At 39.7% G+C, this 70,336-nt stretch overlaps 6 protein-coding genes across 9 annotated transcripts in view; 1 reads left to right on the top strand and 5 right to left on the bottom strand.

Moving 5' to 3' along the window:
* Window positions 1-4,419: 4,419 nt before the first annotated feature.
* On the bottom strand, window positions 4,420-7,822 carry LOC143845397 (putative caffeoyl-CoA O-methyltransferase At4g26220). Of its 2 annotated transcripts, none has more exons than XM_077353719.1 (6): window positions 7,778-7,822; window positions 6,191-6,292; window positions 5,996-6,075; window positions 5,550-5,694; window positions 5,106-5,237; window positions 4,420-4,969 (listed from the first exon to the last, which is right to left on the bottom strand). In XM_077353719.1, exons 2-6 carry the CDS (start codon window positions 6,281-6,283, stop codon window positions 4,664-4,666), a joined length of 756 nt encoding a protein of 251 aa, XP_077209834.1. In that variant the 5' UTR covers window positions 6,284-6,292; window positions 7,778-7,822; the 3' UTR covers window positions 4,420-4,663. The 2 variants fall into 2 exon arrangements, with proteins under 2 accessions (XP_077209834.1, XP_077209835.1); XM_077353720.1 differs by lacking the exon at window positions 7,778-7,822 and adding an exon at window positions 7,675-7,765.
* A 4,326-nt stretch (window positions 7,823-12,148) lies between these two features.
* Window positions 12,149-14,770, top strand: LOC143891919 (uncharacterized). The gene is made up of 6 exons (XM_077396414.1): window positions 12,149-12,487; window positions 12,796-12,876; window positions 12,986-13,122; window positions 13,243-13,588; window positions 13,883-14,006; window positions 14,115-14,770. Exons 1-6 carry the CDS (start codon window positions 12,149-12,151, stop codon window positions 14,768-14,770), a joined length of 1,683 nt encoding a protein of 560 aa, XP_077252529.1.
* Window positions 14,771-17,861: 3,091 nt separating this feature from the next.
* LOC143846143 (putative caffeoyl-CoA O-methyltransferase At4g26220) lies at window positions 17,862-21,776 on the bottom strand. Of its 2 annotated transcripts, none has more exons than XM_077354562.1 (6): window positions 21,620-21,776; window positions 19,439-19,507; window positions 19,257-19,336; window positions 18,810-18,954; window positions 18,515-18,646; window positions 17,862-18,378 (listed from the first exon to the last, which is right to left on the bottom strand). In XM_077354562.1, exons 2-6 carry the CDS (start codon window positions 19,496-19,498, stop codon window positions 18,088-18,090), a joined length of 708 nt encoding a protein of 235 aa, XP_077210677.1. In that variant the 5' UTR covers window positions 19,499-19,507; window positions 21,620-21,776; the 3' UTR covers window positions 17,862-18,087. The 2 variants fall into 2 exon arrangements, with proteins under 2 accessions (XP_077210677.1, XP_077210678.1); XM_077354563.1 differs by lacking the exon at window positions 21,620-21,776 and adding an exon at window positions 19,856-20,259.
* A 10,311-nt stretch (window positions 21,777-32,087) lies between these two features.
* Window positions 32,088-33,816, bottom strand: LOC143845413 (dof zinc finger protein DOF1.7-like). Its single transcript, XM_077353737.1, has one exon. The coding sequence runs from the start codon at window positions 33,011-33,013 to the stop codon at window positions 32,393-32,395; it is 621 nt and encodes a 206-aa protein (XP_077209852.1). The 5' UTR covers window positions 33,014-33,816; the 3' UTR covers window positions 32,088-32,392.
* An 11,755-nt stretch (window positions 33,817-45,571) lies between these two features.
* LOC143846152 (uncharacterized) lies at window positions 45,572-58,068 on the bottom strand. 2 transcript variants are annotated; one of them, XM_077354568.1, is made up of 8 exons: window positions 57,934-58,068; window positions 57,743-57,838; window positions 57,378-57,510; window positions 53,029-53,132; window positions 48,769-48,940; window positions 48,501-48,632; window positions 48,189-48,408; window positions 45,572-47,535 (listed from the first exon to the last, which is right to left on the bottom strand). In XM_077354568.1, the coding sequence occupies exons 2-8, from the start codon at window positions 57,772-57,774 to the stop codon at window positions 45,731-45,733; spliced, it is 2,598 nt and encodes an 865-aa protein (XP_077210683.1). In that variant the 5' UTR covers window positions 57,775-57,838; window positions 57,934-58,068; the 3' UTR covers window positions 45,572-45,730. The 2 variants fall into 2 exon arrangements, with proteins under 2 accessions (XP_077210683.1, XP_077210684.1); XM_077354569.1 differs by lacking the exons at window positions 57,743-57,838; window positions 57,934-58,068 and adding an exon at window positions 54,562-54,948 and having other exon boundaries at window positions 57,378-57,511.
* Window positions 58,069-62,131: 4,063 nt separating this feature from the next.
* LOC143846500 (putative phospholipase A2 homolog 1) overlaps window positions 62,132-70,336 on the bottom strand; it is a 9,604-nt gene continuing 1,399 nt past the window's right edge. The window contains exon 4 of the mRNA XM_077354939.1: window positions 62,132-62,534. Coding sequence (XP_077211054.1) covers window positions 62,356-62,534 — 179 coding nt within the window. The 3' untranslated portion in view covers window positions 62,132-62,355. The remainder of the gene's footprint in view (window positions 62,535-70,336) is intronic.

Below are 70,336 nucleotides of genomic sequence, written 5' to 3' on the forward strand. Positions count from 1 at the left end.
TCATTATACACCCATGCATGGCTTGGGTTGGGCCACCATCTTACGCCTCATGTTTTGATATAGTAGGTCCCATCATGTTATCCCATGTTTTGATTGTGATGGGCCCATCATCTCTGCCCAAACCTATGCACATGGTGGGGGCCCATCATTTACACCCTGTGGGTGGACTAACCATCTCCACCCAAATCCCTACATATGGCGGGACTCACTATTTTACGTCATGTTTTATGGGGTTAGGTCTCACCAACTCCCCTTAAACTTATGCACTTGCTCAGGTCTCTAATTGGTATTATCATCTTTATGAACAGAACCGGACAATAATGCACCATACACGTGGCACACTATCTGATAATAGGAGGCATTGATAAGATGTGCCATCATTGGGCGGTTAGCGGGGCAAGACCCATTACTGAAAGATTGTACCTAGATAGGAGAGATAACAGGCTTTACTGAATGATTGCTGCCCTCTTTTCCTTCGTCTCCTACCTTGATAACTAGGTGGGAGCCCGCCTAGGTAAGGGGCTAGGTGGGCAGTATGGGATGGGTTTAAAGGGGCTTGCCTATCACGTTCCAATACACCAAAAGCTCAAGAGCTTATGGACCGCGTTAGGCTAGGCCCTTTAAATATGTCGAATACCGGTCTATTGCCCACCCAGTCCCAAACCCACTTAGGACCCTAACATATACGTATAACCAACTATCAATATGGTTGGAGAGTTGATCACATTCTGTATGAATAAATGCAATCCTCCTACATAACGTGCCACGATTTGCTCTTCTCCTTTGGTCATGTCTCTTTGGGCTATGAGAAGGTGAAACTCTTCCATAATCCATAGTCATCAACGCATCCATACCCTTTCTTTATATTCTTCATCTCTAATACAAATACTGTAAATAATCTTCCGACCGAAATTTCTTGCTCCATATTAATTTCTGCATATGATATGATGTGCCCCTACACTAGATTGGTCATAAATCCATCTGAACCACCTAAAATTTGAGAGGGGTTGTGTTGGCTATTTGCTGTCCATGTCAACCAGTAGAAGCAGATTGTTGAGAGTAGTAATATTATTTTCTAGAGAGTTTCACTGGCAAAGGGTGCATTTAAGACGGTTATGATAGTAATTTTCTGTGCCATCTTAAATGCAATTGGACCAATGGGGGAGCCCTTTGCCCCCTTTTTTGCGAGGGCGCCTGTGAATCTAGCATTCCTCTTTTCTAGAATGAAAAAATCTGTATGATGGTTTTGTGCTCATGAATCATGATATAACTTGGAGAATGTTATGTTTATGCCCTTCTGCCAAAAAACTTTATAGTTGAGAAGGAAACCACTGAAGTCTTGCCTTATCGAAGTGTTGATTCCCCCCGCCCCCCCCCCCCCCCCCCCCCCCCCCCCCCCAACAAAAAAGTCTCTAGCCTGCCCTGTCAAATTCCCCTTTAATGGATGGAGAGAGTATAGAAAAAGAGTAACCCCAAACAAAACCCCTATCGTCTGGCTGTAGGTATGTATTATAAAAGTAGAAAACTGCATAGACAGACAAACGCCCATTGACTATACACAAAACTGCATAGGCATAATAATGATATACCTATTGACTCATATACGCTCTTTCACATGTGTATATAAGTCATACAAAGATTGTAATCCCTCTCAAAACCCATGACTAACCTACACCATACTAATACTATACTGTATGTAAGTCGTAAACAAACTACTCTCCACACTCCCTCTCAATTTGGCACATTGGATCGTACACCATCAATTTACGAATCAGAAAACCATGTAGAGCTCAAGTCATGGCCTCTGTGACTTTGTAGATGTGCAAACTGAATCTGTGGAAGTGAAATCAATCCTTTGGAATAACACAGACAAATGCACCCTAGGTAAGGATATTGTTGGATGCAAATGGCTCAATAAATTGAAAGAGAAACCATAGAATGGTACAAAGTCGGAATTGTTGCAAATAACCAGATGGTAATATAGAAAGGTACAAAGTCAGAGATATCGCAAAAGGTTATACTCAGCAATATGTTTGTGACTATGATGAGACATTCAGTCTAATAGACAAAGAGTACCACTATATGCACTTATGCAAGCACCTCGTGCCTAGTTTGATGGATTAATTATATCATGCTCACATAATATGTCATTGTAAGGAGTAAATCTGACAACTCCTTGCTCATCATCTTGATAAATCTATTTTCCTATTTTTTTGGTGCATCCAAATGGACCCTTAGGTAAACCACACAATCTTTGCAGAGGGAGGAGTTCTAGCAAGGAGACACTTGTCTCCTCTCCTTTATGTAACTCAAATCTATTTGCATAATTGCCCATTGAATGTACACAAAACTGCATAGGCATAATAATGAAATACCTCATTGATTCATCTACGCCAGTTCACATGCGTATATAAGTCATATACAAAGATTATAATCCCTCTCAAACCCCATGACTAACATACACCATACTAATACAGTAGTAATACTATGGTGTATGTAAGTCATAAAGAAACTACTCTCCACACTCCCTCTCAAACTGGCACATTGGGTCATACAGCATCAATTTACGAATCAGAAATCGTGTAGAGCTCAAATCATGGCCTCTGTGACTAGTCTGCTAACTAATGTGCAAACTGAAAATATGAAAGTGAAATCAATCCTTTGGAATAACATAGACAAATGCATCCTAGTTAAGGATATTGTTGGATGCAAATGGTTCTGTAAATTGAAAGAGAAACTATATAGTACCGTAGAATGTTACAAAGTCAGAATTGTCGCAAAGAAACAGATAGTAATGTAGAGTATAGAAAGGTACAAAGTCAGTATTATTGCAAAAGGTTAAACTGAGTAACATGTTTGTGACTATGATGAGACATTCAGTCTAATAGTCAAGAGTACCACTATATGCACTAACGCAGGCACCACAAGCCTGCTTTGAAGGATTAATTATATCACGCTCTCATAAAATGTCATTGTAAAGGAGTAAATCTGATAACTTGTTCATCATGTATCCTTAACGTATGGTATCAGGGGCAGAGCCTGGAATTTACACTTGTGGGGCCGGACTAATTTGCATTGGTCACTGGGGAGGGGGGGGGGGGGAGGAAGGCTATATGTCCATCCGCCCCTGTATGGTATTGATTCTAGTGTTGTTGTTGATATTATAATAATTGGAAGCGACTCTGTAGAAATTAGACGAGTAAAAGTGAGCTTAAAATCAGAATTCAACGTGAAAGATCTTGGCGAGATATGGTACATTCTAGGTTTAGAGATTGATCACACCAAGGAAGGAGTAATATTGAGCTAACGAATGTTCACAACAGATCTCCTTAACAAGTTCAATATGATGAATTGCATACCAATCAACACTCTAGCTATTAGCAGTAAAAAGAATTTAGGATGAGAAGAAGAAAGGATAAAAGATCCCTTCATGTACAGGATCTTGGTGATTTCTCTTCAGTATTTTATGTTGACAAGATAAAAAATCATATATGCTGTGAATCAGTTCTGTTAGTTAGTATTTACATGAATCCACAAAGGAGATTTTATAGGCAGAAAAGAGAGTTTTGAAGTACATCAAAGGAACAATAAGCTATAGGATGTTTTATGAGAAGTGTAGGCACAAGAGTCACAATTGCAGAATACTCAGACACTCGCTTATTGAACAGGGGACCCCAATGTAAGAAATCCATTGCCAGATCCACTGAAGAGGCAAAATACAAGGCCATGACATCCATTACAGCTGAGCACACATATATGAGACACTTGCTAAAAGGAGCTATATATTGTTTCAGACTCACATACTCTGTATTGTGACAATCAATGTGCAATCAAAATATCATAGAATTCTATATCTTATGCCAGGACCAGCCAAATTGAGATAAATGTTCTATTTGTTCGTGAAAAGGTAGAAAGTGGAGAAGTGATGTACTGACATTTACCAAGTGAGGACCAAGTGGTAGATATATTCTCAAAGGGACAGACTATAGTCACCATTTTCATCTACTTGAAAAGATGAATATGTTCAGAATAACACTTCAGCTTTAGGGGGAGTGTTCAGAGAGAACATTATAGTAGTCGTTAAGGGTATTCTTGTCAATATGCATGTCATTAGTATATAATGTGGTTAAGATACAGTAAGAGAATACATACAAACCGCGTGAATTTTGTGGCATTTACCACCTCTCTTCTTCCCCACTTCATCCTTGTTTTTCTTTAATTTTTCCACAGAACGCATAGTACCTACAAGTGCCCACAAGTACCCATATCATCCCGCTCACCTGATATTTATTGGAAATCTTTTTTTTCAATGGTATTTATTGGAAATCTTTCACCAACACTCTCTTCCAAGTTCCCCTTTGCAGCCTCCACACTTCTCCAACTTCAATTTTCACTAATTTATTTGCATTTATTTTCTACTTTCCCTTATTTATATGTATTTATTTTCTACCCACTAATCATTTCAAAGTAAAAAGTTACAATTCTCAAGCAAAAACAACATAGTCCAATCTCTTACACCCTAATATTGAATCAAGTACAAGCTCCAAACTACATTTCTCAAGCAAAAAACACCTTATTCCAATCTCTTACATACTAATATTGATTCAAGTACAAGCTCCTTGTCAAAGTTCAAGTCTCTTAGAGTGAATTTAGCTATAAAAGTCTAAACCAGCCAAAAACATAGGTCAAGTCTGCAGACAGTAACTCCATCGCCTAGAGGAATATGAGATAAATGAATGCGAGGGTCTGCTGCCAAGGATTTGTTAAGCTCAATCGTGTGAGACCAGACGAATTTCCTTTCCTTAGGAACTAAAGGTTCGGGCAGGGCTACCGATCCTCCCCAGAGTGTGTTATCATAGAGAATGAGCCCACCAACCCTTACAAGTTTCACCAACCTCTCATGATAATTCCAATAGTTAGCCTTGTCTGCATCGACATAGGCAAAGTCGAAAGAACCTTCATTATCTGTCTGCAACCAGACCAAAAGGTCCAAAACCAACATAAAGTCAAAGCATGTGGATAAAAATAAGTGTGGAAGCATGAGTATGTAATAAAGTACATAGATACTTCATTTTGTAAGAAATATTGGGAGAGATAATACTTACATTTTCCAACAGTTTATCAAGAAATGGGAGTGCAGGAGACTCAATGAAGTCGATTTTGTGTTCAACACCAGCCTTTCTGATAATTGGAAGTCCTATCTCATATGATTCGCGATTCATGTCTATGGCTGTGATCTGCACAATATTTTTGTGTCACTCATGGGTGGATAGTTATATAGATTGACCGAAACAACACACACACACACACATATTATGAGAGAGAGAGAGAGAGAGAGAGAGAGAGAGAGAGAGAGAGAGAGAGAGAGAGAGAGAGAGAGAGAGAGAGGGAGGGAGGGAGGGAGGGAGGGAGGGAGGGAGGGAGGGAGGGAGGGAGAGAGGGAGGAGAGAGAGAGGGAGGGAGGGAGGGAGAGAGAGAGAGAGAGAGAGAGAGAGAGAGAGAGAGAGAGAGAGAGAGAGAGAGAGAGAGAGAGAGAGAGAGAGAGAGACTTTTCCATCATCAGGTATGTTAAGGGCTGTGAGTAGGAGAGAGTATCCTGTGAAAACCCCAATCTCGATTGTCTTCTTCGCATTGATGAGATTCAAGAGCAAGGCCATTAAGGGTCCTTGATCAGGTGCAGTAGCCATTAAACCCCTATAGAGATTTGCAAGATCTTGAACATGTCATTATAGTTCATGATTTCAAAATATTAAGAGTAGCAGTACAAAATCATGATATTAGTCGGAAGAGTGTATTGGTATGCTTTTCATGCCATATCATATTGTTATCTATATTTTGACATCATTTTTAACAAAGATGCCTGATTAGTTTTATTTTGGCTGATAGCTTAGCTAGTTGTCATGTTTGATGAAAATTAGGAGAGAAATGGAATGAAATTTATTTATCTTTGACCGTAAAATCAACTTATAGGGGAGATAGTGATGAGGTAAATTACCATGGGTGGCTGGCTGTAGCATCTCTTATCTCCTTGAGAGCCTCTGGCTCTCTTGGGTATATACTTGTCTTCAAGATATACTACTCAAATGAATTTAAGAGCAACATAAGAAAACCAATGAATATCAAGGCATGAAAACAAAGAACATCAGAGAAGGAACATAACCCATGATAAGAGATGCAACAGGGAGAGTACCTCATACAGCTCATTGCTCTGCAACAGTCCCTTGCTAGGTTCTGAAACTTTCTTGGCAGCGGCCTCTTCCATTGCTTTAAAAGCCTCCTCCATTGCTTTCAACTACGTAGCAGAAGGATTTCAATTGTTGGAAAATCAATTCCACATTCCATTTAATCACAAAATTTAGAGTTTGACCCTTGGGCAATAGGTATAAGGCTTGCAAACATTGAGGTCAGACATACATGATCTAACCACAGTTGTGATCCAAATTGATGTAGGAAAGAAAGAAACAATCATGACAAGAATTCTTACATAAGCCATTGTCACTATTTCAGCAGCATTGTGTTCTTTACTGAGTGTCAAAGGTAAAATTACAGGAAACATACAGAACATAGGTATCATCTACTGGGAAAGGGTCATGTACTTTGAGTTCTATGGGTGGGTGTGAGTGTATAAATGGTACTCACAAATCTGAGATTGGTGCAGCTGTTGTTTGCTCCCGTTGATGCAATCTTTATTGCCATATTGATAAAATTTGTCATTTATAAAAAAAACCCCATCTCCACCTTTCGATGATTGCTGGTATGCCCATCAATCTAACTATGCCATTGATGACCCACATTTTGTTGATCAGATATGCAAAATGTCTTGCTAGGCCACATGAGCACATAAAATTCTAACAGCTTTCCAGCTATTGTTTCATATACTGGATCACTTTGTAAAATCCTAAACATGCTTCTTAAATCAATCCTCGACATAAAGGGTGTGTTTTGGTACACGCAAGCGCACCCAAATTGTATACATGTTTCTTGAATGATTACTGAGTGGTATCAAGTTATCTTAGCAGTTGTCACTGATCTATAGTTCTGTACAAACAAGAAATTAAAATAAATAAATCGGGTCTCAGATTACATGTGTACCGAGATTTAGACCATCTGTTCTCCCTGCTTCTAAACATTGTTACAATCAGATGGAGTGTTTGATCAATGTGTTTGTTTGTTTTTTTTGGTGCATATTGAGTGTGGATGATTGACATGTGAGATTGTTTGACTTGTGAGATGTAGCCCATGAACTTGATGGATGATCCAATCACCATAGGTATACAGGTAGAGTGTTACATGACTAAATGGGTCACACTTTGGGTAAAATAAATCAGTTTAGATATTCGCTACTTTTAGATTTTGCTCTCTAGTTGTTTAGTATAAGTAGGACTCTTAGAGATTAAGGGTTATCTAGATTAGGGGTTTTCTATAAATAACATGTACTAAGCATTCTTTAAATCAATGAAAAAACTTGTTCCAGAAAGTGTGTCTTTGAGCAAAAAAGAGGATTGATCATTCCCTCGAAGTGGATCAAGAGGCTGATCTTCCCTCTAAGAAGATCAAATCTGTTGCGAAACAATTCGGGTTCTTTAACATAGACACAGATGACTGGTTTTGAATAAGAAATGATGTCACAAATCAAAAGATGAATGATGACAGGATAAAGATAGAAAACCATACAAAATTCAAGCTGCTTTAATCTCATCCAAATTACTTCAAGGAAGAGAACCCAAAAAAAAAGAAAAAAACTGTATTCTGAGAGAGCGAGGGAGAGGTAACGTACCTAAAATGAAAACTTGTATTCTGAGCTGTTCGCAATTCTTTTTTTGTTAACGGGCCTTAATGTTACTGTACGAATCACACCATAGGATAATCCAAACCATGGACGGCTTGGATCATCCTATGTTGTGGACGGTACGCTTCAATTTGAAAAATATCAGTGGGGCCTACGATTGGGCCTTAATGTTAGTGTACGGCCAACTCCATAGGATTATCCAAACCATGGACGGCTTGGATCATCCTATGTTGTGGACGGGCCTTAATGTTACTCTACGACCAACTCCATAGAATGATCCAAACCATTCATTTGATGGGCCAACCCTTTTGGGGGCACAACCCATTTACGTTATGGCCCATCAAATGGACGGCTCGGATCATCCTATGGTCTGGACGGTACACTTCATTTTCAAAAATATGGGTGGGGCCTAAATTGGGCCTTAATGTTACTGTACGAACCACACCATAGGATGATCCAAACCATGGACGGCTTGGATCACCCTATGTTGTGGACGGTACGCTTCAATTTGAAAAAATATCGGTGGGGCCTACGATTTGAAAAAATATCGGTGGGGTCTACGATTGGGCCTTAATGTTAGTGTACGACCAACTCCATAGGATTATCCAAACCATGGACAGCTTGGATCGTCCTATGTTGTGGACGGGCCTTAATGTTACTTTACGACCAACTCCATAGAATGATCCAAACCATTCATTTGATGGGCCACAATGTAAATAGGCTGTGCCCCAAAAATCATTTCCATAGGATGATCACAACCCTACAATCTATAGAGGTTGCATAAGATGTAGTTTCTATTTAGATCGGATGGCTAGGATCAGCCTATGGAAATGATATTTTGGGACGCAACCTATTTACGTTTATGGCTCATCAAATGGATGGTTTGGATTATCCTATGGTATGGTATGGGCGGGGCCTACGTTGTTCAAAGATGGACCCACCATTCCTGTTGTGTGTGTGTGGAGAGAGAGAGAGAGAGAGAGAGAGAGGGGTCAAATGGTGGGAAAGTGACAATACGTTAAATCCTATCGTTTAACGTTACCCAGCCGTCGCGCGGGGGGGGGGGGGGGGGGGGGGGAGAGGAGAACCGTGTTGCGTTTGTACAAAAACCTGAAAACTAATCTTTGGTTGGCAGTTGGCCGAAGCCAATGCACTATTTATTTTGGGAAATGATATTTACGCCCCTTTTATCACCAGGGACACCCATTTGCCAGTGTACTTTGCAATCAAAGCCTCTGAATTTTTCAGACATAAAGTACATGAGCCCCCTTTCTACCATTGATACACTGACGCTGGGTGTCCCTGGTGATGAAAAGGGGCATAAATATCACTTCCCTTTATTTTTTGTCCGAGCTTTTGGTCAACCAATGCACTTTGATTTTATTTTTGCCCAGTTGGTGATGTAAAGGTGATGTAAAGTTGGATTTTTTTTTTAATTTTAAACCTTATTTTAACTTTCCAACTTTGGATCCCTAGTTTTTCTACGTTTATTTTAAAAACTTTGAATCTCTAGGGTGCCTTAAGCTTGAGTATGACTATGGGAATTTCGCTTGCCCGGAATTTATTTAGGCTCTGTTCACTTATTTTCCCCGGAAAGGAAAGGAAAGGATTTTGTTTTCCTTTCCTTTCCAGGTGACATGGCATAAGGAAAAGGAACACAAGGAAACTGTCAAGGAAAAGGCTTCGTTTTCCTTTGAAAGCCTCTTTCTGATATTTTTAATCGGAAACCAAATCTCAAGTTACAGGGAAAAAGTCAATTTCCACGTCATTTGCAGCTTTTAAATAAGAAATTCCACATATGATAATATTTTTCCCTGGAAAAGAAGTGAACACATAAATTCTGTCTTGTCAGGGAAAAAAAAGGCTGTTTTCCAGGGAAAACAGCACCGGGGAAAAGAAGTGAGTTCACTTGTTTTCCCGGGAAAGGAAAAGAAAATGTTTCCCAGGAATCTGACGTGGCATTAGAAAAAGAAATCCAGGGAATCTGTGCAGGAAAAGATTTCTCTGGACTGTTTCTAGACTGTTCACTTGCGCAGGAAAAGATTTCCAGGGAAACTGCTTGCCCTTCTTTTTGCACTAGTTTCCCAAGGAAACGAAATCCGTGTGTTTTTGGTCGGAAATGAAATTCCTAAAGGGGGGGAAATGGGCTTTTCCATGTCATTTTTTGACTTTTTGCAATCGAAGTTTACACTAGCCCAAGATCCACAACCAAAATAGAAGAGAGCCATAATAAAAAGATGCACTTCTGCATATATTATAGAAGAACAACATACAAGATAAGAACAATCAAAAGAAGAAAGCTTCAAAACATATATGAGGGTGAAATCCGTCTATTTATTGTATTTGTAGTGCCTTGCTTATGTTTTTGAAATTACAGATGCATTTCTCATTGAGTTTGTTAGAATAAGCCTATGGGCATTTTAGTCATTGTACAAATATTTTAGTATATAAATAAATGAGTGAGGGGGAGATACCTCAACTCACTTTTTTCATTCTCTCTCAACATTGTATCAGAGCCATAGGGTTTCTGATCCCTAACCCTAACCCTAGCCCTAGCCTCCATCTTCTTCATCAACCCAACCCTAATCCCTTCAACCCTAATCCGTCCTCCACCCCACGCCGCCTCCTCTCCTCCATTCCCCACTACAGTAACCCGCTACAGTACCGCTACAGTAACCGCTACAGTACCTCCCCCAACCCTTTCCCTCTTCAAATTAGCCCCTTATCTCCTTTTCTCTTCGCTTTCCCGACAACCATATTTTGGCTTAATCTTACATAAAACCCTATTTTTCTATTTTCCCTTTGATGTGTTAAATTTGTCTCTTTTATCTTCATCTCGTGCATCTTCTTAGCTTCTCTATGGGTTCATATATGCACTTGTCCTTCGCTTGTGTGATCGTCCTATGAGTTTCTCTGTTGATTAGTTGGTTTTATCATCCATCATCTCCACTTCTACTCGTTGTAGCCGTTGGTGGTGGTCTCTCTGTTTGTCGACATTTGTTGTCCTGGTGGATCTTCCTGTTATTGTTGATCCCTCTATGACCACTGAGTAGACTTGGCAAACGGGCGGACCGGGCCGGGTCAAAATGACCCAAAATTTTTTACGGGTCATTGAGCTTGGACTTGCACCCGGCCCGTACGGGCTGGGTCGACCCGCTGGTCACCCGGATTTTTGACGTATTTTTTTAAGATTTTTTTTGTATAGGGATTCGCTAGCCACCTTCGTTGTGGCTACTTGTCGGCTTGTCGCCTATCCTTTGCTGCAAAGATCGGCAGAAGTACGATTTGCGCAAAGGTGGCTAGCAATAAATAATAGCAATATATAATAATCATGCGGGTACTAAGTTTTAAATGAAAAATTATGGAAAAATGGAAGCAGAGTAAAAAAATTACTAAAAAAATACCAAAAGAAGGTATTAAAATATGGCAATTACCAAAAAAACTACAAAGAAAATTAAAAAATTATGACAATTACGGGAAAAAAGGCCAAAATAAAACTTTTGTACTTCTCTACGGGTACCCGCGGGTCCACCCGGCCCGGCCCAGTTTTGACGGGCCGGGTGGACCCGCCGGTCAATTTCAAACAGGTCACAGATTGGTGACCCGGACCCGGAATTTACTGGAGGGCTGGGTGGACCCGCGGGTCCGGGTCACTTTTTGCCAGGTCTACCACTGAGGTCAATGCTTCTACCACACCCTCGACTCCTTCTTTGTCTTCTACCTTGGCACCTGTAGACAACTCTTACCCACAACTGAACATTGCTAAGTTTGATGAAACCAACTACTTACCCTGTAAGGTTGTGATTGAGACATATCTTCTTGGACGGGGTAAGGTACGTTTTCTAAGTGAGGATCCTCCTTCACCTAAGGATCCCATGTATACTCGCTAGGAACGGGAAGATGCGTTGATTCAGAGTCTTTTATGGCAGAGCATGACTCTTGACATTTATTCTACTCTGATCCTCCTCCCGACTGCGAAGGAGATCTGAGATCACACTGCCGTGACTTATTCTAGGGTTGAGAACCTCACTTGTATCTGTTCCACTTACTCTGAGTGGATGCGCCTTCGTCGTGGTGATATGTTTCTTGAGGCTCACTATGGGAAGTTCATTTCCTTATGTCAGCAGCTTGACGTTTTTCTTCCCCTCACATCTGATGTTAATGTTCTCCGGCGTCAACGAGAACAAATTCGAGTGGTGCACTACCTTGAGAGCCTAGGCCCCTAGTTTACTTACCTGTGCCATCAGATTCTTGGTTCTGACAACATTCTGTCGTTGCGCAAGGCCTACTCTTGTGCTCAGCAGTGCGTTGGCGAGACCGCAACCTGCACTTCCTCTGACAGTTCTGCTCTTGCGGCATATGACGGAGGTAGTGGTACTCGTCTTCCCCGGGGAGGTGGTTCTTTTTCGCGCGCCCGTGGACGTGGTGGCGGCCGTGTTGGGAGTGGGCGTGGCCGTCCTTATTGCACCCATTGCCAACACGATGGCCACGTTATTGAGACTTGCTACACACTGCACCCAGAACTTCACCCGCCTCGATCTGCTCACCTCAGCACTATTGGCCATTCTGATACAGTTGTTTCTGCTCCTATCTCTTCTTCTGCTGATGACTCATTCACCTTTACGAGGGCAGACTATGAGGAGCTACAATGCCTTCGACAGAGTGCCTCCCAGGCCACAACAGGCTTCGCTCAGCCAGGTAGTTCACCTACGACATTACTTTCTAACTTTGGGTCCTAGATCATTAACTCAGGAGCCTCAAACCATATGACTGGTAACTCATCACAACTCTTTTCTTTTCGCTCATTTCCATCTGATTTTCAGTCCATTACTTTAGCTGATGGTTCCATTACACCTGGTATTAGTACCACTTTTCCTTCATCTAATCTTCCTCTTTATTCTGTCTTGTGTGCCCCTAAGTCTCCATTTACTTTATTGTCTGTTAGCCAAATTACGAAAAACCTTGCTTGCTCTATCTCATTCTATCATTCTTACTGTCTTTTTCAGGATCTTTCGACTGGGAGGACGATTGGATCGGGTCGTGAGGTGGATAGCCTGTACCGTCTTGACCGCAGCCCCTCTTCATTAGTTTTACATAGTTCAGGATGCCTTTTAGTGGCACTGTCGGCTGGGTCACCTTTCACTTCAGCGCCTCCGGCAGACATCTTTAGTTCCTGCTTCTATCTCTCATTTTCAGTGTCGGTCTTATGAACTCGGGAAGAATCACAGAGTGTCTTTCCCTTCCCGAGTTGTTAGTAGAGTCGATAGTTTATTTCAGCTAGTTCATTCAGATTTATGGGGACCTTCTAGGGTCGCGTCAAATAATGGTTTCAGGTATTTTGTCATTTTTATTGATGATTACTCACGTATGACTTGGCTGTATTTATTGAAAGACTGCTCTCAGGTCTTCTCAGCTTTTAAAAAATTTCACGATGAAATAAAAAATCAATTTAGTTGTAGTATTAAATGCCTTCGTACTGATAATGCTCGTGAATTTTTCTCTATTATTGATGGTTTTCAAGACTATCTCTCCTCTCATGGCATTATCCATCAATCATCCTGTGCATACACCTCGCAGCAGAATGGTGTCGCCGAAAGGAAACTGCGTTATCTCCTTGAGGTGGCTCGTACTCTCCTCTTTCAGATTCAGGTTCCTAAATTCTTTTGGTCTGACGCCATTCTCACTGCACGTTTTCTGCCAAATCGTCTTCCGTCTTCCGTGCTAAATGGTGATTCTCCGTTCCACAACATATACCCACATCAGGATCCATTCCCACTTATGCCCTGTGTCTTTGGCTGCGTATGTTTTGTCCATCATTTGGGTCCTGCCCGCGATAAACTAGATCCTCGTTCAGAACGATGTATCTTTCTGGGATACTCTAATACCCATAAAGGATATCGTTGCTACAGTCCACATCTGCGCCGATAGTATGTTTCAGCTGATGTCGCATTTTTTGAATCCGAATCATTCTTTGGTTCTACCTCAGTTCCTTCAGCTCCTAGGATGGAACCTGAGGTGTCCATTTCTCTCCCTGACCTTTCGACCATCTCTCTTGCTTCTTTAGAACCCTCTTCTGCTTGCCCTCTTGGTCAGGTTGACTCTCGTGTTCCCAGAGTGGATCGCCCACCTACTAAGTTCCAGTATCGACGTCGTCAGCAGCAGGCACAGCATCCTCACCAGACAAATCGTCCTCACGGGCAGAGATCTCCTTATCGCAGTCAATAATGGCTAGCATCTTCACTAGTTAGATGTGAAGAATGCTTTTTTGCATGGCGACCTCCTTGAAGAGGTGTATATGGAGCAACCTCCAAGTTATGTTGCTCAGGGGGGTTGTCCTCATCAATCTGTCGCCTCAGAAAATCAATATATGGGTTGAAGCAGTCTCTACGTGCATGGTTTGACAGATTTAGTGAGGCAGTTATGATGTTTGGCCTCAAACAATGTGCCGTGGATCATTCAGTATTCAGTTATCAGTCCTCAACAGGTTGCATTATGTTGATTGTATATGTCGATGACATCATTATTACAGGCAGTGACTTAGGGGGGATTCGGAAACTGAAAGCCTTCTTGCAAAAAGAGTTTACCACAAAGGACTTGGGACATCTAAGATATTTTCTTGGAATAGAAGTTGGGTACTCCTCTAGTGGTTTATCTCTATCACAGAGGAAGTATGTTCTGAATTTGTTAGAAGAGACAGGAAATCTTGGTGTGAAGCCTGTAGCTGCACCCATGGATCCAAATGTGAAACTTGTTCCAGAAGATGGTGATTTGTTGAAGGATCCAGGTAGGTATAGAAGGCTTGTGGGCAAGCTTATATACCTTACTGTTACTCGTCCTGATATATCCTATGCCGTTGGGGTAGTCAGCCAGTACATGACCTCTCCTCGTACTTCACATTGGAATGCAGTGGTTCAAATCCTCAAATATCTGAAGGGTGCGCCAGGAAAGGGATTACTGTTCAAACGGCATGGTCATACATGAATTGAGGGGTTCTCAGATGCTGATTGGGCTAGATCTCCTGCTGATAGGAGATCGACTACCGGGTATTGTACCTTTGTGGGAGGTAACCTGGTTTCATGGAAAAGTAAAAAATAGGACGTCATTGCAAAATCAAGTGCACAAGCAGAATACAAAGCCATGACGCATTCTACTACTGAGATTCTTTGGTTGAGATCACTCCTTTCTGAGATTGGCATTGTGTTTCCTTCGCCTTCACAGTTATATTGTGACAACATGGCAGTCATCTATATTGCAACAAATCCAGTCTTCCATGAGCGAACAAAGCACATCGAAGTCGACTGTCATTTCATCCGTCAGAGAATCCAGAAAGGAGAGATACATGCTATATTTACCCGTTCTGCAGAACAGTTGGTTGATATGTTCACAAAGCCATTAAATAAATCAAAGCTGAGTGACATTTGTAACAAGCTAGGAATGTATAACTTATACATTCCAGCTTGAGGGGGAGTGTTAGAATAAGCCTATGGGCATTTTAGTCATTGTACAAATATTTTAGTATATAAATAAATGAGTGAGGGGGAGATACCTCAACTCACTTTTCTCATTCTCTCTCAACAGTGTTGTTTGCTGGTTCTGATATGGGATAGTTTTAGAGTTTTGATTGTTTTGAGTATCATAGACAAATTTTTTCTCATCAGAGGATTTAAGGGCTTCTTTTCAACTCAACATTTGTTCGCTTCCATTTTTAGACTTTTGGCTCTCAGTATTATAGAAGACATCTTGTTGAAGAGGAGGAGTTCTCTCATATTTTTTTTCCGCTGTTTCTTCTTTTATAAACTTCTTTGTCTTGACCCCCTTTCAGTATTGCAGAAGACATCTTGTATATTGAAAAGACAGATTTCTGCTCTTTTTATAGAGCATTAGACGTCTATTCATTAAGGGAAACGTCCCTTCAAGACATTTCTTGGATTGATTTGAATAATGACCATTCGATCGAAACTCTTTGTGATTTAAGTGCTTTGAATCATCCACAAAGTATCCCTTGTGTTTGAAAATCATCCATAACTGTTGGGAAGCAAAAGACATGAAAAAATGTTGAAAAACAGAAGTGAAAAGCCATGTCCATTTTCTCCCAACGGATAGATTTTCGAACATCCGCGGTCGACAGGGCTACCGTGGTCGACTGTCAACATGCTTTTGGACTTTTTATTTTTTTTCCGATCCAAAGAACCGCGGTCGCCCTCCTACACCTTTTTAGAAATTGTTTATGTTTCCAGTAACCAATCCACGGTCGCCCGAGAACCCTCGGTCGACCGGCTCTGGTTGAAAATTGTTTTTTCTAATTTAAATATAACTCGTGAAAATTCATTTAGCATTTTGAAAAATCTCTAACAAAGTCGACCCCCTATGTGTCTCTCTCTCCTCTTTCTCTCTCTAACTCAGAGGAGAGAGAAAGACAAATGGGGGTTGATTTATCACTGCCCTACTTATATCATGCTCTCATAAAATGTCATTGTAAAGGAGTAAATCTGATAGCTCCTTGTTCATCATGTACCCTTAACGTATGCTATCAGGGGCGGAGCCAGGAATTTACACTCGGGGGGCCGGACTAATTTGCATTGGTCACTGGGGGGCAGGCTATATGTCCCTCCGCCCCTGTATGTTATTGATTCTAGTATTGTTGTTGATATTATAATAATTGGAAGCGACTCTGTAGAAATTAGAAGAGTAAAAGTGAGCTTAAAATCAGAATTCGACGTGAAAGATCTTGGCGAGATATGGTACATTTTAGGTTTAGAGATTGACCACACCAAGGAAGGAGTAATATTGAGCTAACGAATGTTCACAACAGATCTCCTTAACAAAGTTCAATACGATGAATTGCAAACCAATCAACACTCTAGAAGTAAAAACGAATGTAGGAAGAGGAGAAGAAAGGATAAAAGATCTCATCATGTACATGATCTTGCTGATTTCTCTTCAGTATTTTATGTTGACAAGATAAAAAATCACATATGCTGTGAATCAGGACTGTTAGTATTTACATGAATCCACAAAGGAGATTTTATAGGCAGAAAAGAGAGTTTTGAGGTACATCAAAGGAACAATAACCTATACGATGTTTTATGAGAAGTGCAGCACAAGAGTCATAATTGTAGAATACTCAGACCCACGCTTATTGAACAGGGGACCCCAAAGTAAGAAGAAAAAAAAGTCCGTTGCCAGATCCACTGCAGAGGCAAAATACAAGGCCATGACATCCATTACAGCTGAGCACACACATGCGGGACACTTCTCATAGAATTCTATATCTTATACCAGTACCAGCCACATTGAGATAAATGTTGTCTTTGTTCTTGAGAAGGTAGAAAGTGGAGAAGTGATGTAGTGACATTTACAAAGTGAGGACCAAGTGAGTGATATATTCTCAAAGAGACTGACTATAGTCACCATTTTCATCTACTTGAAAAGACGAAAATGTTCAGAATAACAATTCAGCTTGAGGGGGAGTGTTGAGAGAGAACATTATATTAGTCATTAAGGGTATTCTTGTCATTATGCATGTCATTAGTATATAATGTGATTAAGATATAGTAAGAGAACACATACAAACCGTGCGAATTTTTTGGGCATTTACCACCTCTTTTTCCACAGTACCCACAAGTTCGGAAGTCACTGCTAACACTATAAATTTCTCAGTTAGTGCATTTCCTAGGTGTGCCATATCATCCCTCTCTCCTGATATTTATTGGAAATCGTGTTTTTTTCAATGGTATTTATTGGAAATCTTTCACCAACACTCTCTTCCAAGTTCCCCTTTGCAGCCTCCACACTTCTCCAACTTCAATTTTCACTAATTTATTTGCATTTATTTTCTACTTTCCCTAATATATATATATATATATATATATATATATATATATATATATATATATATATATACACACTAGTAAAAAACCCAAAGAACTGTACGGACCTCATAGGTTGATCCAAACTGTCCATGTGATGGAACACAACATAAATAGGTTGGGCCCGTAAAATCATTTCCATAGGCTGATCCTAGCCCTCCAATCTCTAGTGGTTTATTTATTTAATTTCTACCCACTAATCATTTAAAAGTAAAAAACTACATTTCTCAAGCAAAAACAGCATAGTCCAATCTCTTACACCCTAATATTGAATCAAGTACAAGCTCCAAACTACATATTTCAAGCAAAAAACACCTTATTCCAATCTCTTACATGCTAATATTGATTCAAGTACAAGCTCCTTGTCCAAGTTCAAGTCTCTTTGAGTGGATTTAGCTACAAAAGTTTAAAACGAGCCAAAAGCATAGGTTAATGGAGGCGCCTGCAGACAGTAACTCCATCGCCTAGAGGAATATGAGATAAATGAACGTGAGGGTCTGCTGCCAGGGATTTGTTAAGCTCAATCATGTGAGACCAGGCGTATTTCATTTCCTCTGGAACTAAAGGCTCAGGCAGGGCTACCGATCCTCCCCAGAGTGTGTTATCATAGAGAATGAGCCCACCAACCCTTACAAGTTTCATCAACCTCTCATGATAATTCCAATAGTTAACCTTGTCTGCATCGACATAGGCAAAGTCGAAAGAACCTTCATTATCTGTCTGCAACCAGACCAAAAGGTCCAAAACGAACATAAAGTCAAAGCATGTGGATGAAAAGAAGTGTGGAAGCATGAGTATGTAATAAAGTACATAGATACTTCATTATGTATGAAATATTGGGAGAGATTATACTTACATTTTCCAACAATTTATCAAGAAATGGGAGTGCAGGAGACTCAATAAAGTTGATTTTGTGTTCAACACCAGCCTTTCTGATAATTGGAAGTCCTATCTCATATGATTTGCGATTCATGTCTATGGCTGTGATCTGCACAATATTTTTGGGTCACTGATGGGTAGATAGTTATATAGATTGACTGAAACAACACACACACACACACACATTGAGAGAGAGAGAGAGAGAGAGAGAGAGAGAGAGAGAGAGAGAGAGAGAGAGAGAGAGAGAGAGAGAGAGAGAGAGAGAGAGAGACTTTTCCATCATCAGGTAAGCTAAGGGCTGTGAGTAGGAGAGAGTATCCTGTGAAAACCCCAATCTCGATTGTCTTCTTCGCATTGATGAGATTCAAGAGCAAGGCCATTAAGGGTCCTTGATCAGGTGCAGTAGCCATTAAACCCCTATAGAGATTTGCAAGATCTTGAACATGTCATTATAGTTCATGATTTCAAAATATTAAGAGTAGCAGTACAAAATCATGATATTAGTCGGGAAGAGTGTATTGGTATGCTTTTCATGCCATATCATATTGTTATCTATAATTTGACACCATTTTTGACAAAGATGCCTGATTAGTTTTATTTTGGATGATAGCTTAGCTAGTTGTCATGTTTGATAAAAATTAGGAGAGAAATGGAATGAAATTTATTTATCTTTGACTGTAAGAATAACTTATAGGGGAGATAGTGATGAGGTAAATTACCATGGGTGGATGGCCGTAGCATCTCTTATCTCCTTGAGAGCCTCTGGCTCTCTTGGGTATACACTGGTCTCCAAGATATACTACCCAAATGAATTTAAGAGCAACATAAGAAAACCAATGAATATCAAGGCATGAAAACAAAGAACACTAACCCATGATAAGAGACTCAACAGGGAGAGTACCTCATACAGCTCGTTGCTCTGCAACAGTCCCTTGACTTTCTTGGCATCGGCCTCTTCCATTGCTTTCAACTACATAGCAGAAGGATTTCAATTGTTGGAAAATCAATTCCAAATTCTATTTAATCAGAGAATTTATCGAGTTTGACCCTTGGGCAATAGGTGTAAGGGTTGCAAACATTGAGGTCAGACATACATGATCTAACCACACTTGTGATCCAATTTGATGTAGGAAAGAAAGAAATAATCATGACAAGAATTCTTACATAAGCCATTGTCACCATTTCAGCAGCATTGTGTTCTTTATAGTGTGTCAAAGGTAAAATTACAGGAAACATACAGAACATAGGTATCATCTACTGGAAAGGGTCATGTATTTTGTGTTCTATGGGTGGGTGTGAGTGTATAAATGGTACTCACAAATCAGAGATTGGTGTAGCTGTTGTTTGCTCCCGTTGATGCAATCTGGTTACTGCCATATTGATAAAATTTGTCATCTTTTTGAAAAAAAACCCCATCTCCACCTTTCGATGATTGCTGGTATGTCCATCAATCTAAACTATGCCATTGATGACCCACTTTTCTTGATCGGATATGCAAAATGTCTTGCTAGGCCACATAAACACATACAATTCTAACAGTTTTCCAGCTATTGTTTCATATAGTGGATCACTTTGTAAAATCCCAAACACGCTTCTTAAATCAATCCTCGACATAAAGGGTGTGTTTTGGTACATGCAAGCGCACCCAAATTGTATACATGTTTCTTGAATGATTACTGAGTGGTATCAAGTTATCTTAGCAGTTGTCACTGCTCTATGGTTCTGTGCAAACAAGAAACATAAATAAATAAAGGTCAGTGATATTTCCCTGCCCTAAATAAATCGGGTCTCTTATTTCATGTGTACCAGGATTTGGACCATCTTTTTTTTTTTTGAAAGTTAGCATGAATCTCCTAATTGCTAATTATCTGTTCTCCCTGCTTCTAAACATTGTTACAATCAGACGGAGTGTTTGATCAATGTTTTTTTTTTGTTGGGTGCGTATTGAGTGTGGATGATTGACATGTGAGATTGTTTGACTGGTGAGATGTAGCCCATGAACTGGATGGATGATCCAATCACCATGGCGATACAAGTAGAGTGTTACATGACTAAAAATGTCACACTTTGGGTAAAATAAATCAGGTTAGTTATTTGTTATTTTTAGATTTTGCTCTCTAGTTGTTTAGTATAGGTAGGACTCTTAGGGGCCGTTTGGATAAGAGGATTTTAGAATCAGGGATTTCTTCAAAATTGTAGCTAAGAGACGAGAAGAAGTGGACCAGCCGTCGTTTTTGACTTCTCACCCTTCTTTCCATCAGCAAGAGAGTAGTAGATCCTCCCAAATTTCCATGTTTTAGAAATCTTAGGACGTGGGAGAGATTTTTAAAACCTGAATTTCTCACTTAAAATCCAAGCAACTCCTCATGAACCCTCTTTCGCACTGTTTTCAAACTAAAAACTTAGATTCTAAAATCCGCATATCCAAACAGCCCCTTAGAGATTAAGGGTTATCTAGATTAGGGGTTTTCTATAAATAACATGTACTTAGCATTTCTTAAATCAATGAAAAACTTGTTCCAGAAAGTGTGTTTTTGAACAGAACAGAGGATTGATCCTTCCCTCGAAGTGGATCAAGAGGCTGATCTTCCCTCTAAGAAAGAAGATCAAATCTGTTGCGAAACAATTCGGGTTCTTTAACATAGAGACAGAGGACTGGTTTTGAATAAGAAATGATGTCACAAATCAAAAGATGAATAATGACAGGATAAAGATAGAAAAACATACAAAATACAAGCTGCTTTAATTTAATCTCATCCAAATTACTTCAAGGAAGACAACCCAAAAAAAAAAAAAACCCTGTGTTAGACCAGCGAGAGCTGATCTCACTCTTTTAGTCAATTTTCTTTTCGAATACCAACAGACCTAAAGTTCTAAACAGTTGGGCCCTTTTTGTTTGGGGTTTTGAGAAGCGATTGTAAGTCCAAGACTGATTATTGGACGACTCACAATCGGTTCTCAAAACCCCAAACAAACATGACCCAAGAAGAAAACGAGATATAGGCATGAAAACAGGCTCTGGATTAACAATGATATGAGAGAGAGAGAGAGAGAGAGAGAGAGAGAGAGAGAAGTAACGTACCTAAAATGAAACTTGTATTCAGAGCTGTATGGGAGTAGCGATTAAAGCAGACATTTTATACTTGTTTAGTACACGCCAATCACAGTAAGAAAGAAAGAAAAATAGTGAAGCGTACTTAGCGGTCGGAATCCCTTGTTTTTTTGGTAAAATGAAGAACCTTGTTGCGTTTTCTTGTGGGACTAACCCTCACTTGTTTCTTCACCACATGTGGACTAGTGGGGTGCAAGTGAAGGTGTCAAACGTCACGGCCCAGGGGTCATGGCCCACTTCAGTTGTGCCGTGGAACGCTTTCAGTGACTGAAGCATCTTTGGTGGACCGAACCTTTAATCTATCTTTAACCACAGTAGCCAGTCGGCTACTCGGCTGAAGTCAATCCAATATTTATTTGAAAAAAGTAGGGAATGCGTGCTGATGTTCGGAGAAATTACAGATTGCGTGCACCTTTTAAAACAAGAACAAAAAATGGGCTAATCTTCAAAATCAGGTGGGAAAAAGACCTTGATACCCTTCTGACATCGATAGAGTCCTCTTTTTTCACTGCTGCCTATTAAATTGGTGCGCTTCACGAGGCTTCTTTTGGTTCGTTTGAATGTATATTTGAACAGACAGAACCTTGGGTTCGTTTCTATCTTGGCCTACGAAAATAACTAGAGACGGATGGATGCTTGACAAGTTTTGAAAAACTTTTTGGAACGCTGACTTTATTGAATACTTTTTGGAACACTGCCGTTATCTTTTCTCACTTCTCTTGGTAACGTTATTGAATACGTTTCTTTTGGGTTAGAATATTTTCCCTTCTCTTTTAGTCCTCATTGTTTACGCCGCTAGCGGACCTACTTTTGGCTTAAAATCTTTTCGCTTCTCTTTTGGTCCTCATTATTTACGCCGCCGGCGTAAGGTGGGTACACCGGCGTACCTACTTTTGGCTTAGAATCTTTTCCCTTCTCTTTTGGTCCTCATTATTTATGCCGCTGGCGTACCCATTATTTCCGCCGGCGTACCCACTTTTGGCTTAGAATCTTTTCCCTTCTCTTTTGGTCCTCATTATTAAATTTTCGCTTACACCCTATTTCTGCCGGCGTACCCCTCCATTATTTCCGCCGGCGTACCCATGAATTTCGCCGGTGTACCCTTGAATTCTGCTGGTGTACACCCTATTTCCGCCGACGTACCCCTTAATATTCCGACGGCGTACTTTAGAATCCGGCGACGTTCTCAGCCAAAAGAGACGTGAGAAATAATAAAATATTCAATAACGTAACATCTGTCGGTTCAAATAGACATTCAAACGAACTAAAAGAAGCCTCGTGAAGCGCGCCAATTAATAGGCAATAGTGAAAAAGGAGGACTCTGTTGATGTCAGAAGGGTATCAAGGTATTTTTCCCACCCAATTTTGAAGATTAGCCTATTTTTGTTTCTTGTTTTAAAAGGTGCCTGCAATCCGTAATTTCTCCGAACATCAGCTCCATTCCGTACTTTTCTCTATTTATGTTTTGTCCGATTGAGTTTTGGGTCAGCCAATGCACTTGATTTTATTTTTGCCCAGTTGGTGAAGTAAAGTTGGATTTTTTTAATTTTAAACCTTAGGGAAAAATACACTTAGAGTTTTGGGTCACACATTCAACTTAACCCCTAATGTTTAAAAAGTTAAATAGACCCCCTGTGGTTTCAATTTGTATAAGGTAGGCCCTCTCTTTCGTAACACGATCAACGCTAATGAAGACCCCATACACCCCTCCAAACCCCATACCTGAATCCAAACACTACCAAAAACTCAGTGGGCCCACATTATTTAGATGATCCAAAGCGTTCATTTGATGGGCCCTGACATAGATAGGGTGTGCCCAAAAAATCAGCTCCATAGGATCATCCTAATCCTTCAATCTGTGGACGAACCGTCAACTGAGGGGGTCTACCTTACACAAATTGAAACCAGAGGCTACTTGTAACTTTTTAAACATTAGGGGTTAAGTTGAATGTGTCAGAAACCACAGGGGGTCAAAGTGTATTTTTCCCTAAACCTTATTTTAACTTTCCAACTTTGGATCTCCTATTTTTCTACGTTTATTTTAAAAACTTTGAATCTCTTATCCGTTTGGTTGCCGGATTTTTTTTTGTTCTTTCCAATGTTTGGTTGACCGGACTATGGTGGGAAAAAAAAATGCTTTGTTTGATTGCTTGAACTGTTGGGAAGAAACAAAAAAATTCTTCTGCAAGCTTATTTTTGGTTCCTGGGAGTATTTTTTTTTCTAGGGTAGGGTTTCGTGCCGGGTTATTTTGGTTCCTGGGATTATTTTAGGCCTAGCAACCAAACGTGGGTTTCCTGCGGAAATTCCACAAAAGTTCCAAGAACCAAAAAAATTCCAGCAACCAAACGGACTAGGGTGCCTTAAGCTCGAGCATGACTATGGGAATTTTGTTTCCCTAGAATTTATCTAGGAACCTGGGTGATACATTAAACTTTTATTAATATAAAAAAAAATTACAAAACAGGGCAGTGAGCCATGCCTCTGACCCACCAAGATACAAGGAAAAAGAAAAAAAAACCGTTTACCACTATAAGAATAATTACAACTATATTGAGAAGAGAAAAGTGTTTCTGTGCACGTAGGCCGTAGGGAGTTCCCTGCGCATAAGTGGCTTAAAAAGCCACCGATTGGTCGCTTTTTGTGGACCCGTCATACGAAACAATCGGTGGCCTTTTAAGCCACTTGGACCGATGGGCGAGTCTACATGAAATGGGTCACTATGGACCAATGCCAAAATTGAATCTCCATGGGCAAGACAACCCTCTCGGGCACGCACTCCAAGGGTCCGAGAATACACCTCAATAGATTGAAGCACCTCAACTGAGTAGAGTAGCTACTATTCCAGGCACGCACCCCAAGGGTCCGGGGCATATACCTAACGGACTGAAGCACCTCAACTGAAAAATTTTTTAGAAAAAAATTGGAAAAAAATAAGATAGAGAACAACAACAACTAGCGGCTTAAGGACAAGAATTAGTGGCAAACATCAAAGAACTTACGAAACCTTGTGAGAAATTAGATGGTGTGCAAAATATAGTGGTGTAAGTATCAATAATGGGGTGATAAAATGAAGAGGGGTGCCAATAACAATAGCAAGAGATGTGATTTCTCTAAAGCTTGAAAGGGAAAATCTAAAAATGGAAAGATGAGTGCAGATATCAATTCAAGGGTAGATATAATTTATAAAAGGCAAACAATGGAGTACAGATTCCAATTTCCTCCTTCCACGTATGAGAAAGCACTTGGCATTTTGGGGTAATAAAAAAAAACTTGAATGGAAAACAATGAAGCTAAGAGAGTGCAAATACGAAGACTCTTTAAAAGAGAAGGGGTGTATGGACTAAAGATCAGGGATGATAAATTTTCACCCTTTTGTTTTATTTCTCTACTCCTTCTTGACCAAAGGGCTCATTCACTTTCTTTTCCTGGGCTGGGAAAGGTTTGAGCATGACCAGGAACGAGATAGGAGAAGGGTATGGCTCCCGTTACCGGCACTCTGAAACCTATTCCGGATTCCATAGCCGGTGACGGTAATGTCGATGGCGAGTTCTCATGCCTACAATACCGAAGCTAACAAAGATAGCACAACCAGGAAGGATGGGCTGCAGCCTAAGTGCATCATTGCTACAGTTTCACAAGAAGAACATGGAAAGAAGGAGAAGACAAAGGGAACTTGGTCCTGGAGGAAGAGAAGAGATTGGTGTGAGATGCCACAAGGTATTTGTAGGCGGGTCTAAGAAAGAAGTACACATGGAAAAAGGGTTTATATCAGGCCAAGGGGATCGCTTGCTCTGATACCATGTAAAATAATGAAGATTTTATTAATCTTTTTTGTTACAATACAATCAGCCCTAATAGTGCTTATATAACAAAGAAAGATTAATATAATAATAGAAAGAGATTATCCTAATCTGATTCACTTGCCTAATCTAATCCAAATACTTAATCTAACCCAATCAACCTACAAATCAAATCTTAGAAGGAAGATTTGATATTATTCTAAAATCCAACCAACTTGCTTAATCTAAACCAAGATAATCCAACGGTCTAGATCTGACAAATCTTAATAGGGATCTTATTCCAAAGAATCAAATTACCACCTCTTGGGGCAGGTAACATATTCTTGAACTTTCCCTCTCTAATTCCACTCCAGTGTAAATTTCTCCACCTTGATTCCGTTCTTTATTTTTAACCAAATGTCCAAATAGGGAAGAATTGGAATCAGATCCCAATTCCAACACCTAATTCCGACAATACAAACGCACCCTAAAGTATAAAAGCAAATGGAATCAATGTTGAAGAATTGGCACCGGGTGGAATTAAAGGGGGGGGAAATCTGAACGTCGGCCATTCAATTAGAGTGTGGAATTGGGTATCTCATCAACTATATAAATGTCTTGTAAAATCAATTGTCAATGTGTTCTTGGCACAACCAACCCTAAAAGGATTCCTTTGGATCCGACGGCTTAGGTCAATTGATCGTGGTATAAGTAGTGGCAATGGGCCTAGATAGTCGGATTGATCAATAGGGTCCTAATCCCTCGGATCCTATTGAGAGCATCCAAGATTTTTCAAATTCCATGTTGCAGCCCCTCATTTTTAACTATCAAATTTCGTTTGTAAACATCGGCCATTCATAAATTCATAAAATGTGAATGGCTGATTGTGATGCACTATTGATTGATTAAGTGTCCAGTGCGTCACTTAGGCCCTACTTGTTTAAGATTATGAGAACCGATTGCGAGTCCCAAACTGATTATTGCGAGCCCCAAATGCGTCACTTAGGCCCTACTTGTTTAAGATTATGAGAACCGATTGCGAGTCCCAAACTGATTATTGCGAGCCCCAAATGCGTCACTTAGGCCCTACTTGTTTAAGATTATGAGAACCGATTGCGAGTCCCAAACTGATTATTGCGAGCCCCAAATGCGTCACTTAGGCCCTACTTGTTTAAGATTATGAGAACCGATTGCGAGTCCCAAACTGATTATTGCGAGCCCCAAATGCGTCACTTAGGCCCTACTTGTTTAAGATTATGAGAACCGATTGCGAGTCCCAAACTGATTATTGCGAGTCCAATAATCAGTTTGGGGCTCGCAATCGGTGATCGTAATCTTGAAGGAACAAGGCCTTAGAAGAGTGCAGATTTCCCCGCGATTAATGACTTTTTCGCATACTATAGGCCCGGTTGGTTTTAGAATTTGACAACCTAGGTTTTGGACTCACATCAAATATATATTGATGACAGTGCTCGCTCGGTCAATTCAAACACTTAGGAAAAAGTTTGGAAAGGAAAAATATTTCTTAAAGTTTATATCTTGAACCATCCGTATTCAATTATTACTGAGAGGACCTTTTATTTATGATAACATGAATATCCCTCTAAATTAAGGGTAACTATGTCGTTTTCCTCTAAATGTAGGAAGGAAAAACTTTCCCAAAAAAAAAAAATAAATTTCTCAAGAAAAAAAAAATTCATCGGAAATATCTTTCTTGCATAGACTGGCTGAAGACACAAAGTAGAGAAGAACACTCACCTATTGGACTTTCGACCAAATTTTGAAACAAGTAGTTTCTTGAATTCGACCAAAAGCCATAAGGGAAAAAATTTTACACAAATTTTTACATTAGGATTCATGTGCTATCGCAAGCCAAGGTAGTTATTCTCATCAAAATTACATGTCCAAATGCTTGTATGCTTGTGAAGGTTGAGGGTAATTAGAAAACAAATGTCCCTTTCAAAGTTACAGGCAGTTCTACACAATGTCGACTCTGATTCCTGATTTCGGTAGTCCAAACGCAACCTTACGGTATTTAATTGTGTTCGCACCCTAGCATTGGTAGGCACCTAGAGCTGCCATCCTCAGTAGACCTGGCAAACGGGCGGCCGGGCCGGGCCGGGTCAAAATGACGTGGAAAATTTTACGGGTCACTAGTACGGGCCGGGTTAACCCGCAGGTCACCCGGATTGTGTACATATTTTTTAAGATTTTTTTTGTTTATACAGGAAATTGCTAGCCACCTTCTCTGACCATTTATGTTCACTGTTTGAGAGATTTGTCTTATGGTGCAAACGGCAAAGATTGGCAGAAGTACCATTTGTGAAAAGTTGGCTAGCAATAAATAATAATCATGGGGTACTAAGTTTTAAATGAGAAATTACGGAAAATTGGGAAAAATGGTAGCAAAGTAGAAAAATTAAGGAAAAAACCGAAAGAATGTACTAAGATATGACAATTGCTGAAAAAACTACAAAGAAAAAAGTAAAAATTATGACAATTGCTGAAAAAACTACAAAGAAAAAAGCAAAAATTATGACAATTACGGAAAAAGTCAAAAGGTGCCAAAACTTCTCTACGGGCACCGTGGGTCCACCCGGCCCGACCCAATTTTGACGGCCGGGTGGACCGCGGGTCAATTTCAAACGAGTCAATGATTGGTGACCCGGACCCGTAATTTACGGGCGGGCCGGTGGACCCGCGGGTCAGGGTCACTTTTTGCCAGGTCTAATCCTCAGGGCCGATTTTTCCCCTATGTGCCAATAAGGGGAGAGTGAAAAGTGGACATTTCATTACAGAGAAGGAAAACACCATCGTGTTCCATAACACATCGTAGGTCCAATTATTCAACCATAATTTTATTAAAATAATCTCCGCCTGAAATCTCAAACATGGAGGACACCTACTCATTCACGAAATTCATTATCTTTCCGTCGAGTCCTTAAATTGTTTCCACATTAAACTCTCTATATGATTCTAGGACTAAAGATTGAAATCCTTAGTTTGATATTCATCTAAGATTTGCTTAATTATGAATACTGAATCTCCCAGGGTCTCGATTGATTTCCCTTCCTTTGGCTACTCAATTGCTTCAATTTCATAAAGTTTGAAAAGTCCAAAGAACGGAGAATAGATACGGAGCTTGGATAAAGTACGTCCCGATTTGAGATCTATGTATTTGCAAATAATCATATTTAACTTCAAAGGCAAACATATGAGCAAAGTGTTTCTGAGCTCGAGCTCAAATAGCTTATCTGAGCTTGAGCATCAAAAACTCAGGGTCTCGATTGATTTCCCTTCCTTTGGCTACTCAGTTGCTTCAATTTCATAAAGTATGAAAAGTCCAAAGAACGGAGACTAGCTACAGAGCTTGGATAAAGTGCATCCCGATTTGAGATCTATGTATTTGCCAATAATCATATTTAACTTCAAAGGCAAGCATATGAGCAAAGTGTTTCTGAGCTCGAGCTCAAATAGCTTATCCGAGCTTGAGCATAAAAAACTCAGGGTCTCGATTGATTTCCCTTGCTTAGGCTACTCAGTTGCTTCAATTTCATAAAGTTTGAAAAGTCCAAAGAACGGAGAATAGCTACAGAGGTTGGATAAAGTGCGTCCCGATTTGAGATCTATGTATTTGCAAATAATCATATTTAACTTCAAAGGCAAGCATATGAGCAAAGTGTTTCTGAGCTCGAGCTCAAATAGCTTATCTGAGCTCGAGCATCAAAAACTCATGTGGGCCCATATTTTTGGGGTGATCCAAAGCATTCATTTGAAAGGCCCTTATATGGATAGGGGGTGCACAAAAAATTAGGCTATAGGATCATCTTAACCCATCCAAAAGTGGAGGGAAAAATAGACAGATACTGTTTCTCCACAGATCTGCCCATTTTTTCCCCTCCACAACTGGAAGGGTTAGGATGATCCTATAGACCTGATTTTTTGTAGGCACCGTATCCATCTAAGGGCCTTTCAAATGAATGCTTTGGATCACCCCAAAAATGTGGGCCCACATGAGATTTTGAGCTGGAGCTAAAATAAGCTTACATGAGCTCTAGCTGAGAAAGATTTTCCTCTTTGCATATCAGTTATATGCAAGTTACTTTTAGAGGTATCCAAAGAGGCCATAAATACACCAGCATTGGGCCCAAATGTTCCCTTGATTAGTGGCCGACCGATGCCGGTCATCATCTGGGTCCCATCCACCCCTTTCCATGCGAGATAAAGAGCAACATGTCGGTCGCAGATTCGATCCCTCCAGAAAATAAACAATAAATAAAAAAAAAAACATCGGGCCCACCAGATTTCCACCATAAGCTACTGTCATTAGGTCAACCAAAACAACTGCCTACTTTAGTGGGATAAGGCAGTGGGCCATGAACATATATTCTATCTCCTGTGTTGTGAAGCAGAAGCCAAACAAAGGTGAACAAGAGGACCAATATTAAATTTTACTAAGGCATAATTTACAACCACCAATCACTCATTATTATATGGGATTTGATAGGTGATTTCGCGGCTCACTTTTGCAGGAGACAGGAGCTACATCAGATGAGTTAAAAGAATAAGACAAAATCTGCTAAAAAGTCAGCATATGTGGCTGTTGTATCTTGCAAAAGTGAGCCACGAAATTGCTTTTGGCGAAATTGCCTAGCAAATCCTTTATTAATTTCTCATAGTAGTTTTAGAAAAGCATTTCATAGAAACAGTAGAGATAATTAGCTAAATCACATTACAAAGCATCATTAGTGAACTGTTTGCATCACTTGGTGAAGGCAACATGATATGTATTAATAATGGCATATATGTGATGAAGGTGGCAGGGAATAATTCTTATCGTGTAAGGTCAAGCTCCAGCAAGAAAAATATGATGGTGCATGTGATAGCCATTACAGCTCTGGTCAGCCATCATCATCATCCAACATGAGGGCCACTGTGAGGTCAAGGTCATGCACCTTGGACTCTTCAAGTGGAAGTAAGGCATTCGCATGTACATACATACACATATACACATACATACATGTTTGGGGAAGGTAACAAAATAAAAGAAGAAGGCTTTGTTAAAGATGGGACGATCTCAAGTCATTCGAGACTGCTGATTTGAATAGCAATTTGCCTTGCTAATTACAGATTGAATCAATCAACAGCCTACATTTCACGCCTGAGTATTGGGTTCCGGTGTAATTAACGGTTGGATTATCGTGAGGCTAATTATGTCGACCAGGCTGTCACGGAGGCCAAAATCCTAGGACTAAAGGCCTCTTTAGATATCTCTAAAAGTTATTTGCATATTATTTTGTATGCAAATTGTTTTGAAGTTAAATACGATTATCTTTAAATAATAGTTATAATAGTTTTAGAAAGACGGGCTTGTGAATGATCAATCTCGGCCGTACGCACAAAGATGGGTGGTGCAGAGCGAGGGGACGAAAGATCGTTTTGAAGATCATAGTGCTGTCAAAATCCTGTGAGAGATTTGAAACCCTAATCTTACCCACTTGGGATCATCAATACTAGGTCAAAGGCTCAACCCTAATTACCGCCCCCCTTCAATTTAGTCCTTATTAAATTGGTCAAGTAATGAACTCACATTATTGCTCACGGTTAACCACCCACATGGTTGGCCCATCAACCACATCATGTGTGTGCCCCAAGTAGGAGACCTTTCCATGCTTCAACGCCTCCACTTAGTTATTATAGCACTCAATTAAACACAAGCAGACCCATCCACGGCCATTTTCTATCTTTAGCAACATGAGATTAACAAGTAGCTTTCACCAACATATCACAAGATCAAAGTTAATTGCATTAACTGACATGACTACCATTGACTAGTGTTGATGACAAGGAAAACAATGGAGAATGGCGTTTGACAAATCCGACCCAATCTAAAATGAGTAATGCTAGCGAGACTGGGAGTAAGACCGAGAAGGAGACCAAACAGATGGGTTTTCCCCACATCACAAGTGACTAAAGCAAGCCCTAAAGGTTTAGAAAAATCACAAAAAAAAAAGTATATTTATTTGCACACGTGGCACATTCCCATTGTTGGGCTCACCCAAAGGTTGTACTCTCATTCTCCCCGTATCATTTTCCATCTGAAAAATAAAGAATGACAAGGGTTGAAGAATACACCTTAAATTACCCAATGTGGTTAATTTTTAAGTAGAAATCCATAGTTTAACAATCTAACTCTCAATGCTAGTAAAAATTGTATAATTTTATGTCAATCCCAAAATATAAGCAAAGATACTACACGTGCTGGAGACAATTACCTACATATTAGAACTAACTCTCCCTTTGAGTCTAAGTTTTCAATGGGCTTAAGTACAATTAACAACTCGAAAATCATCTACAACACACCCTTTCTTCATATTCTATGAACAAACATATATAAAAATGAAAAAAAGTAAGTAAGAAATTAATTAGCCTTTGTCTACATAGGGCAGTGCAGATATATAATGTATTAAAATAAGAGTATGACAAGTTGGATTTCACTAACTTTTCAATAATACCCAACACAATAGCTTACTAATAAAGAAATTTAATAATCCTTGATATCAACTATCCATTCCATTCTTCCCTTTCCAACATCAATCCAAAAAGAAAATGAAACCAAACCTTAACATACTCTCCTTGGATCCATTCAATGCCTATATAATATGTAATATAAAATTCATATATCCTTAGAAACATTCACATACTCTCCCTTCCCCAACACACACAAACATTACATACATACATACAAAACTAGAAAATTCTGCTCTTAGAATGTCATCAATCCATAAGTAAATGAAAATTCAGAAAAGGCCGAAAACTATTCAAATTCATCTCTCCATAACCATTCCTAAGTATATCAGAATTGCATAATCAAGTTCATAAAACTCATAAGAGGAAAATGAGAATAAGAACAGAGACAAACTGAGAAGTATTTTCTTTCTTTCTTTCTTTTCCTTCTGTTTTTCATTGAAAGTTCGAACCTGGCGTGTGAATGGCGAGATCAGGCCACCCATTTGCACCACCCCAACAGCTCGAATCGCCTTGCAAGCCCAAGAAATTTTCTGGGTTGTTTGTGCTCTGCATCTCCAATGTCGGGTTTCCCACCGAATTGAAATTCGAATTTGGATTCTCTTGAATTTCTCCGAATTGAACACTCGAATTACTCGAATTCATACTATCCAATAGATTCCCAAACTGCATATTTGAAGCTAAGAGAGAGCTAAAACTCCCACTCATGTCAAGCATTCGCCGGTCATGATCAATAGTACTAGTTGGACTATAAATTGTGACGGGTTCGGGTTTTGGAACTTGTTGAGGGGTGGATGATGAAGATGATGAGCGTTTTGGGTTCGAGTTCGAGCGTTTGTTGTTTTTTCGAGTGCTGCCTCCAACGGGGATGTTGCGAAGTGCACCGCCTTTGGTCCAATAGCGGCGACAGTTCTTGCAGAAATGGCGAGGTTGGGAGAGATTGTAATTGTTATAGTAACAGAATTTGGTGTTTGTTGAATCACAACGCGGACATTTTAGGTGCTCTTGATCAGCGAATTGGGGCTTGAGGGATTGGAATGTGGTTGGATCTTGCATTTTGAGAAGAGTGGGAGGGCTTGAATTTCAGTTTTTTTTTTTTTTCGATTTTGGATATGAAAAATGTATTTATTGTGGTACTAGTTTGAGTTTTGGAAGAGAAGGATTGAGAATAGAAAGCAAAATGGAGTTATGAGATGGAGTTTTTTTGTGGTGGGATGAAAAGCATGTAGAAAAGGTTAGATTTCTAAGACTAGAATTGGGTTTTTAATTTCATGAAGATGGGGTTTTTGTGTGGTGGGATGAAAAGCTTGTAGAAAAGGTTAGATTTTGAAGATCAGAATTGGGTTTTTAATTTCAGCAAAGGAGCAAAGTAATGAATTTGTTTCCTTTTTTTCTACTCCTTTGTTTGGAAAAGGGATGGGCAAAGTTAGATATTTGAAGATATGAATTGGGTTTTCTATATAGAATGATTGATGAAGATTTTGGGGTGGAACAGAATGAGATCTGTTTAAGGAGAAAAGAAAGTGATCTGAATATAATTTTCTCAAACCCTAAAAGATATAATCATAGCAAAACTACAGTTCTTACTTAGACAAAAGCATTACAAAAAAGGTCAGATTTTTCAAGCTCTGAAGTGGGTTGCCATGGAGGAAAGAACAGCATATCAAAGAAACCAAACAACAGATTTTAACCATCAAAAGACGACAAAATATCTAAATTTCTACCATGAAAGAGGTCCAAAGCTCCAAACTGACACTGCAAAGAAGAGCCGAAACTTTGATGCTGATGATTTTGGGGAAGAAGAGAAAAGGAAACTGTATTCTCTCTCGAGCCTTTCTCTTCTTATACTTCCTTTCTATATTTATATAGATGGCTCACATGATTCTATAACTCACTAAACTTGGATTTAGTACAAAACCTAACACTAATAAACAATTAATATATGTTACTCCTCAGCTCCACCTCACTCGACTAATAAGCTTACTTCCCCATTTATGGAAAGGGAAAGATACACTGAAATTTGGTGTATACACTCAATTACTATATCAATCGGTGCGAACATCCTTCATCTCAACCGTCCATTAATGGATCACTTCTTTGATATGTGGTCTAGAAGTTATTCATTGATTGATCGTATGATTGTTGGACTGATTACTGTCTTTGGATGGACTGGATTAATTTGCATTTGCCCTATTAGGGGACTATTCATATGGTGCATGCATGTGCAGCCATATGAATGAATGATCTAAACCGTTTATTTTGTTGGTCTTCGCCGTCAATAGGTCTTTGTCCAAAAAATTGGGGGCGAAACGATGATCTTAACCCTTTAACTTTTAGAGTTTTTCTATATCGCGCCATTAAAAAATGGTAGCCACAAATTGAAGGGTTAGGATGATACAATGGTCCCTTTTTTTGGGGCCTGGCTGTAACTTTTGGAATGTAGATGGGTTATACACCAAAACTAAGTAGATCCTTCTGTCTGTGTTAGGACCCCAAATTAGCTTCCAACAAGATGGATCTACTTAGAGGGTAAATCAGCCTCCTAGACCCGCTTGGAGGGAAGGGTCAGTCCGCATTGTATGCATAAACAAGAATTTGGGTTAAATTCTTCCTTCCAATGAAAATAGAAACACTACAATTTAATAGCCCTTCTACAAGTCAATGACCAACCCTATATCTCCTAAAGACTCGGACCTATCGTCTACCTATAACTCCACTAACACTATCCAGTATCCACAACCCTTTTTTTAGGTTTCTCCACAAGGACCACAACCCTTTGTTTTGAACTGCAACCAATAGGGGCACCCTTTCATTTGATTTTTTGCAAGGGCGCCCTTAAGTCTAGCATTCATCATTTTTCCATAATAATTAGAGGTATTCTAAACTGAAAGGCGCCCTTGCAGAAATGGGTTGAAAGGGCGTTCCCATTGGCTGCGTGGGTCGGTTGTGCATTTATAAGAGCTTAAAGTCAAAGTGTATTAAATGCACAACCGCCCCTTACAACCAATGGGGTGCCCTTCCACCCCATGTCTGCAAGGGCGCCCTTCAGTTTAGAATACCTCTAATAATTATAATGTTTTTGAGAATTATTTTGAGTAATTTTTTTATTTTTCAAAATCTATTGGCTTGGACTCTTGGAGCTTGAAGCCATGAAGGGGAGGACTGAGGAGTGAGGGCGGAGAATAAAATTAAAATGTGATTAGGGCCTTAACCCAAAACCATTAAAAAAAATCTAATTTAGCCGAATGGAGCCAAGCCGAAATAAATGAGTCGAGCGAAAAGGAGCTTGCGTAGAAGCCAAGCAATTTCAGTGGCAGGGAGGAGAGGTCAGATGATTCTGGCAGAAAATCAGAGCCATCCAATGGGAAACGGTAATTTATTGGCCGTCCATTTGTGTGATTAACGAGGCGTGAAATCGTAACGTTTGATTGCCGTCAGAAGGCGACGTCATGTTACAGAATTGTACACGTGGCACAAAGACCATGAAACCACGTACGGCCGTATTTTTCGCGGCCTATGAATATCTCTCCATCTCGCGAAAATCGCGCAGTTGAAATCGAAAATATATTTCACCGTCTATCTTCAAGTTATTAATTTGGTAACTGATATATTCGCCCCCTTTTCTTCCGTAGGCACCCGTGGCCGGCAGTGTTTTTAAATCACTATACTTTTTTTTTACCAGGGGTGCGACATGGGTCTATTTTCGAGTTGTTAATTTGGCTAGGGTTGGCTGCATTTCCTCGGGTTGGGTTGCCTTCTGCCTAGCAAAACTCTCCACGTGTGGGTTAGCTTCCATTCCTCAAAATTTTGGAGTGTAGCTTTTATGTATTCCAGGATTGGTTTCTTTTTCCATGGGCATTTGCATTCTTCTTTCAAGATCTTCACACTTACCAAGGAATCAAACTCAAGCCAAACTTTCTTACATCCATTAGGACCCGTTTGGGTTTGGATGCCGAGAAGATTTTGATTTGGATTTCTCACATTTGTAGCCCATTTTGCTTTGTGATTTGGATCCGGATCAAATCCTTAGAGTTCCGAATCAGCAACTGACAATGAAAAAAATCAGATTTTCAAATATGCAATGGAAATAAGTAATTGGAAATCCACAGATCTGACAGTTTCCTTCACTGTCTTTGCTCCTCAAGGGGCATCATGGGGAGTGAGAGGGCTCGCCAGTTACCTTATTCTAAGGAGTCCTCTCACTCCCCATGATGCCCCTTGGGGGATACTTTCCCATTTCTTTACTTTCCTTTTCTCTTGATTTGAGAGGAAAGTAAAGCAGAAAAGGCTTGCATTTGGAAAATTCACATCCAAGGAAGACTGCCACGTGGATCCTAAATAGCAACCAAACAATGCTAGGAAAATGTAAATATGTCCTCTTATTATTTTTTCCTAATTTTTGGTGCAACCAAACAGCCTCCTAGCGAAATACAATTACTGAAGTAAAATTTTATTGGAAAACTTTCATAGAAAAAAATAAATAAGTCATGGAAACCGAGTTTAGGAAACAGTGGAAATTTCATTCTCAAGCATCCAAACGGCCCCTGTAAAAAACTAAAATGGAAGGAAACTTGTACCGGTCGTTGTCTTAGATTGTCATTTTCATTAGTAACACAAAAGGCTTGAAATCAAGTTTCATAAAATTGGTAAGATTTTGTGCTCTTTCTCACACAATCCTTTCTAAGCTTTTTGGAGTCAATTAGATCATGGGGATTTAAACCTTTTCTTCCGAATGAAATGATTTCAATTTGGTATCTAGACCCTTCCTAGCACAAAGGGATTTGCTACAAAATTTCTCAAAAAGCCAGCACTTTTTCAGGAGAGAACAGCCACCTCGGATGGATTAAATGAATAAGACAAAATCTGCTAAGAGGTGGCTGATCTCTCCTGAAAAAGTGAGCGGCCAAATGGCATTCTGCAAAATGTCTAGCAAATCCCTAGCATAAAATAACCTATCTTTGATATAAAGGGAATGTTTTATTTGGTGGGGTTGCCATAGGATTCATTCTAATACACGACCATTCATTTGCAGGCACTTTATTCAATGGTTACGATCATTTCGATCAATGTGATTGTGGGTCCATGCAAATCAAATGTCAGGTCCCACCGTTTTGTGGTGTGGATTCATAAGATTTAGGGGTTAGGCAGACCCCGACCAGCATATATTAAACAGAAAAAGAATTACAATCTAGGGTAGAGTGTCCAAGAGGAATCCTCTAAGGCAATTACAAAGAGATCATAGGGAATACAAGATAGAGGAATGGGATCCCATTTACAAATGCAATTGCTTTTAGATAGGAAATCAGCAGGCTTGTTACCTTCTCTCCAAATGTGGCTGATTCTCCAAGAATTTAAGGAGATTAGATCTCGATGGAGCTTTTCACGGGCAGGGAATTTTCTCCATGGGCAAGGCCATTGCTTTATGATAATCTGAACTGCATTGAGAGAATCTGACTCTATCCATAAATTTTCCACCTGGTTGTTTCTGGCTAGCTGAACACCCCTGATGATTGCTTCTAATTCGGCTTCTTGAATGGGGACTGAGTCATAGGCAACAGAGAAGAGAGAAATGATCTGGCCTTTGCTGTCTCTGAGGATACCTCCCAAAGAAACCATATTAGAACTGATCGAAGCATCTGTGTTTATCTTTAACTCAGTTTGAGAAGGTAGCACCCACTGGCAAAATCTAGATTCCGATTGAGAATGAAAGAGGGGGAGATTCCAAATCTGGGCTATTCGACTGTTTACTTCATTCAAATCTTCATTCAGTTTAAGGAAGAGAACACGGCTCCTTGCAACACGTCAGATTCTATCTAAGATAATGCTCTTGTGAGTTTTTATCTTATCATGAAGTCTGCAATTTCTTTCTAACCAGATGTAGTAAACAGAAGCAGTGAAGAGGATTCTTGCAAGACAACTACTCTGGCCTTTGAATTTGAATTTTTTTCGGATCCAACTCTCCTCTTCGCCAAACGATTTTCTTTGATTTTTCCGGAGGGATATTTTCTTGAGAATTGTTCGCCAGATCCAGGCAGAATGGGAACAAGAAAAAAATAAGTGATTAACTGATTTTGTTTCACTATTACAAAGCAGGCATCTCTTATCAGCATTGATAGGAAGGAAGGTGAGTCTATCTTTGGTTGGAAGACAGTCTTGAATTGCTTGCCAGGCAGTGAAGCTAAACTTTGGAATATGACCAGGGAACCACAAAGATGAAACCCAATCTGGAGGATGGTGAGAGAACCGAATTGAGTTCCATGCGCTTTTGGTGGAGAAGGTTCCATCAGCTTCAGGCATCCAGACTGGAAATGATGAAGAGGAAGAAGAGAAGAGGCTAGTGACAATGATGGCTTTCAGATCCGATAAATAAGGATGTTGATGGATCAAGCTCCACCAACCATTAGATATCGTATCTGAGATGGTAGCTGATTCAGGGATGGAAATGGAACTCATAGAGGATTGATTTTCCAATGGGCCGTTAGGATGCCAAGGGTCTTTCCAAAATAGAAGGTTGGAATTTGGCCCAACAATATAGCAAATATGTTTTCTTGCTATGTCTCTGACCCTGAAAATGCCTCTAACCGCCCAAGAGGGGTTTCCAGGCATAGAGATATTCCAGAAGCTTCTATTTCTGATATATTTTCTGTGGAACCATAGAACCCATGGAGATTTCTCTCCAGAAACGACATTCCAAAGTTGCTTGATTTGTCCGGCGATGTTAAGATCCTTAAGACATCGAATCCCAAGTCCTTCTTCCTTTTTTGGCCTGCAGATGATATCCCAAGAGATAGGATGATATTTCTTTTCAAGAGAGGGGCCTGACCAAATAAAATTTCGGAAAATCTTTTCAATGTCTAAAAGCACTTCTGTAGGAATATGGAATGATGCTGACCAAAAAATCTGATAAATGCTAAGGATAGATCTTACCAGCTCAATTCTTCCTGATCTAGATAAATGCCGGTTGGTCCAGGTTGAAATTTTTTTCCTCACCTTATCTATGATTGGTTGGCAGTCCCTCGAATTTAGTCTTGATGTTACCAGAGGTAATCCCAAATATTTAATCGGCAGATTACCTTCTTTGATATGAAGAATGTTGCAGATTGCTCTTTTGGTACAATTCTCCACACCAGCAAAAAAAAATTCACTCTTTGTAGGATTAAATTCCAGACCCGAGCAAAGCTTGAAGGTGCGAAGGCAATGTAAGATTCCTGAAGCATTTGGAGGATTCGGGTCTGCATAGATCATTACATCGTCTGCAAAAAAAGTATGAGAAATAGTAAGATCTCCTTTAGAGAACGAAGAGGAGATGGTTCCTTGGACAAGGTTTGTATGAAGGATACAAGATAACATCCCCATAACAAAACAAAACAGCAAGGGGGAAATGGGGTCTCCTTGTCTTAAACCATTGGAAGATCTGAAAAATCCACGAGGGGCTCCATTAATGAGAACAGAAAAGGAGGCAGTGGAGATGCACTGTTGTATCCAATTGCACCATCTAGGAGAGAACCCTATTTTTGATAAAAAAAACAAACGACGGTAGAGTGGTTAACACTATCAAAAGCTTTTTTCAAATCCATCTTTAGACACAGCTTTTTTGGGGTTTTTCCGATGGAAATTATGACAAAGATCATGAGCAATCAGGATGTTATCCTGAATGGATCTACTAGAAATGAAAGAAGATTGAAAGGGAGAAATGAGCTGATTCATAAGAGGCTTGAGCCTGTTAGCCAACAGCTTGGTAATAACTTTATACAGGAAGTTACAAAGGGAGATTGGCCTATAGTTCTCAGGAGACCAAGCATCTGGATGTTTAGGAATCAAGGAGATGAAAGTTGTATTGAGCTGAGGGAGAATTTTGCCTTTTAGAAAAAAGGATTGAATTGCTAATGTTATATCGCTGCCAATAAGGTACCAAAATGATTTGAAGAAATCTCCATTGTATCCGTATGGGCCAGGGGCTTTATTCTCGTCAGAATCCTTGATGACTTGCCAGATTTCTTCCGAGGAGAAGTCTTTAGTTAACATTGAGGCCTCAGTTGATGAAAGCTTTCTTATAGGATCGGGGATCAGATCAGGATCTCTGCTTGATGAATTATCTGCTCTATTAAGGAGGTCCTCAAAGTATGAGGACTTAGTTTTTGCAATTTCCCCCGAGTCAGTAGAGATGTCACCCCCATCTGTGGTTGTGCCTTGGATGCCATTTTGATTAGTTCTAGCTTTGACAGCTGAATGAAAATAGGAAGTGTTAGAATCCCCAAGGTTGAGCCAATTCATCCTCGACTTTTGCCTATAAAACTTTTCCTCCATGGTGGCAACTTTTATATAAGCATCTTTGAGGGATCTTTCTTCCTGTCTCAACTCTTGGTTCAGAGGAGAAACAGCAATTTGAGCTTGTATAGAATTAAGTTGATGACGGAGTGATGGGGCTAGGACATCTATTCTTCCAAAAACCTCATGATTCCAGGTTTTGAGGGCAGCTTTCACTTCACGGAGTTTCTGGTAGACTCTGAAAAGGGGGGTTCCTTTTATTTCCTTGTTCCAGGCTCTTTCAACAATTGGAAATATTGAGAGATCATCCAGCCACATGGAGAAAATTTTAAAAGGTTTTTTCAAGTTCAGGGAAGAGTTGGAAATTTGAGTGATCATAGGGGAATGGTCTGATAAACCAGGGAGGTGATAGGAAGCAAAGGAGGAGGGATAAAGAAAAAGCCAATCTTCATTTATCAAGGCCCTGTCAAGCCTTCTTAGCTTGATATACCCAATATTGGATCTATTGTTCCATGAAAGAGTTTGGCCAAAGGATCTCAAGTCAGATAGGGAATTATTATCAATCCAGCAGTTGAACTCATCCATATCGCTTCTGGATGAACCCACACCCCCCAATTTTTCATCATTAAATCTGATGATGTTAAAATCTCCAAAGATAGGCCAGGGCAAATGCATACCTGTAGCAATTTGGGATAGGTGACTCCAGAGGGGTCATCTATCGATGGGTTTGTTATGACCATAAACAGAAGTTACATAACACTGAATATTTGTTTGAAGGAATCTAATATGGCTATGGACAAATTTTTCATTTTCAGAGATGATATTCACTTGAACCCTCTGAGGATTCCACAGAATCCAAATTCTTCCTCGAGAGGAGGAGGCATAATTTGCAAAGTGATTCCATGTTCCACATATTTCACCTACATACTGAGGCATTTTCTGTTGGGGAACATGCGTTTCAATGAGGCTAATGAAAGGCAAATTCTCTTTCTGGATTAAATCTTTGACCTCTTTTCTTTTATTTTTTTTGTTCCCAATCCCCTGATGTTCCACATACCGAGCTTGATCATTGGGAAGGGTTTTGAGGATGGAGATGGGCAGGCCTAGGCGGGCTAGCATTAGTATTCTCAATGGAGTTATGGAAGGGAGGATTGAGGTTCAAAGTCTCTGTTTCAAGAAGGTTCAGAGTTGGTGAGACAAGAACTTGGGTCTCTTCATATTGGATTTTCATCTTAACTGAGGGATCATTCTCTTCTTGGATGATAATATGAGATTCCTCCATTGGAATAATCAATATCTCTCCAGATTGCTCGGTGGCTTCTTCGAAACTATCCTGGTTAGAGAGGGTTTCAAAGGAATTTTTGAGCTGAATGGTTGATTTTTCACCTTCCTGACAAATTTGATTCGGGGGGGATCCATGGGGAGGAGAGGGTAAACTGGGGGATATGTCTTGCTCTTCAGAGGCCTCTCCAATGTCTTGCTTTCCCACAGGTCTCCATTCCATCTGTTTGGGTTTCAACAGCTGAAGGGATTGATTTTTGGGGCATCGCTGCAAAGAATGGCTGAAAGTTTTGCAGTTGATACAAGAACTAGGTTTCCACTCATATTCCACAGATTGATCAACAATTCCAAATGGAGTATGGATGGGGATATGATCTATCAATGACTCTCCGGCTTCTACTTCTACGCAGAGTCGGGCAAAGCTTAGACGCGAGGATTCTGCAGTTTTTGTGTCCATATAAAGAGGGGTGCCAATCGCACTACCAATTTTACTGATGCCATCCGAGTTCCAAAATTCAAGGGGGAGACCCGAAAGTTTAATCCAGACTGGGACAGTGGATAAATCTAGTTTTTCAAGAGGGATACCAGGGGACCATCTTCGAAGAATCAAGGGCCTTTCGGCATAAGAATGACCTTCAGTTTCTAAAATTTGGGTGCAATCTTCCTCACAGGTAAAACTGAAGAGATAGAAGCCATTTCGAAGACCAAAGACTTAGAGACTACCCTTTAGTTTCCATTTTCTTTCCAGATTTTCTTTGAGTGTCAAGAAGTAAGGTCTTTTTCCCATGAAGAAACCTACAAGGGAATGATCCCATTTGTTGCTACCTTTGTTTATTTCCTCCATATCAAAGGAAATCTTTATCTTACCGGCCTCATCTTTTGTAGGGGTAACTAGTTTCAGTTTCGACTGGGTTGGATTTTCATTCTCAAGCTGGTTTTTCGAAGAGAAGGGATTTCTCCATGGATGATTTGTAGGATTACCAGAGCCTTCTTCATGGTCCAATAGAATTGGCAGGAAGTCAGTTTCTGAAGCTTCCAAAGGGCGGGAATAGATACCAGGGGAAGAGAAGGTATTCAAGTTTCTCGATGGGCCAAGGGCATCTGAGTTTCCCGCACATCTTTTGAGCTTTTCAATTTTTGCCGCCTCGATGAGTTTTTGATTTAGGTTGGGGGTGGGGCTGGGGAAGGTGAGTGGGGAAGATCTGTCGATAGATGGTACATCAATAGATGGATCAAGAATAGGATCCAGGGAAGAATAATCAACCAGGGTTGGACTCCCAAATCTGGAAACTGGGTTAAGAGGAGAGTTAGGGTTAAGAGGAGAGTTAGAGTTATCTAAAATAGGGGTGTTCTCTGGGATTCCATCTCCAGCCATCGACCTAGCTGGGAGGAAGAGGTCAAAGGTTGGAGGGAGAGGGGCAGGTTTAAGCGGTTGATGAGGGTTTGAAGATGTGGGCCTTGAAGAGGTAGGAGCAGTTTTTGCAATCTTTTTGGATTGAGGCTTGGCCAGGGATGGTTTAGGAAAAAATTTATGCAGACGAGAGCCTTTTTTGAAATGGGTTGGTTCTGGAATGTCAGAGTTCCTGGATTCAAAGGAGTTCTCTGGAATAAGGGAAGGGGTTTTTCCAGCGAATGAGACGCTAGAGGAGATGGTGGAATCTGGCCAATATTCTTTCTCGCTCTTAATGGCTTTTTTCAGAGCGTCAATGTGCTGGAAGAAAACCAGATCTGGGTTCGGTTGCAATGGCCCCCAACATCACTCATCGGATTCTCCCGGAGAAGAGACCCTCTTTCCAGGGTCAGGGGGTAAGCGATCCATTAAGCATAAACAGCAAGACTTACTGGTAAAAAGAGAGACGAGAAGGGCTTGGGCCCTTGCCTTCCCGCCGGAGGGGCCGGAGGGAGCGACCTTTAAAAATCGACCTAAAAAGATCACCAGAGGGGCCGGAGCAAGACTTCTTACTTCCTTTTATTTTTGCAAATAGAATACTTCAAATTGCCCAGATTTTTTATTTATTATAATATAGCTAGATGGGGGTTTCACTGTTCACGCCCACGTGGACACCTCCCCCATCCGGCATTCAATCCGACGTGGCATCCCCTCTAGAAAATCTTTAGAACAACAAGAAGGCAAGTAAACATTGTACAATAATAGGCAAGGAGGCAAAAAATAAAAAATCTCCAACACAGGCCGATGGACTCCATCCCTAGCAAGCCTATCTGTCTTATGCTGAAACTGAACTGAAAGACCCTCTACAGAATCCAAAGACCCTCCACAGAATCCATAATCGCATCAAACATCTCTAGAAACTAGGGGTGCAACTTGGGTTGGGTTGAGGCCAACTCCCTACCTGAGGAGCCATTTTTCCAACCCGACCCCGACAGGACCTGAGGGAACCTTTTTTTTTTTAAATCAACCCGAACCCGAGTTTTTAAGCTTAAAAGAAACATTGGGTTTCACTCAGGTCGGGTTGCCCAAACCCGACCCGATTTTTTTTCAGGTTGAACCCGACCTGAGTTGCTCACCTACTAGAAAAGTCCAGAGGGGGGGGGTGCGTCCCATCTAGCCACCTAATTACGTTAAGAGAATCGCCCTGCACAATGAGATAATCCACACATCCTCTCATCATCAGTCTGATGCCTTCAAATGACATTTCAACCCCCTTCCGGCATTTCCAACCCTTCTAGATTGTCGTTTCGGCTGCCATTCCACCTTTTATCGGTTCTCTTTTATTCCATTTTCAGGAAAAAAACAAACATAACGGGGGGAAATATCATCATCTCTTTTCTTCATCACTGATTATGTGGGAAGAGAGATGTTCCTCTTCTATTCATCACTCTTTTTTCTTCTTTATCAACAATCTACTCTCCACCACTCAACTTCTGCATGGAATTGATTCCTTGTATGATGATGTATCCCACATTCCCACTCAATACACTTAAATGGTACACTAAAAACACCTAGTTTTGAGTCTTTTGACATTGAGATTGCTTGCTCTTTCCTCTTTGCCACCACCACCACAAAATAAAATTAAGAAGATCAAATAAAATTAAAACACAAGGGCCCACCCACTTCTCTTGGAGAGGTGGGACCACTTTAATTTGAAACGGTGAGACTTCAATTGAAATTTGATTTAAGACTTTCAATTGAAATTACAAGGTTCTGCAAAAGGCCTTCCTCCAAAGTGACCAACTTACACTCAGAAAATTGGGGCTCATACAAAGGTGGGTAGAAAGGCTAGACTTCTTAAATTGTTAGCTGAGTTTGATGTCCTGTTTTGATTGCAGAAATTTTCTGGAAAAGTTTGGAAAGGAAAAACTTTTCTAGAATTTCCTGTTTTTTCATTGTTTGATTATGCGTGGAAAAAAAAACTTGAAATTTGCTGAGAATTTCAAGGGCACTCTCGATCATTTCTACGTGTTATTTTTTTTTGTTATTTCCACTACCTGTTGGATCATTTCAGGAGTGGTTCATCTGGAGATCTCGAAGCTTTTATGAACTGATTGAAATGCCATGGTTATGGCTGTCATGCTCATACTTTGACAGTGCAGTCAGTGTAGTTTGGAGAAAAGGTGCAAAAGAGTCACTTACAGGGACATTTTCATCATTTCAGTTTATATGAAACTCCATCTATTCAGATTGGATGATATGTTTAGGAAGGTCTCAAAAATGTATATTGGATTAAAAACTGCAAACAGCTAAACAACCAAGAATTCTCTTTACAGTGTAACTGAGAATATCCAAAACACCTGCCCAATGAATACATGGCGTGACTGAGAAAATTATCCTCTAAACAGAAAGTATGTCGACTCGAATAGCTACTCTATCAGACAGGCATATTTAGAAAGAAAAGGAAACACTGAGCGAAAAAGTTACACGGCGATCATGATTTAAGTAAAACGCAGTAAATGTAAATGAGATAAATAATGGAAAAGAAAAATAATCAAAGTGTATTATAAAACGATGTAATTAAAAAAAAAACAACTCAAAACTCAAATATTAGTTACAAATCTCGAATTAAATATCCAAATGTTAAACATTTGTAAGCATGTGAAGATGTGATGGGTAATTTAAACATCAATTCAATCACATAATCTTAAAACTCGAAAGACTATGTTACATATCAACCTATGGTTTTCAATCCTCAGATAAATCATCTGATTATTACAATATGCTCAAAAAGCATACGCAAGTATAAAAAAAAGTAGTACTGGCAGCAAGCGCTAGCGTCGATTTGTTCGGAGCGACTCCATGTGAGCACTCAGGGTGTCATAGTCGGGAAGTTTCGGGTGAACATGGCTCAAACGTTTGAGCGAGTTCTCTCTTGATGTTGAAACCCCACTAGATGGCTTTGGACTTTCACTTGTTCCTGATATCACAGTGTTGGGCTTCCGCATAGATGGGTGCTCAACTGCTGAACTTGGTTCAGATGACTTAACAGTCTCTTTTGGTAGTGAAATTCCAGTCTGCGGCAGAGGCTTAGATGGTTGTGCAACTGCTGAAGACATTGAATTCTCTTTATTTCTTAAGATTACTTTCTGGGTTACAGGCTTGGAAAAGGAGCTTGGTGCAGAGGTTTTGCTTCCCACACCAAAATCATGGGCATTTGATGCTTCTGAACAACCAGAAACTCTTGAAAAGCTACCTGTTGGAGTCTCGGAAGGAGAATCCCTTGCCCTGCGAGACATGCCACCTCGAAAGCCTTTACTGCCAATAATGTTTTGTGATTCGTCAACATCATTATCAGGCTCAAAATAAGTTTTTAGGTTTTTTGAGCTCAATTCCTTGTGAACATTTATATACGGTTTCTGATTGTAAAACTCCTGATTACCAATATTTTGGCGTGACTGTAACTCGTCACCATCATCACTATCTGAATCAAAATAAGTTTTTGAGTTGCTTGAGCTCAATTCCTTATGACCTTTTAAATGTGATTTCTGACTGTACAAATCCCGACCGTGAGCTTTGGATTGTGCCGAGGTCTTCTCCAAGGGGAAAACTGGTTTCTCAATGATGTTGGGAGTTTTGCCCACTGTTTGTTGTATGGATGGAAGTGAAGTATCACCAGACGGCCCCCTTATGTAAGGTAGATGACTGAAACTCTTGTTCCTGAGACCACCTCTCAAGCTTTCAAAGTTCAACTCACGCTCACTTTCATGACTCAATCCATTCCCACTTTCATGGCCCAAGTCATTTGAAAATCTCGTATCTTTACCTATTTTCAAGGTTTCAGGAAACTGAGCGGGGGGCTGGGCCTTTGTGACAAAATGTAGGGGTACACTGGAGCTGTCTCTCAGAAGAGACCCACTTCTTTGTTGTTTGGAACTCCAAGGATCTATGTTTGATGAGAGACGAGAAGATAAATTTATTCCTTGAGTTGGAAAATAAGAATCTGAGTGTTTCCCATTATTATGACTCCCTATATCCAAATAACCCTCACTATCTGAATCTGGTTCATCAAAAACTGCAACAGGATAATTACTGAAACTAGATTCCTTAGTCCCTGCTTGAGTTTTGCCTTGCTCAGTACCAATTGAGAAATTCCCAGTAGCATCATTTTCATATTTTCTGGTTGGATAGGAAACATCATCATAATTGACAGAACTCGCACTGGTGTGAGAAGAGGCAGGCCAGCTAGATTGTTTTTTGATGCTCCGTTCACCATGAAAATCACCCTTCCCATTATTTCTCTGATGGTTTAGGTTGATGGTTTCGACCTCAGACGAATTTTTTCGAGAAAATCTGTCTATGTTTTGGAGATTGGCCACTGATGTGTCATTAGCAATGGAACTTAAATTGGACTGAGAGGAAAAAGACCTACTAGATCTCTTGACACTTCCTGTAGAGTTCTGTCTTGAGAGTTCAGCAGCAGCCCTAGCAGCGAAACTTGCTATCTCTGCAGATTCAGCAGCTGCCTGTGCGGCAGAAGTGGCGTCCTTGAATTCCATATTCCAGTTCTGCCTATTCAAATAAGTATTCTCACCCTCAGAAAATGAATCTCTAAACTCTCCCCATTCAGTTCTACTTTCTGCATAAAACATGAAACAAGTGCAATCTTGTATGGATCAGGGATATTAAGGGCATTCTTCCAGTAGATTCCAAAAATGGAACAAATGGTCATCTATGTTGCATTGACTCTTTGCCCCCTATGCCAAATCCGTGTCGACACAACTCGACACGTGAATCGGATATGGATTCATGTGGGACACCTGGATTCTTGTAGTAGCCTTGTCCCGCACGAATTGTGCTTTTTTTTCGGGAGAAACCAAGACATCGTGGTCTCTTTTAAAATGTGAATCCTTTATAGTTTTCCTTTAGACGCGTTTTCTTCTTGACTTTTTTTTATATATATATAAAAGCACAACCCGTCCTCTAAATAAAAACCCTAGCGCCATAATCGTCCACCCTTGAACATCAACCTCCTTCCCCCTTCATCTTCTACTCTCTTAATAAAAACCCTAACGCCTCGACACTCTGCCCTCAATTATTTTCACAATTATATAGTTAATTTTTTAAATTTTATTTAATAAAAATTACTGAATCCATGAATACTAGTTTTTAGGGTTTTCCGAGTCTGACACCTTGAATCCGTGTTAGATCCTAACACTCGAATCCGAATCCATGCAACACATATGGTCATAAAAGAAACACCAGTAAAGATTGCAATTCATGATTCCATACCTGAAACTCTCTGTTCAGGACGAGAAGTGGTAGCAATGGAGGTAGTATGCGTATTTGTGTTTACAGAATGAAAGGTGTCAGAACTTGGTGATGATCTACGTACATCATAATCAGAGAATTTCGTAGAAGGTTGGCGCTTTGGGCTATGGGGAGGTTGGAACTGGACACTAGGAGATTCCACAGACATTTTACTGGCGCTCGTAAATTTACTTGGTCCATTCTGCTCAATGAGAGTTAGAAGCTTAGATCAACCTATCATTCTATCAGGATTCCAAGAAATAAAAAGTTGAAATCGTAACTTAAATCTTTTACCAGCAAGTCCTCAGAAGGCTCCGTGAGCGCTCCAGGAGGGTCCCATTTGACATTATGTTCTTGGGCAATCGCAGTCAAAATCTTGATTTTTGTTTCACCATCAGGTGCCTTTGCAGAAAGCTTCTCAATGATCTGCAACATAACATTGTGAAATCACAACAAAATAAAAACAAGTTAATTTTAAACCTCTAACTAGCTGTCAAAAGTTAACTTCCTTGAACACTTGACAAATTTTAATTGAAATAGAAAGTTGCATAATGTTACTAACCGTATGGTTAACACCGCTGTCAGGTCGAAGTTCAAGAGCGGCAGCAATAAATTCTTTCCCATACTTTGCAAGGAAATGCTTGCGAGCTTCCATGAGTTCTGGTATGTCCGCACATCTTGGAGAAGCAAATATTACACTGGATATCGCGTCCTTCAAGTCAATGGGACAGTTCCTGAAGAGAAGACATGCGAGCACTCAATAGAAAGCAGATTTGCCAACCCAACCGACATTTTATACTAAAATTTATTAACCAAAGCTTGAAGCAACCATATTGGTCTCGTAACAGATGATTTTTAGGGGTTCTGTGTTTTCTTACAAATGCAAACCGAAACCCTTTTCCACCTTTTTGCCATTTTTTTCTTAGTGATCAAATGTAATATGAGCAATGTTTAGGTGATTGCGCGCATCCATAGGGATTAGTCCCACCCTAAAATGGGGTGGGGGATACCCTCAACTCAACTAAGCCTTTGTCCCAAACTAGTTGGGGTCGGCTAATGATTCTTTAGAAAATTTTCATGAAGAAGGGGATGGGGGATACCCTGTGCCATAAAAAAATGTAATATGAGCAAATCCCACTACTAAAAATTGATAGAATCAATCATCAAAAACACAAATTTTTGTATGTTTCATGGAGCTGGGGATTTTCTCTATTTGAGGTAAGAAATCGAATCCACTTGCGACTGTCTCCCCCTCTTGGACAATTTCAATCGCCGAATTAGCAATCGGAAAGGAAGGGATCAGTAGAGGGGAATATAGGCCCACTGGTGATGGGTGGAGTGCAACTCCACTCGCTCATAAGCACGGAACGAGCCCTTAAAGGATAGTCCTTTGAGTGTCGTTGTGAGAACTCCACGAGCAACAAGGAAATTCAATAGAGATGGAATGCGGAATACATATGGTGAGCTACAACAATGGTTAAAGAACCTAACATAGCTAGGTTAAGAGATAATAGAGCATGCCATGACGTTGTTAGGATCTCATAAAGGCCGGCGGAGGCAAACTTCGGTTGTTCGTCATTGGAAACTTAGTCAAACAATGGATGCTAAAACCCGTTCATGATTGGGCTATGGAGGTCCTGCGCACCATCCCTATGGAGAGTTAGGAACAACGTATCTCTTTATGATAAACGGATCCATTTTGCAAGTTCGTTATTACGGTTAGTTCCTACAAAGGATCGGACTAATGATGTATACAACACTTGAATTATCGATGTAGGTGCTACATAGTTGGTTCTCATCATTCAGAGACTACGAGCTGTTTAAACTGCTGTTCTTATGGTAGCCCCCTCCCCTTCCCTTTCCGCTCCTCTCGCTTCTCCTTCCAGCTGCTTCTTAACAATCTAGGTTTTTAGGCATGAGGGCTGACCTTCCGAGCTTCTGTCTCACCTCCCCTGCCCCTTTTGGGGGCCTGGTTGGAGCTTGCTTGGTCTCTTCATTTCATTCAAGTGAGTTCGTCCCACGGCTTCAGATCAGGTAGAGGCATCACTAGGTAGTGGGTGGGACGAGTGTTTCATTACGTCTCCTAGAGAACAAACCTGCACCTGTCTTGATACATTCGGCTACTCATCCAGAGAAACCCTTTGACGATAGCACCCTCAAAAGTCTTGGCTGCAACCACTCCGTACTCTATTGTAAATCTCTTTTTTTGGAAGGGACGCCATAAAGAACCCTGCAGGGTAGTGCAGTAAATCAACAAAACATCCCCTTTTTATTCGCTCTTCCGGAACCGGTACAGAAATGGGTGCTTTTTATGCGTTGCTGACCTTAGTTACTGGAGGGTTTCAGGGAAGACCAATGTGGGGCACCTTTCGGGTGTGGGATGCTCGTTTAACCTCGGTATTCATCTCGTTCGTTATTTACCTGGGTGCTAGCCCAACTCTTTTTAGGAAAAACAACTTCGTGCGGTCTCTTAGTCAACTACCTGAAAACATTTTAATAGGTCACTCAAGGTTAACACCCTCCTCCACCATCAAGGATTAGTTGCAGATCATAAAAAACATGGATAATCATGTGAAAATGCACTTTTCTGTAAGATTTGAAGAGATTAGAAGCTTATTGGGGATTTCTTTTTCTTTTTCCCTTTTTTTACTACTGATTTACATTTGTTGATATATGTTTGGTTCTTTGATTCAATGTTTGATGCTTTTGCAAGTTTTTGAGACTAAATCTATGAATTTGTGTATCTATTTGCTTTATTTCCCTTCATTTATTTATTTTTAATATTTTTTTCATTTTTATAATTTCATATTTGTTTTCATTTAATATAAGTTGACTTTTATCTATCGTTGAGCTTGATCTATATATTTTTTAGTCTAATCCACACACCTATTAAATTTACTAACTAGACCATGCTTTGTGTTGTTTTATTATATTAACGTATTTCGTATTAATCTTTTATGTTTGATATTTGACGTTCATTGACCAAGATCATGTCTGAAAACATGTGCTTGCTCTTTATTTTTCTCTTCATTTCTTATTCTTCCGTTATTCTCAATTACCGATGCACTTCATTATAATTACTTTCAATTGTTTTCTTTGTTCGTACTCTTTTTTTTACTATTAATTTATTTTTATTTTTTTTTCTCCTTGTATTTTTGTTCAATGTGCCATCAATGTAAAATTAACAATAGTACTGTATTACTTTTGTATAACTGTACACACTACCTTATGTTGTATCACTTATGGGGTTGTGTTAGTCTATAACTATTACATTTTGTTCATTTCATTGTTTTTTCATTTGTTTCGACACTTGTAGTTAAACTAGCATACAAAAGCATTGGCAAGATAGCTTCAGCAGAACTCTAGAAATCACATTAAAATTACCAAAAAAAATATTAAAAAAAAAAACTATGCCTAGGAAGAAATGGGTTCCATACCCATGGCGAGTCCGGAGAGAACCAGGTAGCTGATTATGTTTGCAAAACCTTCTACTAGCAGATTGAAAGAAATGATATGATACAAGAGAAAATAAATGGGGAGACCTGAGAAGTTGTAAATGGGTAAGAGAGAAAATTAACCCAAAATAGAAGGGATTTGAAAAAGGAGCGAAAGATTGACCTCTGATGTGGTAGGACACCATTTGGTCCGGTGATGGCGAATGTTATGATCTAGGCCTAAGATGGGAAAGATGACAAAGATCAATAAAGGAGCAGATAAAGCTGGTGGCAATGAAGAATCCTACATCTTTTTTGTCCTTTACTCCTTTTCTTTTTCAAAGTGTTATGAGTATATGGCATATGTGAGTTTGCCTTCATTACCTTGGTATTACCCGCATCAAATCACATCTGACCTTAGATAATGATGAGATCCAGCCTAGTTGAGAGCCATGTTATTCTTTATGTTACATGAAGCATTTACATGAGACTTTCTAGATTAGGTTTATTTTTGTTTTTGCTAGGATGTATTTCAATTTTTGTACATTTTATCCTCCTAGATGTGCGGGCTGGTCATGTGGTGACCAGAGTTTTTTGCATCTCCAACATTCTACTGTCCTCTTAAAGTTGCCGAAAACACATATGAAGCATTTCCAATCTCCCATCCTGCCTTCCTTTCTCTGGGTTGCTGCCCTTTATATCTTCTCCCTCTTCTACTTCGACCACATCCCACCTTCCTTCTCCTCCTGGGGTTACAGGTGCTCCTGCACTTCTTCCAGGACCCCCTAAAGTTCCTTCTCTGCTACCTGAAGCTCCTAATTTGTATTCGAGATTTTGTAGTACTCAAACTTTATTTTCTAACTGAAAACTGAAAAGCTGAAAGCAATATATGTAATTTGATTCTTGACTTTTTTTTAAAAATAATTATTTTGTTAAAAATCTCTTTTATATTTGTCAAAAAAATTCACTTATTTAGAGCAAAATTCTGAATAATGTGATCGGCTAAATCAAGGACTCAACTAAATCTAAAGTTTTTTTTTTTTTAAAGATAAATCTAAAGTTGTTTTACCCTCAGACATTCATCGAGTCAGTCAAGTTCTAAGTCCCTAAACCTTGATTGTGAATTTCTCACACAGATTATATAAGAACAGGATTTCTGATTTAAAACTGCCCAAACAAATAAGTCCATTACGCTTTTCATTAGCAAGTCCCGGTTTTCAAACCAAATGGAATGAAGAATCGGCTCAACTACAGGGAAAAAAAACTACATAGAAATATGAAGGAACATATTTACAGATTTATTGTAAATGGATCTCAACAAAAGCCGACAATATCAAGATCAGAAAATATAAATGCAATATAAAAATCAAAATCACACATATACATACTTTTGTGATTCCATAATTGGCAAGTGGGCTACAATGAGTTCACAATATATTTCAATGAAATCATAAGCTGCCAGTGTCTTCTCTTCCCTTACTACATGTTCAACCTGAAATGCAAAGAAAAACTTGATCACATGCACCGATGGGGACAGCATCAATTCTGCAATGTAGGCTCAATTAAATACCAAGGCAAGCACTTCCTTTAGATATTAGATGTTTATAGTTCATCCTTAAAGCGACCAATTACAAAAAATGGAACATACCAAAATAGATGGTACCAATATCTCAAGTACTCCCATAGTGACTAGTTACTCCTATAGTGAAAGCACATGAGCTAGAATATGTATGAAAAATTTGAATAAAAACATTCAAGCAAACAGCTCTGTACCAAATCTATTTATAACCCCTATCTATGCACAGGAATGGGCACAACAGTTATAGTAGGAAGTAATATCTATATGTATAAACAAGGGTTGCTAACACTCTAACAGTGATTAGACAGTAGTATTTCAGAAGCAACTCACTCGAAGGCCAAGGTAAATAACTACACATTGATTCAAAGAATCATTGAAAATCTAAGAAATGTTGGAAAACTATAGATAAAAGTAGGATTCTTCCATTTACTAGACCAAGTGATCAACAACTTGAGAAGTTGTTAAGAGCTCACCCATTGTTTATAGACAGGTGCTCAATTAGGGCCAAAACTGCTAACTTGACCAAGTTCCGAGTTAAGATGTGGGTTTGAACGTTGGTTAGCACAAATTACAACACTTGCAAATAATGTGAAGTATATGGAAAAAAGACGCAAAGGTGGTTGCCGGGATCTAAATTCATTATAACTATAGGATGTAATCCTGATTTTCAAACTGTTCAAACATAAAGATTTTGCAAGAATTTGTGGGTGTTGAGTTTCATAATGTAGAATACTTCTTTTTTTAAAGGAATTTATTTTTCATAAAGTAGAATATAATAGTTAAATACAAACACAACCCATTTAATCCAAGTAAGATCAACAGAAACCATTGAACATCATAAATATTATATAATACAAATACTAGTGTTGGCAAGATCAAACTTCAAACCAGTGTTTAAGCTTCGAAGACCCAGACTCAGACATAGAATTACTCCTCCTGTGGCCCTAGCTACTCGATTCATTCAAGTCAATGGTTTTCCATAGATGGTACTAATGAATTTTTCTTCAATAGGCCAAGTGTATCATTTTCTTGATCAGTTTTTCTGAGTTTTTAATTGACTTGATCAGGCCAAACCAGGTTGACACAACCGAGTCAATGATTGAGTAAACAAGATTTTTAAACATTTGGTTCAAAGAGTTGAATGATTGGAAGATTGCAAGCAACCGACTAGCCGAAATGCAAATTCTACAAAGAAGACAGAGACCATGATGAACTGTAACATCCTAGCATAGCAGCTCCAAGATCTGCCAGAAATTACGAACAAATTGATTTCTAGTAACACAAGCCATTAAAATCATAGATCGAAAGGATGTACAACAAATATGCCTCAACATGGACTCACCAATAGCCATTGCTACCATGGAGGTTGTTGTCATAGCCAACAAGCACAAACGCCCCAAAAGTTGGAGTAATGGCTCCCTCTGATCGCACGAACACAAAGGATTTGGAAGAACAATTCTTTCTTTCTTGATCCAAGCTAGAAGGAGTGAGGAACTTTTCAAAGGAGAGAACTTGAGAGAGAATTTGGGAAAGAGGAATTGGGAAGGAGAAAACGTCCAAAGATTTTTCTCTCTTCTGCCAAAGCCACTACCCTCTCGCCTTCAATATTAACCCCCACCAATGCACTTAGTATACGCTCAAATTGGATGCTAGCTCAAAACAGTTCAATATGCACATCAAAGTCCTTCCATCAACTTAAATCCTTCAATAATATCCAATCTTTTCTCTCCTGAAAACAATATGCTTAAAGCCTCACGCACAATCACAAAAGAAAAGGGAAAAATGGATCCATTTTAATCTATGTTTCATGAATCCGGGCACGAGTGTCGGATCGGAATCAGTGAGTCAGAAAAAAACAAGATTCATGGATTCAAATATATTAATTAAATTAAAAAATAAATGTCTTCCAAAATATATATAAAAGCAGTCTATCATGAAGTGATGAAAAATTGACAAAGAACAAATACAAATATTCATTCATTCAAACTAGAAAATTACAAAGCAATAAACATAAACACACCAAAATTCATTAATTCGAAATTTTTAAAAATAAAAACATAACTTGCAACCATGGACAAACTGAAATTTTGGCAAAAATCTGGTACCAAAAAAAAAAGCAGTATTTTATTATTTACCAAATTTTGGCCGAAATTTCAGAAAAATACAATTTTTTTTTAAAAAAAATTGAATTTCTCGAGAAATCCGAATTTTGGTTTCGGTCCCAACCAAAATCCGAAATTTCGGATTTCGGATTTTGGATGAAATTTAAAACCATGCTTGTAACCCAACTCGAAATCCTCTAAGATAGTTGTTGGAAGGTTTCCAACCAAAAGCAGAAAGAAAACACATCTGTCTGTAATTTTCACTGCAAGAATTTCTAGCAACATTCGGACCATCAATTAGCTAAAATTCAAATCTAGTAGAAAATCCAGTTGCAAAGGCGAAGACTTTGTTGGATTAGTTTGCAACATCCAAAATCTGATCAATGACACTGATAAAATGTGATATACAGATCAGGGACTTGGTGATGATTATACACTGTACTATCATCACCACATCTATAAGGACTAGGCCTATCTTTCCAATGTATCCTAAGATTCAGGTTCTGTCTTTGGACCTGATAGCATGATATCTGCCACCAAGACTTAAGGGAACTCATTCAAGCCTCCCACGACCACCCATGCATCTCATAACACCTTTGAGGTGCTCTACTTGTTCAATACAATTCTTTTGGATGATGGTCATGGTTGAAGTCATGGACATCGTCCAGGTTGCAACCAAGATTTCGTTAGTATCAACAGTAGCAGCACCTATATCTGCAACAGCTTCATCATTTTTAGGGTACCATGACCAGGTGCCTACCTTGCTCGATTAGCACAAGGTGGCCCCCTAGCGTGCTCAGGGAGGCCTTCTTCCAACCCCAACTCAATACTTTCCTCGAGCTACAAGCACTTAGGCTCCCTATGCTACTGCCCTACCGGTTCAGGGATACTATTATTGTTTGTATTTACAAATGTGGCAATACAACAAATGAAGAAGGTTCCAGACATAGCAAGGTTTACAAGTTAAATAATTGAAGATAGCCAGCTTGGAAAGCTAAGGAGAATTCAGCTAATGTCAAAAGGAGAGGAAAATAATTCAACAACTCAAATTACATCTACTCTTCAAAATTGGTTGTTCAGATTCTACCCACTGTTCAAGAAGTTAATAGATAAGTAACAAACTGATTAGGGCAATTCTCATTTGTTCAAGGGGCAATCCCCTAATACGTGGCCATCAGATTATAAGCCCTAGAATACTGGTGTTTTTATCAGTTTAGATAAGTTTTTTTTTTTTTTTCAATTTCTCTGCATCAAACATCTGTTCAATCCACTGATTAATGACCAAATCACTGATTTCATAACAGAATCGCGGCTTTTCTAACACAGCTATGAAGTCATCATTAGAATCACGACATAGTGACACTCAGACACAAACTACTCATATAGTCATATTCACATTGGACTGATGCTTGATTCAGAGAGAAGACATTTTAAGATCCTAAATTACGCAATCGCACAGAGAGAAAAATTAGGTACTCATAACTACAATCCAAATATAAGAAAAGAAAATAACTCTACAGGGCCATTTTGATACGTGGAATTTAGAATCTTGGATTTCCTCAAAATCATAGATGGGATACGAGAGAAGGAGACCAGCCATCATTTTCTGCTTTCTCGCCTTTCTTTCCGTCAGCAACAGAGTAGGAGATCATCCATGTTTTAGAAATCTCAAGATGGGGTAAAGATTTCTAAAACCTGGATTTCTTACTTAAAATCCAAGATTCTAAAGGGAATCGAAACGAAGTGTCTCCTTCTTCTTTCGTCTCCCATCCAAGATTTTGTGGAAATCCAAGATTCTAAAATCCGAGTATCCAAGTGGTCCCTACGATTAAGAATCTAAATGCATCTCGACAAGGTTCAAACCCTGTTCAAACGCTCAACAAGCATTCAAAAAAAAAAATAATAATCAGAAATTGTAATAGTTAACTTAATCAAAAACTCAACTCAACTCAACTAAGCCTTTGTCCCAAACCAGTTGAAGTAGGCTAATGAATCAAACAGAACCAAAAAAAAAAAAAAAAATTAATTTTGATAGTTGGATTGAAATAACACAAACTCGAATCATCGCTGTCTGCTCCTGGCCTGACTCAAGCAACTTAGCCAAATCCCTCTTCATCTGCTTCAATTGGACTGCCCTTTTGTTCTTTAGAAGCTTTATACGAGCGACAGCAAGCTTCAAAGAGATCTTGCTGTTGCCACAACCAATTCAAGTAAATAAAAACAATTCAATAGGCAATCAAATAATCCCACAACTAAACTAAAAATTGAACAATGAATAACAAAGAATACCAGCAATTCAACCAAGTTCTCCATTAAAAACTTGAAGAATTTACAATTCTAATGCAAGATATGATGAAATTCTGATTGTTACAGAGAAAAAAAAAAAAAACCTAGGGTTTATAGAATCAATGAAGATTTTACCATTTCCCGGCTTTGAAGCTTCTAGATAGCATTTTGTAAGCAAATTCTTCTTCTTCTTCAGATCGTAATGTTCTCGAATGGAATTATGGTGATTTTCTGAAGTTTAAAGATATAAGTTATGTCGGAAGAATCAAGGGGTTTTAAATTTATTCGATTGGATTTTTCGATGATTGTGTGAGGAAGAAAAGTACCTGACGAGAAGTACCGAGGCTACTTGTTTTAGGAAGATCGAAGGGTTCTGTGATAGGGAGATTGTAAATTCGCACCCACTCTAGGATGAATCGCTCCCATCTCAAGTTCTTTGACGTCAAAAGGCGTGAAGTGGGGTGAATCATCCTACTGGGGGTGAGAATTTATCACAACCCAAATCCAATACTCCTAGCAAAGACGAGCGAAGAGTTAGGCAAAAGTACGTTGAGTAAATTATCCTGGACCCAACTCCAAGATTCTTCTTTGGGAAGATTCTATACGGTGTATGCGCATGAAGTCCAGTACTTGTCAAGAGGTATTGTGGGGTCCACTTCTTAGGATGATCCAAACCGTTCATTGTCTGGGCCATAACGTAAACTGGATGTACCCATAAATGAGATTTTATACGGTGTAAGCACGTATTTCCAGTGTTTTCTATAAAGTACTATAAGGGTCACACCACAGGATGATCCAAACCTCCATTTGATGGGCCACAAATTATTGCCCCCAACAAAATAAAAATCATTTTCATTGGATGATCCTAGCCCTACGATCTATACAGGAATAGCATAGTGTGGAATCTATAGATTAGAGAATTGGGCCGTAACGTAATTAGGTCGTGCCCCAAAAATCATTTCCATAGATGATCTCAAGCCTCTGATCTATAGAGATTGAAGGGTTGAGATCATCTATGGAATTGGAAATGATCTTTGAGAAACAACGTATTTACGTTACTAGCAAATCCCTAAAGATAAAATGTATAAAGTATAAACCCTCTTGTTTGACAGACCAGCCGCGAAATGCCTTTCGCAATGGACGCTAGCAATTTCCGCCATGGGATTAGCTAGGGTCCATTTTAAAAGGCATTTCGCGGCTGGTCTATTGCATCCCAGACCAGCCAACTCTTGAATGAAGACAACAGCTTTTGGCTGGTCTGACATGCGACAGACCAGCTGCGAAATGCCTTTTGCGATGGACTCTAGCAATTCCCTTGAGCCATAGCTGAGATATGCCGTATCCTTATAATGTATTATGTATCTACATTAGGTGATCTTGACGTCTAATCAATAGATTAGGACCCCCCCAAAATCTAATCAATCGATTTTTCATACGCTCGTAATGGACAGGAAATCACTTTCCACTACCTTTAATTGAATCTGATTTTGTCCCTAGGTTTTGTCATATTCCACCATGCTTTTCCTTTTCAGCCCATTAATGGACAGAGGTGGCGATGTTTTTAAGACTCTTTTTTATGATAACAACGACTTTATGCTCCTCATTTTTTATAATGACACCTGCTTAAGGATTCTCATTTTGATAATGACACCCGCTTTGGCTCTTTTTTTATAGGTCATAGTTAGATATCAGGTTTAATAACATTGGGTTCTGATGACAGTAATTATGTGATATAAATGGCTGTCTATAGTCTTTTTGGAGTTGGGACCTAAACATAAAGGGCAAAACCAAGGATTTACATCCTTTGTCTCTAACTTGATTTTAGATGAAATATCCCTCTTGTAGTTGGTAGAGTTTTTATATGGTGCAAGCCCGTATAGTCCAGTATTTTTCAAAAAGTACTGCACTGCTTACGCCATAGGATGATGGAAGTTCTTGGGCTTACGCCGTATAAATTCTAGGAGCAATGATAGATACAAGGGAGCTCTTGCATAAAGAGCAGCAAAAGGGCTCTTCATCGGATGCACGCCATTTTCAGTTGCATTTTAAAATCGGTTGAAAAAGAAAAATCAGTTACATTTGATGACGTGGATTCAATCATGAGCCCTTTTGGGGCTCTTTATGCAAGGGTTCCCTTGTATCTATCATTCCTCAAATTCTAGTTCAACATCTTTAAAAAAGGAGGAAAAGGATTGTACGTTCGACCGTACCTAAAGTTAGGTACGGTAGAGTGCCAAATCACATGGGTCCCACATTTTTTGTGTGCATCTAAACTATTCATTTGCAAGGCCCCATCATAGATAGGGTGCATACCAAAAATCAGCTCCATAGGATGATCCTAACCCATCCATTTGTGGAGGCCAAAATGGACAGACAGTGTTTGTCCACAAATCTGCCCATTTTGGCCTCCAGTTTTGGAGGGGTTAGGATGATTCAATGGTGCTGATTTTTGGTATGCACCTTATCTATGATGGGGCCTTGCAAATGAATGGTTTAGATGCCCACCAAAAATGGAGGACCCATGTGATTTGGCACTCTACCGTACCTAAAGTTAGGTACGGTCGAGCGTACAATCTTATTCCTCTTTAAAAAGTATTATACGTCCACTTCATCACTTCATAGGATGATCCAAACCATCCATTTGTTGGGCCATAATGTAAATAGGTTGTGCCCCAAAAATCATTTTCATAGGATAATCCTAACCCTCGTTAGGATTATCCTATGGTAATGATTTTTGGAGCACAACCTATATCCGTTATGGTCCAACAAATGAACGGTTTGGATCATCATATGAAGTGGGCTGCTACTGGGCTATGGGATTTGCTAGCGTCCATCGCAGAAGGCATTTCGCGGTTGGGTTGGGCTGTTGCATGTGAGAGCAGCCGCCTCATGAATGGGGACAAAATCTGCTGAAGAGTGAGCCCGTGTGGCCTGCTCTCACATGCAACAGTCCATCCGCGAAATGCCCTATGCGATGGACTTTAGCAAATCCCAAAGTACAAAGTATAAACCCTCTTGTTTTAGCCACAGCTGAAATGAGCCATATCCTTAAAAATGTATAAATTAAGTGGCCTTGGCATCTAATCAATAGATTAGGGCCTTAAGAAAAATCTAATCATTAGATTTTGGGGCCCTAGATTTTTCATATGCTCGTAAAGGCCAAAAAATCACTTTCCACCCTCTTTTATGAAATTTGATTTTGTCCCTAGGTTCTGTCATATTGTATGTTTTCCCTTTTCAAAGTCATTATGGACAGAGGTGGCCATGTTTTTAAGCCTAATTTTATTTTGTGGAAAAATTAACTCAAGTCAAGACTCCTCTTTTTTTAAGATAACAACCACTTTGTGCTCCTCTTTTTTTTTATAATGACACCTGCTTAAGGATCCTCATTTTGATAATGACACCCACGTTAGCTCTTATCCATATATGTCAAAGTCTGATACCAGGTTTGGCAAAATCAAACTGATTATGCAATCTAAATGGGTGTCAAGTCTCATCACTTTCCTGTTCATTTAAGATTATTTACGACAACTGATAGTGAGTGCTAAACCGATTATTTGACACAACTTGAAACGTAATTTTGAATCCAATAATCGATTTGGCACCAACAATCGGTTGTCATAATCTTAAACGATCATGGGTTTTGTGTTTAGCCTTTTCTAATATCGCACCTAAAGAATTAAAAGAAACCCTAGTTTCTTACTTTCTTCATCTACTTTGCAAAGTTGCAGACCCTCTCACGCCTCACTGCCTCAGCGCCTCCACTCGTCTGTCAAATCCGGCAAATCCAGCCGTTAAGAAGAAGAAGGAGAAGAACCCCAAAGGTATAGCCATTTTTTTTTTTTTTTGCAATGATGTTTAATTTTATTAGTGTTTGAATGAGATCATAATGACCTTTTAATATTGGGCCTAATGAAAGAGTAGTTGAGTTACATTGAGGCCAACCAAACAATACCCTTTTTGGTCATTTTACCACTAAAATTCTGTTTTGGGGCATTTGCAACCAAACACACAATACCTCCGTTTGCCGTTTAATATGTTGTTTTGATCTAGCCAACCAAACATGAAAACGCCGCTTGGCAAAACTCCGTTTTGCAAAACGGCGTTTTAAACGCTGTTTCAAACGGTACGCCAAACACACCCTAAGTCATTTATCTCTATATATCTATAGAGATTTATATGGGGTAAGGGCTTACAACAATACGGTAGGGGCACCGCCCTAGATATTTGATCCAACAGCAGCTCACTTTTTGAGGAGCTGTTGTTGGATCAAATGTCAAGGGTGGTACGACCTTGAGAAAAAGAGAGAGGAGAGAATCGCCGGGTCTACGTACATGGTGTTGACATGATCAGTTGTTAATCAAGATGATCCAACATGATCAGGACAGTTCATCAACACGATTCAACATTATTAAAGATGAGAATTGACCTAGTGTAAATCACTTACACCCGATTCTGAGTCATGGGATGCACATACAAGTCTGTTTGACATGGGAGCAGGTCCATCTGAGGGTCTCGTGATCGTAGATCAATGGTCTCAATTACAAATACGTGTCCCAATGTGGGACCCAAATCAACAGTCTCAATTACACGTGTCCCGATCTGGGACCCAAACGTTCAGGATTCATCCTGACAGTTCAATTGCAGCAAAAATCAGGGTAAAATAATGTAAAAAAGAATTGAGGATAGTAATGGAGCTTTGAGTTCATGTTACATTGGCATTGAGAAGACAGGCTCCTACTAAAAAACTACAATTCAAGCTTTGAATTGCCCAACTGACTGAATAAGATGGCCAAATCCATCCCTTGTGTCATTGTGGGAACAGCTATTTCATAAGGGCAGTCCTTGGAAAATCCAATCTTCCCAGATTTCTGTACTTTCTTGATGCAAATTTTGAACTTCTCATGGCATTTCACATTTGTCAAACCTAACAAAAACCACACTCAGGTATCAACACTCAATCAGACCATATCTTAATGGCAATATGGAAACATATCAATTGTATATAAGTATCAGAAGAAAGCAAGAAACAAAGATAAATTTATTCCTGACGTGTCAACATGGCATTCATGTTCATGCAACCTTTTAAAAATGTTGTCCTTGTTATATAGCTCAGATCAATGTCAGTGGAATATTAGAATTTCCCATCAACCCACACAACAGCAAGGAAATGCCATAAGGAGACTGAATAGAAATTTCCTATGATTTGTGGACATGGACACAAGTATCGCATGTCGACACGGACATGAAGTGCCAGACACGACAAACCCCAAAATTTAAAAACGGGACAAGGCTAAAATAGAAAGTATATAATCATGATTTGTGGACAAAGATTATGCCAAATTTCGACACTGATGCAAAGTGTCTGACATGACAAACCCTAAAAATCTAGAAATGGTGCCGTGCCCATACTATAAAATTATTGATTATTATCATAACTTGCAACAATATCAAACGGTAATAATTTAACAACTAATAAATCTTTGGATTAATAACTATAATATAAAATAAACATGATATAATCAAATAACAACACATCAATTAATCTAATTCTCTCATGTCTTCAATACGCAACGAGAAAAGGAGACCTATAGGATACAATGAATATAATATTGGAATAAGAGTTTGTTTAGGGTTTTAGATTTAGGCAGGTGATATAACAACGAATATTGGTTAAAGAAGAGCTAAAAGAAGAGTTAATAATATAAGTGATAAGCATGATATTCAATAATAAAACAGAATGTCACACTTGACACAGTACAAAAACGTATAAACACGGCCACATCAAATCTGACACTTTTAGCAGTCCATTTAAAAGAGTCAAAAGGAGTGTCGACGCGTGTGGACACGCATGTCGTGTCGGACACAACATAACACAGGTGTTAGGAATAAATTAAAAGTGTCACCAAATCATAGGAAATTTTATATATCAAGATGGTCTTAGGTCATTTAAACACTTTGCAGACAAAAATCTGAGCATTTAATAGAGGGGACGAGCGATGGAGATCTACAGTTGAACGGAAATGAGGATTATCTCCAAAGTTCACAAATACCAAATAAGAAGGGCTGAGAATTTGGGGAAATTAAAATGTGAAAGAGCACCATCTCAGAATCTGAAAAATAATTTATAGGTTATAACAGTAAAGGAATGGCAAGATTGCAAGCTAAGAGATCAGCAAGTTACACAGGTAAAATCAAACTTCCTATTAGTTGTAAGTAACTCGGAAACATATATATACTAGTTTGGACAGTATTAGCGTGATCGATGAAGAGACAAATTTTTTTTTTAAAATTGACTTCTATTGCCCATAGATAATTGCATAAAAAAAAGGGACAAGATGTCCCCAAGGGGTGTAACACCAAGCAAATATGCTAGCATCTGCTAGAAAATCATACAAGATGCATCTAGTCAAAAGCAACGCCAATCCCCTCACCATCAGAAGAAGCGGAGACTAACACTGATTCCAAAAGAACACCTGCCCCTTTGCCAGCAGATCCGCCATTTCGTTAGCCGATCACCTTCGATGTTCGATTCTTGGCCCAATTGACTGAACTATATCTTTAATTTCTGCAATGTACGAACTAAGTCTCCACGGTCCTTTTGCTTGACCCTCCGCCCACGCGATCGTATTAGACGAGTCGCCTTTGATAACAAGACGATAATGATAATTAGAGGCATATCATCTTATGCCGAAAAGTAATGCTTTAACTTCCGCTTCGTTTGCATCACATACGCCTGCCGGTCCCGATTATTTCATCCATATCTTCCCTTCGAATCACGGATAATACCTCCAATCCCGGCCTTCCCTGGATTGCCAATAGAGCTACCATCGAAGTTTAGTTTAAGCCATCCCGTTGGTGGGGCTTTCCATTTTGGGCAGATCTTCGCCTCCAGCTTCCTCTCCCAAATGATTGCCTTCCAATTCCTCAAAACTTCGCTAATACCATAGGTAATTCCGCGCTTCTGCTTGACCCAATTGATTATATCAATTTTAATTTCAAGGGTTAGCCGATCAGTTTCTTTGCCGAATCATTGAATATTCAATTGTTCCTTTCCTTCCATGTGTTCCATAGTATGGCGAAAGGTATTAGTTTCCACATCTCCTATCCTGTCTCACCAAACATTCCGCCCAACCAATGAAGTCCTAGTTATTCTTTTTGAAACCGCCCATGCCACCCCAAAAGATCTTAAGATGTTAGTCCATACCTGATATGAAACCGGGCAATGTAGGAAGAGATGGTCCAGAGTTTCCTCGGCTTGATTACATAAGGCACATCTACTTGCCATCTGTATTTTACTTTTTTGGAGGCGATCACAAGTATTAATGCTCTTATGAGCAACTGTCCACGCGAAAGCTACCCGAGGAGGTGCGATGCTTTTCCAGATAGTGGCACGGCGTGATGTTTTTCTGTTACCATTATTTAAATGGAAGAAAAAAGACTTGACAGAGAAATCTCTCTGTTGCTCTGGAATCCAAATTTTTTATCTTCGGAATTAGGTGAGCAATATTGTGACTTCAGGAGATTGAGAAGTGATTCGAATTTCGAAGCATGTAATTTCTTCATCCTTGAGGTTTCTTCTCAGCCTTATGTCCCAAAATCCATTCCCACCTTGATCCCCCCTAATCAGATGCTCGTTAATCGTTAATCTTGGCGTCAACGTTTGTGGCAACTCTAAAAATGGACGGGAAAGAATCCCGCAATAAAGAGTTACCAACCCATAAGTCTTTCCAGAAATTCACCTCGTCACCACTTCCTACTTTGAATCTAACAAGGGGGTCAAAAAGCTCCCTTGTCGAACAGATGGCTTTCCATGCACCCGACCCTCTCCCTGCTGGCGGGCTTTTAGCATTCCATTCCCCCCACTCTCTCCCGTATTTATCTCCAATTACCCTATGCCACACCAAATATTTTTCCTCTCCATATTGCCATAACCATTTCCTTAATGGCGCTTTATTCCATAATATTAGTTTCCCAATACTTAATCCTTCATATTACTTCAATTTTGACACTTTCTTCCATTTTATCAAATGTTTTAGCTTTTTGGCCTCCATCCCCTTCCCATAGGGAGTCCCTTTGCAATTTTTCAATTCTTTGTGCGATTTTAACCGGAATCTTGTATAGGGACATGAAATATGCCGGCATGTTGAATAGAGCAGCCTTGATCAAAGTGATTCTGCCATCGAAGGAAATGTATTTCTTCTTCCATCATGCAAGTTTCCTTTCTACTCTCTCCAACACCGGGTCCCATTGCGCTTTAGGTGGAATACCATAGCCAAGCGGGAGTCCAAGATACATCATTGACAAGAACTTTTGCCAGAACCCTATCTTATCAGCATAACTCTTCACCTTTTCTTGATCCACATTGACACCCGCCAGCGCATTCTTTGAGAAGTTGATTTTCAGGCCGGAGCAGAGTTCAAACCACCTGAAGATCCATTTGAGATTCATCACCGCTTCTTCACCTTCTACAATCAATACCAGCGTATCGTTTGCAAAATGCAAATGGCTGATGGCAATTGAGTTGCGGCTGGGTTTTAGTCCAGCAAAATATCCTTTTTGCTTTGCCTTAAATATCATAAGGCTGAGGGCTTCCACAATCATAATGAAGAGATATGGTGATAACGGATCCCCTTGTTGAAGTCCTCTTGAACTAGAGAAATACCCTTCTGCACTCCCATTTATCATAATTGAAAAAATGTCGATCTAATGCAAGCTCTCGTCCATGACCTCCATTTTTCGCCAAGTCCCATCTGTTCCTGTATGTAGTCCAACGTATTCTAGTCTATGTGATCATAAGCCTTCTCAATATCAATCTTTATTGCGACGCCTTTCTTTCCTTCCCTTTTGGCCGAATCAAGTATTTCATTTGCAATGAGAACCCCATCTAGGATCTATATTTTCTTTACAAAAGTGCCTTGTGACTGCGAAATTATATCACCCATGACTTCCTGGAGTAGCATGGCAAGTATCTTAGCCACGATTTTGTATATACTGTTGACCAGACTAATTGGACCAAATTCTTCGATGCCTAGGACCCCTTCCTTTTTTGGAATAAGAGTTACAAATGTGGTATTCACTTCTCTATTCAGAACTCCTCTCTCATGGAATTCGTGAATGAAACCTACCATATCCTCCTTTATAATATCCCAGTATTTGAGATAGAATGCTATGGGAAACCATTCCGGTACAGGGGCTTTATCTTTAGTCAAGGCAGATAAGGCATTTTATTCCTCCTCTTCCGAGAATTGTCTTTCAAGCTGACTTCTCTGTTGATCGAAAATTGATTTGAAGGCCAGGCCAATCATTTTAAGCCTCCAAGCCCGATCCTAAGTGTAAAGTGTAGAGAAGAAGTCGATTATAAGTCTCTTGATCATGTCCTTGTCTTCCACAAGGACTTCCCCATCTAGAATACAATTGATTGTGTTTATACGCCTCCTTACATTAGCCATCCTATGGAAGAACTTTGAATACCGGTCATTGGAATTCACCGTCTTTCAGCCATAGTGCTCTGGATTTTTTACTCCAGCTAATTTCCTCCCTTCATAGGATTTCCTCGTGTTCCTCCAAGAGATGCAGCCTCTCAATTTTTCTGCGTCCAACAGAGTTTCGACCTCTTCCTTTCTTTCAAGGTCTTGTAAGGCCACCATGATTTCATCTTTTCTGAGACGCTTCAACTCTACCTCCAACCGATGCCATTACTTAATCTTATGTTTCAAGGTTTTTAATTTCCTGTAAAGGACAAAACCTCTCCATCCTTGAGGTTGTTCTTCATTCCACCAGTCCTGGATTTTATCCTTGAAACCTGGTATCTCCATTAAAGCCAGATCGAATTTGAACGGTCGTGGTCCTGAGGAGAAGTCCGAGCATTCCAATAGTAGCGGATTGTGGTCCGACGTCGGTTTTGGCAGGGCTCTCTGACTGATGAGGGAAAGATTCCTCCCATTCTTTAGAGATGAGTATCCAGCCAATCCTGCAAAGGACAAGGTTATCTTGATTGTTGGACCATGTGAATCTTGCGCCCTCCAAAGGTAGCTCAATCAGATGGCTCTCTTGTATGAAGTTGGAGAAATTCCTCATACTTGTTGTAATCCTGCTCAGCCGGTTTTTCTCATATGGGAATCTGATGGTGTTGAAGTCGCCCCCACTATCCATGGTCCCTGCCACCCCATTCTAATATTTTTTTAGTTTTGCCCATAATTCATTCCTCTCCCTCGCCTTTGCCGGTCCGTACACCACCATGAGTTTCCATTTTTCATTCTAGCTTCTAGGTGTGACAAGCATTGTCACCGTATATTGCCCAATATATACGTCTTCCATATCAGGAAAATTGCTCCTCCATATTACAATGATGCCGCCGGCGTTCCCCTAGCTTCTTTCGTCACCCAATTTCTGTTATTTTTTCCCCACATCTTATTAATGATCGAGTTTGTAACTCCCATAATTTTTTACTCAATCACTGCAATTACATCCAGGTTCTTCCTACATGACCCCACGACCTTCTACATCACCACCAAGTCCTCCTTGATGACCACCACGAACAAAGCTCCTTTGATTCACCTGAGTTATTACCACATCAACCTATTACTCAGCAGCATCAACTAAGTACTCGACCCCATCGTATCAAGCTGACTCTCTACCAAAGTCAATCAAACCGTCCAAATATGTGAGGCCCTATATGGTTTCGATTTTTAGAACCGATTTTGAGTCCAAAACTGACTATTAGCTCCAACAAAGCTCCTTGTACTTAGTTGATGCAGGAGATGGTGGTGGTGGTGACAGAGGAGGACTTGGTGGTGGTCGTCAAAGAGGACTTGGTGGTGATGTAGAAGGTCGTGGGGGTTATGTATGAGGACATGGTGGTGATGGACCACATGGATCTTTTTACGAAGTTCCAGCACACGGAGCCCAACAGCAGGTAGTGATAGGGCAACTAATTTGACAAATGGGTCCGTCCAAATTTTTTGGGTGGTGCTAATTTGCACCCTAACTCTTAGTTCTCTCTCGTTGCGGCACACGGCGCCCAGCAGATGGTTATAGGGCAATTTATTTGAGACATGAATCTAAATTGGTTTGGTGGGGTTAATTTTCACCCTAACCCTTAATTCTCTCAGTTTTTCTTTTTCACACTTATGGTGGTAGTTCCTTACTCCCTTTTTTGTCTGTTTTTCTTTTTCACACAGATGGTCGGCCCAAAAAAGGGGCCACATGTGGCACGTGTAGGCCAGCCCAAGAAAGAGGGGCCATACGTGAGGGGGAGTGTTAAAGTATAAAAGATTAAAAACGCCTTTCTCAAACGGCTTAAGCTTTTGGAGAAGTCAGTAAGCTTCTAACATGGTATCAGAGCCAAAGGTCTGATATCAAAAATTTCTCAGAAAACATCAGCAACTATCCAATGTAGAGCACTATCTAGTTTACCCACCAAATCATAGTTACCTCTTCAACTCAGATCACACATATCGGCAAAAGGTGGAAACAACATAGTTCCCAGAGCAACCATTAAAGAAAAACATAGTTCCTAAAGCAAGGTGGCCTCTGCACTTGTAGACTTCATCCGAGATGATTTTTTTTTTTTTTGAGATGAATAAACCAGCATATGGTCCAAAACCAAAACTTCTTATCATTAAAAGTGGCACCAAAACTAGCAAGTCTCTGATTTCCTTTACAACTTTAGTCAAAACTTAATTTAATATAGCCCAGCAACACAGCTCCCTAAGGTCCTTTGAATGCTCCACCAGCTTGAACTCAAGAATATTCAAAGGCCAGTCACAATGAACCAGACAATGAAATGCAAGCACAATGTCAGCACGGGTGTCTTCCAACTAACATTCCAAGTCTTCATATTCAAGACACAAAAACTTACAACATCTTCCTAGCCTTCTTCACTTTTGGCAACTGTTTTGCCAACCCCCCAACAACAGGAAACATAGACCAAAAGATTCAGGCTCTTTCCCCACCGTGACACCACTGCCATTCCTCCAAAAGCCAAATAGAGGATTCAGAAAAAAATACTTTGCAATCCCCCCAACTAAAGATATAATTTCAATCATATCATCAAAATTGGCGAAGCTTTGTCCTTGAAAATTCCATCATTCCTTCCATTCCAAATGACCCATGCTACTGCAAAAGGAAACATAGATCAAAGATTCAGGCTCTTTCTCCAGAATGACACCACAGCCATTCCTCCAAAAGCCAAATAGAGGATTCGGGAAAAACACAAGTCACATTGAAACACTTGAGAACTATACTCCAAATTCTCCTCTCCACCTTCCTCAAACTCCCCTCTCCAACCATCTCACCCTATCAGGAGACAATGAGTGGGACTTTATCCCATTTATAAAAGGTTTCCATTCTGTGCCATAGAATCACGTTCAAATTGTATATCAAAATAGCCTCGTCTACATCCCTCATGTCCTCAGCAAGGCATATTATACCATTAAGCATTAGATATAGTTTGTTTTTCTAGCATTTTCCGGTATAAGAAAACATCATATCAACACCATCCCCCCCCCCCCCCCCCCCCCCCCAGCTCTTCAAAAAAAAAAAGCTAAAAAGCCTTGGACTTTAAATGCCAACTCACATCTTAGGATCTTCCAACTTAGCCACCTCAACAAAACATTTCCTGAGAGGGCATCTTCTCATCTTTTCCTAGACGATCAATCTTATCACTTCTTCCACACGGTAAATCCCACTCAATTTGATTCAGCAAAGAGTCCTTAAGAGCAACAA

Source organism: Tasmannia lanceolata, unplaced genomic scaffold (assembly GCF_043159265.1).
Source record: "Tasmannia lanceolata isolate RefF3 unplaced genomic scaffold, GAP_Taslan_0.1 ptg000015l, whole genome shotgun sequence".
NCBI lineage: Eukaryota > Viridiplantae > Streptophyta > Magnoliopsida > Canellales > Winteraceae > Tasmannia > Tasmannia lanceolata.

Excerpts from the sequence above, each read along its gene's own strand:
- LOC143845397 (XM_077353719.1), bottom strand. The coding sequence starts at position 6,283 with ATGGAGGAGGCTTTTAAAGCAATGGAAGAGGCCGCTGCCAAGAAAGTT. Across the intron at positions 6,076-6,190 it reads AGAGCAATGAGCTGTATGAG|TATATCTTGAAGACAAGTAT; the intron begins GTACTCTCCCTG and ends TCATTTGAGTAG. Across the intron at positions 4,970-5,105 it reads TTGATAAACTGTTGGAAAAT|ACAGATAATGAAGGTTCTTT; the intron begins GTAAGTATTATC and ends GTCTGGTTGCAG.
- LOC143891919 (XM_077396414.1), top strand. The coding sequence starts at position 12,149 with ATGACGGAGGTAGTGGTACTCGTCTTCCCCGGGGAGGTGGTTCTTTTT. Across the intron at positions 13,123-13,242 it reads GCGTCAAATAATGGTTTCAG|TTGTAGTATTAAATGCCTTC; the intron begins GTATTTTGTCAT and ends AAATCAATTTAG. Across the intron at positions 14,007-14,114 it reads GCAGAGATCTCCTTATCGCA|GGGGGTTGTCCTCATCAATC; the intron begins GTCAATAATGGC and ends TATGTTGCTCAG.
- LOC143846143 (XM_077354562.1), bottom strand. The coding sequence starts at position 19,498 with ATGGAAGAGGCCGATGCCAAGAAAGTCAAGGGACTGTTGCAGAGCAAC. Across the intron at positions 19,337-19,438 it reads AGAGCAACGAGCTGTATGAG|TATATCTTGGAGACCAGTGT; the intron begins GTACTCTCCCTG and ends TCATTTGGGTAG. Across the intron at positions 18,647-18,809 it reads GCTTACCTGATGATGGAAAA|ATCACAGCCATAGACATGAA; the intron begins GTCTCTCTCTCT and ends AATATTGTGCAG.
- LOC143845413 (XM_077353737.1), bottom strand. The coding sequence starts at position 33,013 with ATGCAAGATCCAACCACATTCCAATCCCTCAAGCCCCAATTCGCTGAT.
- LOC143846152 (XM_077354568.1), bottom strand. The coding sequence starts at position 57,774 with ATGCTATCTAGAAGCTTCAAAGCCGGGAAATG. Across the intron at positions 53,133-57,377 it reads AGCAGACAGCGATGATTCGA|GTTGAACATGTAGTAAGGGA; the intron begins GTTTGTGTTATT and ends TTTGCATTTCAG. Across the intron at positions 48,409-48,500 it reads AGCCTTCTGAGGACTTGCTG|AATGGACCAAGTAAATTTAC; the intron begins GTAAAAGATTTA and ends CTCATTGAGCAG.